Below are 71,227 nucleotides of genomic sequence, written 5' to 3' on the forward strand. Positions count from 1 at the left end.
GACACTTTCTATGGGCCGAGCCGCTCCATCGGTTGAAGCTGCGAAGAAGGCAATAAAACCTCCTGATTATAAACCAGCGCGTTCACGCTGGCGCAAGCAAAAATGCCTTATGCTGCCCAAACAAATATAAGCAACTCAGAAATAGTTTTACGTTATCTTTTAATCTCCTCATATGTCCCAATACTCCAGTGCATCCGAAAGACAAGAGTAACCGATCGGTGCACAGCAGCAGGTATTCTTTTTTTTTTTTCGAAGAGTTTGCCACAAGGCATAAGTTGAGAAAGGGGAATGGGATGCAGGAGATAGAAAGTTAAAAGAAGGAGTGAAGTCCAGTTGTGCTTATGTATTCGAGAAGGTTGGCAGTATAGCGATTGTCCATTGTCCATTTCTCATAATCACTATCGCGATTCCATCGCAGGCCCACCTTCATGATTATCCAGTGCCTAATATTAGTCGTTGATGGACACGTCCACAACAAGTGACGCACATCGCAGACGTCAGGTGGAGTCTCACAGTGAGGGCACCTGTCAGTCACTTGTAGATCTTTTTCCCGCCATCGATGTCGAACAGATGGGGTCAGAGCCGCCCCTGCCCGGATCCGGCGCACTGTCACCTCCTCCTGCCGAGTAAGACTACAGGGGAGAAGGTGCGAACACGGAGGAATGAGAGCGCGTGTTCGCTGGCGCAGAACTTGCAAATCGAAAACGTGGGACAGGAACGGATCTGGGGGAAGAGGGGAAGGTGGTGGATCGTCTGATGTGTTTATATGCGTCATAGCATCTGCTTGTATGTTATGTGGATCGCGAGCATGGCCGCGAATCCAGTGTATGCGAATAGGACATGGGTACTTTGAACATAGAAAATGTATGGACTGTGTTATTTGGAATGTGCATCGAACGGCCTTAAGCTGTTTAAGGGCAGTGAGAGAGTCTGTGTAAAGATGAACTGCATTGAATGTAGGAACTGGTGGAAGGGAATGTATGGCATTGTAAATTGCTTGAAGTTCCAGTGTCAGAGGGGTGCACGTATCCGCGGTATATGTCACGTGAGTGTTGAGATGCGGATGAGAGGGACTATACACAGAAGTAACTCCTCGCTCTGCAGTACGTGATGCATCGGTATATATAATATGCACCCTTCAGGCAGATGTGCGGATGATACCGACGGGGAAGCAGTGGGGCGATTGTCCGTGAGCTGGCAGTACGACCATGGAGGTAGTGTCTTTAAATGATGTAGTTGTAAAGACTGTTTGCGAGCTCTGTTTGCCATCCGCTGATCAACGAGTTCAGTGAGCGTATTTAGCTGGGCATACTCCTGAAGTACTGGTATGGGTGTTAGGCAGGGAAGATATGTAATTGCACGCATAGCCTCACGATTGATGGCCTCAAGGGAGTCCCACTGTCTGCGGGTGAGACGTTGAAACTGTGCCTGATATATTATACGTGGCTGGAGGACAGAGCGAACAAGCTGGCGGGCCGTGTGAGCACGCGCGCCGCCAGAGCGCATAGCTATGCGACGAATGAGACCTAAAGTAGCGTGAGCGGTTTACGGATGGCTGTCAGCCACGGGGTGCCAGTCCCAGAGGAATGAAGAAGAAGACCAAGAATGCGAACGGTTTGTACCTGAGGAATTGGGGTAATATCTATCATAAAATTTATAGTGGGAGCTTTCCGTAAGCCAGCTTTATTTCCAATTCGAATGAAACAGAATTTTGTATGCGAAAGAGTTAGGCCGAAAGGAGGGAGGCGAAATGTCAATACATCCAGCGCATGCTGCAGGGCCGCCTGATGGACAGACGTATCTGGGTGACAGCACCATAAGGTTATATCATCGGCATACGCAAGCACGCGTATAGAAGGGATGGCCTCTAGGGCTCGAACAAGTGGAATGAAGGCCACATTAAATAATGTAGGGGCGAGAACGGAGCCCTGGGGCACTCCTCTGTTTGAGGGGAAGTGACCAAAGGGCTTTCCATGGACACGCACACTGAATGTTTTATTTGTTAGAAAGGCGTGAATGGCGAGGAGAAACCTGTGAGGAAGACCAAGAGTTTGTAGGGAGGCAAGAATGGCTGAGTGAAGGATGTTATCATATGCCTTTGTTATATCTGTAGCGATCACAGTTCTAACAAGATGACTGTGCGGAGAGTGGTGAAGCATGTCAGCAGCCAAAGTAGCAAGACCGTCCTCCGTTCCTATTTGCGGGCGGAAGCCAATTTGGGATCCTGGATAACAATCATAGGATTCCAACCACCACGATAAGCGAGTGGCGAGAATGTTTTCGTAAAACTTGCAGATTGTTGGCGTCAGCGAAATTGGACGAAGGGCCGATCGAGAGATACTGGAGGATGACCTGGTATGGAGTTGTTCCAAGCGCAATGAAACGAGATCGTGGACGCCATTACGCAGTCTCCTCGTCTTCTCACGCCTTCGCCCGGAGACTGTCGCGTGATTACGCCGCGTCAATAATTGAGGCTAACGCATGCTTGCGCTGCCATGCAAAAACTCGTTAAAGAAGCTGCAAGGAAGGCGATGGCAGAAAGACGACAAATGCTTTACTTAGAGTTCGCGGGCATGTATGTACGACTCACCGCAGTCAGTAGGACTGCACCGAGGGCTGCGCCCTTGAATTTAAGGCTATAATCCACGAACTGAATCCGCATATCACCGAGTTTGCATTTGCCGGGATGATGGCCCGCATATGCAGCAGACCGACGCATGAAAGACAGCCTAGGGTGCCTAGGGCTCGCAAAGCGCAAATGCTCGTTGTCTGAAAAGCGCGCCAGCCTTCCTTCTTTGGGCCATACTTTGTGTACAGTGCTGTACTGGCTGTACCACTGTACTTTGGGCGGCGGAGCATCTGGCTCTCTGCAAGTTCAGGTGTTTTGCCTCTGCTTGGAGCGCCATACATGGCCATACTGATGTATAAATAAACAGTTTTTCTTGTTATACCAGCTACGTCTACCATATGGTGCCAGCGGCGGGATAACCAACGCAGCATAACACCCAGAAGGACAGCGAGCCCAACGTAAGCGGCCGCAGCGTCATGCCAGACACTCGCGGCGCGAACGGCTCGCACTCCGAGAATGACGTTCAACCCGCTCGCCGTGGAACTACCGACAAAGCTCGATTTCAGCAAGCCCGAAAATTGGACACGATGGCACCGCAGGTGGGAACGCTACCGACTCATCTCCGGTCTGACAGGACAGGACAGGACAAGACGACGCAAATCAACACATTGCTCTACGCCATAGGCGAAAAAGGGGAGGACGTGCTCTGCTTTTGAAAAGCATTTCCTACCTGAAAATGTATGTCGAGGTGGCTATAGTGAGATTTCGCTCGTTGATGGTCTGCTATTCAAAGGCGACAGAATAATCATCCCGCCAGACATCAGAGTAGAGGTTCTGGAAAAACTCCATGTAGGCCACTTTGGCACAACGAGGGGCCGAGCGAGGGCAAGAGAATGCATATGAAGGCCAGGCATAGGCAAGCACATTGAAGACTACGTGGAAAAGTGTCCAACTTGCAGAGAGCACAGAAAGCCAGAAACAGAACCCCTGCTTCTAACACCATTGCCAGCACACCCTTGGGACACAGTCGGCATGGATCTCTTCACGCAGGGGAAAGAGTATGTTGTAGTACTAGACTACTACTCCCGATTTTTCGAGCTAGAACAGCTGCCGAGGACAGCTACAAAAAACATAGTCCTAGTCTTGGAGCCAATGTTTGCACGGTACGGTGTTCCACGGACAATACGCACAGACAACGGGCCGCAGTTCACTTCCATAGAGTTCAAAGAACTAGTGCATTACTGGGGAGCCTCACACACAACCTCAAGCTCTTACTACCCGCAGAGAAACGGTATGGCTGAGAGGGCTGTGCAGACAGCAAAGCAGCTTTTGAGGAAGTCTTCCAACATACACGAAGTGCTGCTTGCCTACAGGGCCACACCCAGCGTGGAAGGGTTTTCACCAGGAGAACTTTTAATGGGTCGTCGTCTAAACACCACAGTACCAACCACCTCGAAGCTGCTAGCCCCGAAGTGGGACGACAGCGAATTCAGACAAAATAATGAAGCCTACAGAGCTTGTGCAAAACGATCGTATGACACCCGGCACAAGGTACGGAGCCGAGAGCGCTTACCACCAGGCACAGCGGAGCTCATCCTCGCTGGAGCTGCATCACATGGCGTGGTAGCACAGCCAACATCAGAACCAATTGGTACGTTGTACAAACCGACAGAGGAGAAGCAAGACACCTGCAACCGTTGCAGGACACGAGCTCCACAAGAAGTGGACGTGTTTGTAAGCGTCCAGAACACCTGGAGCGTCCTCACTTAGCGGATGTACTCTTTATTTTGCCTGCATCAAGTTTGGTGAGACGTTCAGCGAGACGAGGAGGGCCAGTCGCAGGGGGGGAGATCGCTGCAGTCTCGTCATCGAAAGGTCGCGTGCGCCATGCCTGAGCGGCTCGGTAAACAGTGATTGCGATTACCACAGATCTAGCAGAATAAAAAGAATGAAAAACGAGCAACTATGAAAGTGAGCAAATGGGCTTCTACGAGGAAGCAACGAAGCTATCCGGAAATGGGACAGCTAGATTTCGGACAGGTCGACGTAATTCAATCATAGAGGAGTAATGAGGGCGCTGTTTCAGACTGGCGCGCATGAAAAAAAAAAGAGAAAAAGGAAAAAGCTGAGCGCGCGCTGCCGCGGAAAGCTGTACGAATTAAAATCACGCTACGCAGAGAAAAAGTAAACGTATATAAGAGGCCATGAAGTCCCCGGGAGCACTCTGAACTTGCCAGGACGAGCGCATGAAAGTCGATGAGGCATGCAATTGTATGGCTGGAAACTCTCATAAACTTTCTGATGAAGCGAATCTGGATTTGTTATTGACTATTAAGAGTAATTAGGTAAAATCTTTCCGTTTGCTACTTCGTGCTAGATTCATTCAGTTGCACATGCGATGTGCACGAGCGGGTCGTACATTTATACGAAAGGAACTTCGTGGTGATCGACTTTTAATGCGCATTTTGAAGAACTTTTCTAGGACATTGCATCTATTTCTTTGAACATTTTTCTCAATGTCGCGTGCCAACGCGCTGTTTAGATTTGTGCTTGCTTCCCTAAAAAAACAATGGTATGTTGATATTACACCTAGTTAAGGAGCGCTCGGTTCCATATTAATGCCAAGGTTCATGCGGAAGCATTGCGTGATGGTCTACATAGGGAAATAGCAAGCAATTTGGCCAGATGGTTAAACGTCAGTACGAAGACGTGAGAAATGTTCGAAACAAACCATAGGGAACATGACGGCACGTGCCAATCTGAGTCGATATTATTATGCAGGCAACACCTCACACCTGAACCACACTGCCAGCAGCCTCACCTGGATTTAAGCTATATCACTGCCAGGTATGAAAATAATTATGGTTAGCTGCCTCACGCCAAAAAGCTTCATAGGGAACGTGCATTTGGGACAGAACATATTTTTGTAGATACAGTGTTTTGCACTTAAGACACTGGTCTTTACTGGCACTGTTTCTCCCAAAATCATTCCTCGGCATAGAGTAGCATGGCAGTACTTTTTATCAACAAGCCACGAAGGAAGGACCACGTAGGCCTTTTTTTATCCAAACTGCACAATAAAAACGTAAATTTGACCTCGTCCGAATTCGACCAATTAGTAGCCTAATTTGAGTATGGCCAGTTCAATGGTGACCTCCAAATTTAGGTGGCCTGTACCCAAACCTTTGTCTCTCTGGAATGAAAATGGACATGATGCCCGTTAACTCGCGAAATGTTTAAGGAGGCGGCCCACCTAAAATGGAAGTCACCAGAGAGTTGGCCATACTCAAATTAAGTTATAAACACTAATTTCGGTCAGATTCGGACCAGGTCAAATTTTTGGGATTCAGAGGGCCGAATTTCAGGGGTGGCCCTCTTAAATTTGGAGGTCACAACTGAATTTCTCATACTCAAAAAGGTCGTGCACCAACTTTGGTCAAATTCGGACGAGGTCAAACTTAGGGTGCCCAGAGGACTAAATTTTAGGAATGACCCAGCTAGGTTTGGAGGTCACCACTGAATTTGTCATGCGCAATTTAGGCTGGACACCAAATTTGGTCAATCCCGGTGGAGTGGAGCAGTGGTTACGGCGCTCGACTACCCAGGTAACGCAAAACATTGCCTAAACGTTGCCTGTATGTATGAACTTCCACACAACGTAATGCGACAAAATCTCACATTGCTGCGACGTTGCAAGACATACGTTGCCCTGACGTTTAGAGTTTACGTCATCATAACGTTTATAGGCATACACAGCACTGACGTTGGGTGTACACATCTCACCAACGTTTTGATAACATTGCTATTGCAACATTTATAAACAGGCAGAGTTAAATATTACTGGCGAAACTAATAAAGCTGCAAAAGTGAAATGCGAAATTCCTGGTTGGACAAGAATATATGCTCAAGTGATAAATGGCAGCTTTATAACATGGAAACAATTTTAGATAGTAATTATTTTCCAACAAATCATCAGATCACAATGATCAAAAATATCACAAACTATACTTTTATTAATTTACAATACTGTTGAGAGCCCAACAGACAGTGAAAATTATATCATGGACATGAGTGCAAACAAACACCGTGTTGTGGGAATGGTTTTGTCATTGTCAGAGAGTACCAAGCAAAGGTATGGTTTTTACAATGGGAGCGCACAAAAAATAGCATCTGCATTTTTCTTGACCGGTAAGCACACACATTTTGTACCAATTTCATTGATGCTCCACGTACTCAGACCCCGTGAAAGTTCTCGGGCTCTGTAAACACCTATGTCAACAGACCACAGCGTTGCATCATGAAAGTAACATCGGCATAGTGCTGCCCGAAAATAAGGACGTCACCTTCAGCTGCTATAAAATTTCTTATTAGGACAAAATTTCCACCCGTTATCCTCACACAGCTGTTTTTTGGCTTTGTAGAAAACACTTTTTTCCCAATCGTAGTCTTACTGAATCGCTGCCCCCGGAATGTTTCAGGGACTAGTCCATTCATGTGAATATTGGACAGCTTGATGCCATCACTTCTAGGAGTCACTGGTTGCTTGAACTGCTTTAGTTCAGCTGCTCGCATAAAAATTTGTTCCGTAAGAAGGGCATGGCCTCTGGCCAGTCGCTTCAGCTTTCCTAGAAAAGCTTCAAAAGGAAAGGCTGAAAATATGGCAATGTGGCAAAACCGTCGCACATCATCTTCCAGATGCGAGAGGCTATGTATGCTAACATTTTAGATGCCACTGCCATAAAGCTTACCTGCCTCTGTAACGAAGCTAAGTAGCAGCTGCTCAGCATATTCACACAGGTATACAAAGATCGGGTGAGGCCAGTATTGTGATGGTAGAACTTAGCTTCAAAAAGTGCGTGTAAAATGGATGAGCAAGGTGTTGCTTCAGAACAATGGGGCCAAAGTAAACAAGGAAATTTCTATACTCGGATGCCTTCCAAAATTCTAGAACACTCAGGGTCCTTGGAATGCGCTAAAGCTCCTGTGGAGTGTTGACAGCCAAAGTAACTAAGTTCTCAGAAATGGCCCTACGTGCACTCAAAGGCAGCATTGACACTGATGGGGCAGTTGATGTCCAATACTGCACTAGAAGTCTTTTCATAACTCTTAAGCAAACCAAACGCATATAGTCTAGTGGGAACCAGTCTGATGCCCAGCTTGAGCAATGGTGATGTGCAATTGTGATGATCAGGCTGTGTCATGTTGAAGTTTTCACCTGTACGCGGAGGGGCCAACACATCAGGAGATATACCTTTCCTATGCTCTACAGAGTACATGCCTTTTTGCATGTACTTTTCACTTGCATAGTATGCTGCATGTCTCTTGGTACATTTAAGGAATGCCTGCGCAGGCATGTCGCAAACAAATGCATGAACAATCACTAGGGAACACAGCTTCACCATGGTGCAGTCCAAGCTCTAAAAGTGAACACTCTCGGGTTTTGAGTCCCCCATGTAGAGGGCTGCAAGGAAAGGTTCATTTCGCGAGCTTTCTTCGGCCCGCACAACCACAGGCCAGAACTGTTTCGACGAACTCCTAGATAAGGGCACACCATCGACGTTCATCGTCAGGGAAATCACTGAAGCGCTCACTGATATGGCTCCACTTTCTAGTTGCTGAATGAGGTTTCCAGTGACGCCAAAAAAGCAGTAAGTGCCACTTCCCATGCTGGTGACTACTGGCATGAGGCGTCCGCAGCAGTGTTCTGGCATCAGAAGGGAGGTCTGGGTGGTGCGGCTGCAGAATTTTCAGAAGCTTAGTGATGTGGGCGGCAAAAATGTTGTTATCTACAGCCCATGAACGAAGTGGGTCGTGCAAAGCCGGAGCTAAATCCACCTCACTCTCGCTTGACGAAAAATCGCGGAGCTCACTGCTGCATGAATACTGCTGTAGAATTTGTTCTTGAGACTCGGCAACTTCGCCAGTTGGCGGTGGATCAACGGGGCACAATGGAGAAACCAATTCTTCATCGTCATTGCTATAACTGGACTCACTGCTGTGAAACACCACCCTCTCAAAATGTTCCTCGGCAGTAGCTAAGTTTCAGCTTCTAAGGGACTGCTGTACAGTAGGGCTATCAGATTGGCAAAGTGCTGCTATTTTGGTTGCCCTGCGTCAGAATTTCTGTCTTCTTCCAACATCAATGATACACCACTATGTCCTCTCCATCGCCGATAGACACAGCTTTACTCGCAAACACGAGCGGTACGCATCATGGTGCACTGAAGGTCATCGACGAATGAGCAGTATGATCACTTGCTTCAGCTACGCACAAGTATCGGGGTTATAACAGCGCAAAGCTGATACAACATGATAAGGCGTGTTCAGGAGAAAAAGCCACTTTTCCGCGCTGCTACACAAGCATTACCCATGAGATGTGAACACACACTGGCTGGGCTTGAGCTTGGCTCGACTACACCTCGTCTGTGTGCCATACATTGCTTGTCTTGGCCAACGAAAGCGTTTACGTAATAAATAACCATAAATAAACAATTTTTTGCAAATAAAAAAACTTTCACGCAGTAAATTACTAAGCTTGAACATTAGCACAAATTAACAAATATTTATTTCATATTATTTTGCTGCGTTCAGGCAGTTCAGGCTTGGTTCAGGCGGCACCACATTCAATATGGCGGGACAAAAGAAACACGACGGCATGGCTCTTGTGGGGCTTTATGGAGCTTTTTCGCACGTTATGCCTTGTCTTGCCACTTGCCTGTGCTCGTGTGCATTTTGACTTTGAGTGCCTTCGTGCAGACTTCGCAGCCGCATTTCACGTGCGAACTCAATCTTCCGACTGCATGCACTGTTCATCGCTCACAGGTGAGTTGCTATTGCTTTGGTGACCTCCCTTTTAGCTTGTAGGCATATCTCAGACTGCCGCATCTGGAACCACATTGGATGCGCCACGCGTTTTCTGTTTATTCCTTGCTGCTTTGTTAATCATGAATTTCTTTGTCATTAACGACTGGCCATACATTTTCGCAGCAGAACAGTGCTGCGCTGCCCCGCATCACAGATGTTCAGCAGAGCTGCTTGTGTTCTGATCAGGAGACAAATGCTGAAATTATTTTGCCTCTTTGGCGGTGTGGTCACCGTGACAGTGTCACGCTAACGCCTAAGTTGTCACGCCCGTGGCAAGAGCCGCATCATTAGGTCTGTGTGACCGATTAGTGTCATTAATCGTTTGCTCGAAGTGTGACTGAAAATTCATCTAGTTTGATAGCCCACAGGCCGCCGGTTGGGGCCACCAGCCAGCCATCTCGCTAACTAACTTGCTCAGTGTATGTATGCGCCCTTTGTCATTCCGGTTTAGCATTTTGGCGCTTTGTGTGTGTGTGTGTGTGTGTGTGTGTGTGTGTGTGTGTGTGTGTGTGTGTGTGTGTGTGTGTGTGTGTGTGTGTGTGTGCGTGCGCGTGTGCGTGTGCGTGTGTGTGTGTGTGTGTGTGTGTGTGTGTGTGTGTGTGTGTGTGTGTGTGTCATCTGCGTGGACTGACTGAACATAGTTGGAAGTTAAGTATGCTGAAATTCTTCGCCACGACTGTGTTGCGCTGTTTTTACTTTAGAGATCAGCAGTAAACTTCTTGTTGATGAAAATTTCTTGCAGTAGGAGATAGTGTTTGCAGCGATTTAATTTCCTGAAACGCCAGCAATAAGTGTGCAAAGAAAACTAGTTTCAATGGCATGCATCTCGCTCAGCTGCTGGCAAAATACACACTGACCATAAATTGACCCTCATTTATTGGAAACTTGAGCAGTGAAGTGCAACTCATTAGTGTCTCTTCAACAGAGGCACTTAGAAAATAATGCCTTTGACTTGGCACTAGTGCTTGTTATGCTAACTGCGCTGTATTCTTGCAGGATGTTCTACATCGTCGAATTCAGCAGTGCGGACGGAGTTGCTGCCGTCCCCAAAATTCTGGGTGTGGAATGGGGAAGCATTATGGCTGCCATACCGAACCCCGTCTCGTTGCCCAAGCGCTATAAAAGACTGCGAGGAGCCTGGAAAAGAATGGATTGCACACAAATGCCGAATCTTAGGCGAGACTAGTACGTCATTTTTTTTTTTTTGTCACAAGATAGTATTGTGATTATAGGGTACTGTTGGAGCTTTAGGTTCTTGGTTGTGGCAGTGTATAAAGGCAACGATGCACATAAGTTGAGCACTGCCAGAGGGGAGAACTTTTGAGCCAAAATGGTGAAATAATCACACATCATCTTAATTCAATGACTCTTATCAGTAATCGTGTTTGTTGCTCATTGGCTCAAGGTTCCTGTTATAGTGATATTGTTATGCTCTTATTTCAGTAATATTGTTGCTAAGCAGTTGTGAACGTTGCCTTTTCACGGGTCTGCTTACTATTTTAATTCAGTTTCCCTTTAGCCGTGTCATTCAATCTTTCTACACTGAACTCTTTGCTTGCAGCAACATATGCTGACGCAAAAAGAAGAGAGAAGAAAGCTGAAGAGGTGTCAGATTTGACAGCTGATGAGGAACGGCTGACAAAAAGGCCGAGAAAGCCCACCAAGAAGACGTTGTATGGAAGTACGAGTCCAGTTTTGCTGCTAAAATGTTTTTGCCTGATATGTTTACACTTTCTATATTAATCATGCATATTCCATTTGCTTTGCTGCTATATTTGTGAATGTTACTTTAGCAAGCCACTATTGAAATAACTGAATTGAAACATTTTTAACTGCAGTGTCGGATGAAGACGGCAGCAACGTCCCAACAAAAAAAAAAGGAAACAGAAGGCTCTTTTTGTTTGTGAGGAAAGTGAAAGCGATGAAAGCTGCGATAATCATCGCCTACCATCTACAGTTCCTACACAACAAGCCAAGCAACTACCATTCGTTGGCCGTCCTCCACCGAGACCAGCACAAGCAGAAAGCGGCATCCAAGGTAAAAACTTGCCTTGTGCCTGTAGTGGGTGTTGTAAGCAACATTTTACTGTGCAGTGCATGTTATAGCTCTATATTTGTGGTTTTATTCTGGCACAAATATATATTTGGCTAGTTTTTAAATTCTGGCCAGCAGTCCATTTTTGCTGCTGCGTTCTAATGTATTTTCTAATTTTTTTTCTTTTGCTCATTTAAGGGCTTCTGAAGAACCTTGTGCAAAAGGTGTGGATTCGTTGAGTCGTATAATAGATTGAGATGCACAATTCAATGTATTCATAAGCGTGTTCACAGTTCATAACAGATGTAATGGGTTTTGTTAATTTGTAGTAAATATCAGTGTGTGTCTAGGTTTACTGCCCTAAGTCTGTGATATTGTTTTGTTTGCGCAGTGGCCCTCCGGCAGTCTTGCCTGTTGGGCAAGGAAGTGGACATGAGACATGACATTGGCGACCATTTTCGCTACGCACCAGCACGCTGCAAAAAAACGGTAGGTCTGTTATGCTGTGTACGGAAGCTGGACTATCATTTAGTCTACTTGTGCATCAAGCTGTGCAAAAACTGGACTTGTCACAGTCACTTAGCTTACCAGCATATCATATGGAACAGCATAGGCAAAACCTATGGGACATAAAAGTAAACTTCTGGGATATAGTGTAAGGCCATCAATGTTGCATCAGCTGTAATTTTGATGGTTTTAAAAGCGGAAATTCAGTGGGTGTCCTGGTGTTCTTTATTTTTGTACTATCTGTCCAATAAATATTGGCACGCTCCACACACAAGTAATTCTGGTCCTGCAAATTTAGTTTTAGATGTCTGATTACTTTGTAAGTGCTGTCTTGAATTTTGGCTGAATAATAATCTTTTTTGTGTTTTTGTTCTTTTAATTTAGTTGCCTAATTCAGGAATGGATGACCTGGCAGCTATGTGATTGCTCGTTTCTTCATGGAATTGCTGACTCAACAGATGTACAATCATGCCAAATAAATTGTGTAAATGATCTCACATGTGCACCTGACGTAATTTTTGCACTGGCTGTGTCATTCAAGTGACCGGTCAGCAGACCACGATTACTGCGTAACTGCCTTTTGGTGTGTGCCTTGTCGACATATAAGCATACATTAGTCACTTCAGGAAGGCAGAATGCACTCATGCACGATTCATCAGCTATGGCTGCACCTTGTCTAGTAGGAACAGATGGTGCGGGTTATGTAGCTTTTGCCTAGAAGCTCCTTGAGGAAGGTACCGCATGCATTGTTTAGAATACATTAAGGCAATGTACAGGCAACGTTTCTTTCGTCATTTTTTGTTGGTATAACGTTGAAATAACATAACGTCAACGTTTTCAGAACGTTGTAGAAACATTAGTGCATAACGTTATCTGGTGATCAAAAATAGTGACATTAGCAACAATCAGGCAACGTTGCTCTCTGACATTTGTGGCCATTCAGATAACGTTCCAGTGACATTTTGCGTTACCTGGGTACTGTTCCCAAGGTTGAGGGATCGAATCCCGGCCTCGGCGGCCGCATTTCGGTGGAGCGCCCATGTGCGTTGCGATGTGAGTGCAGGTTGAAGAACCCGAGGTGGTTGAAATTTCCGGAGTCCTCCACTACGGCATCTCTCATAGCCGGAGTCGCTTTGGAAGTTAAACCCCACAAATCAAACCAATTTTGGTCAAATTCGGACGAGGTTAAACTTCGGGGGTCGAGAGGGCTAACATTTTGGAATGGCCCACCTAAGTTTGGAGGTAACCACTGAATTCGCCATACGCAAATTAGGTTGGACACCAATTTTGGTCAAATTTGATCAAACATTCAATAAATGTTTTAACCACCACCACCACTACCCTGATGTCCCCAGGCCAGCACAACCCAAACTGCAGTAAATGCGGTGAAAGAGCGACATACGAACACATTCTCGAACTGCTCAAATGATCCACCTGCGGTGGATTAATACAGCCCCCTTCTCCTGAGCAGTGGGATGCCGTGCTGGTCAGCTCGGACCCGAAGATTCAACTACGGGCCGTCGAGCGGGCTAATGAGGTCGCCGCCAGCCATGGACTAGCGGCCATCTAATACGCCTCTCCTTAGACCTGCTTGAGCGACGAAATAAATGTTTTGCATCCGCTCCAATCTCTATTTTCTCTTCTGTCCGCATGAGGCAGCAGAGTTGACTCAGCTACAGAGCCAGTAGCAGGCCCGTGCATTTTCTTTTCCTTCTTCGTCTTCAGAGATCTGCCCCATACCACAAGGGCAGTGAGAGGGCCTTGCTAGGCTGCGTCCCACATGAACCTCGTAAATGCTTTTCAAGGCAGGCCTTTAATGGCTCATGCTGCCGTGGACAAAGTGTGTCCCGCTACTGCGGCGTTCTGATTGGCTGAGATGCGTCCCTATAATCACACTTGAACGCGCGGTAAGGAACGCCGCGACAGGAGCGATATTGTACCGACCAAACACACACTTCTCGGAGAAAGTGTGATAGATACTGTGCCTTTCCTTTCCTGTAAACCAGTTATAATTATATATATGTAGCACTGCAACGAATGCCGACAAGAGGCTAACGATGGGAGGCAAATTATAGGTTAGGAAGGGTAGGCTTCCGCAAGAGACATCTAAGAGACCCTCTAATTTTTTTTTTTTTTCTGCTTCTACAAATATCACGCTGTCGTCGACTCTTTCCTCATAAAAAAACAATTTGACCCCGACAACACGTACGCGTTCTGAAAGGATTGTGTGTGGAACCACGTGTCGCGCAGTGGTTAGCTCGAGGCGCGTGCTGAAAGACGAGAAAGATTATTGTCGATGTGGCCTCTGTTCTCTGGAACCACTCGCCCGGATACGTCTCGCCAGAGGTGCGGCTCGTATACTGAAAGCTACCTACCAGCGTGAGTACCCGCTGTGTGTGCAAGCAGTCTACCCTTGACTCAAACTGTAATCCTGTATGCAGATCGGAAGGGCCTCTAGTTGCTGGATATCTTTTTGGCTATGCGTTCTCGACCACACAGTGCTGATTGCCGTGGTGCCGTCTTCCGAGTACATACTAGACAAATTTTGGGATCGTGACCCTGAAAAAGCGAATTTCCCTGCCTGATAAATTTATTTTAGTGAAGCGCTAAGGCGAAGGAGCACTTTGTTAAGAAAGAAAGAAGGGAGATAAATTTATAAGCAAACGAAAAGTACTGCGACTCAGAAAACCTCAGATGCTCGCTCTCCGCTACGGAGTTCAATGGTTCAAACACACCGCCAATTTGAAATTTGACAGAGATGTATAAGAATGCAGTAACTTAAGAGCCTCGATATGTTTTATTTTACACTGTGGAATTATTTCTGTAATGATCGATTGTGTACATAGTTTTAATTTAAAGAAGTACACCCCAACAGCGAGAGACAAAAGAACGAAACCGAAAACGTGTCCAGAATAACACGTATGAAAGGTGTTCTCAGAAGCGGGATTGTCAGCGACAAGAGTAATTGGCATTTGTCTGTTTTTATTAGCTGCTGCATGTGCACTTTCGTTTTAGCTACAGTAGCGTTCGACAGCGTGTGGAGTGCGGAAGCATGTTTATTAGCTTTGATAGGCGCGTTTTGTGCCGTTGACAGCAAATTTCAGTACATTGTAAACCGTTCTCTGTTATTTTTGCTAGTGTGAAGGCAGAAAAAAGTAATTTTATTTATGTATATTTCTTTCTTGCACGTTTTTAACACTTTTACGGGTCACTTCAGCAGGTATTATTGAGTTACGCAGTTGAGCATTTTAGCGAGAGCCTCGTCTGTAGTGAGCTGGAAAGGCGTTTTCCCGCGTTTAAAGCTGACGTTTCCAATCCCACTCATTGTGCGTGTTGTGTTGACAGTGGTGAGAACGTCTTGTAACTGAACAGAATATACAAAAAAATTGTGGCCTGTTCTCCCCGTGAGTGATCCCAATCTTCCAGGACCAGAAAAAATTAAATCAAGACTTCGCGGTAGTTGTTTTCAGTGTATTTTTCACATGGTTTGCTACGATGACGTGTTTATAATGACAGCGCTTGTCCTGTCCGTTCTTCTCCTCCGTGCACGTCTTTTGCGCTGTTTTTCTATCATGTCACCATACCAACTCGCCCAGATGTCTCTTCTTTTACAGTTTATAATGATTAGGGTTCAATTACGTAAATACGTTGTCAATAGCACTGTTACTTTGATTGACGGTGCCACACTTGCGCAAAGCCGTATCCCGCGTCCACGGCATGCAGCATAAGCATTAGATAATAGTCGTGGAATAGTTGGCTCTATTATCGTATGCCATCTTCTGAGCCATAAATTCTGGTGTGCATGCATTTTAAAGAGCATGATTTAACATAGGTGATCGTCGCAGTATGATGTGATGGCCCCTTTGGTCAAGATGAATTATTGCGTTGAAAGCAGGCGGTTAGTTTTTAAACTGAGAACATTCCAAAGATGCACCATTTCTAGCCAGTATTTATACTTTTTTTTTTTTTGAGCTTAGCGTGGGTACTGCTTATCAATTGCGAATGGCTGTTACAAAAGGCGCGTGGTTTGTCGAATGGTGATGCATCGTATGCCCACTGTAAACCTATTCCGTTCTGAGCTTGCATTTTTGAGTTCGAAAACTGTGCAAAGAGAGCAGTCTTTCCACCGCAGGTAAGCTTGCTAATACATTCCACTTGCTTTGACAAGTGGCTGATTTCTTGTGCATAACCAAATGTGCTCCCTCAGCTTCCCTATGTAATGTCCATAAAACACATAAATGAAAGCACTCGCTCAGTGCCTGATTATGCACATTCTTTATCAATATTGCACTGGGCGAAAACCATTCCCACTGCAACTGGAACCTTTGCAGTGACGGAAAGATTTTCTATTTTGATTCTTGAATATGCATCATAAATTACTGCATATGTTGCACTGCTTAGCCTTATTTCTACTCACCAGCAGCTTTGTGCATGTGTCCGTGTGCTCTTGTCTGTGAAAAATGCTTATTTGGCTGTGGAAAGTGCATTCTCATAAGCCAGCTTGAGTAGTTGAGGCCTTGTGCAATGAAGCATTCTTTGTGCCTAACATCTGTTTGCATTTCTTTTTTCTTGCTCCAATACTGAAGACAACATCCCAGGCATGTGGTGCGGGGACTGGAGCCAGCTTCCGCAGGAAAGTATGCGCTTCCTTGGCTCCAACACCCAGAGTTCTTCTGCCCTTGAGGTGCACAGGCGTAACCTTCTTATTTTTTAAAATTATTTTTAGTCAAAACACTGTGGAACTTGTACTTCACTGGTCGGCTACACTTGAATAAACTTCCTGGCTAACTGTTATGTAGTGACTTAGGATGATTCACATTAAAAGCAAGGTACTCTGTGGCCAGTCACATTTTACCGGTTTTGATGCCAGTTTGTTTGCAAATTGCTGTGAAATATTGTTTACATGCCAGGCCTTTGCTTTGTAAGTGCACTAAGTTCAGTTTATTATCAGGGAGGAAGCAATTGTATGTACTTTGAGCATTTTGGGCTGGTGCTGTGTTGAATATGCCTCTTAAATGTCAGACAGAATCACCTGTCATGGCAACATGTCTTGCTAGCTTTCGGTGCTATGAGAGAGTGGATTTCTTTTATGTGCTGTGCCTCATTGCACTGTTTCTTAACCATCTGAAATCAATGTTTTCTTCTTGTGTGTGCTTACAGGAGGCTAAATCATTGCTATACACTTTAGGTAAGTTACAGTTGCACTAGGTCGATTCCTTCTTTCTGTAAAGGGCCATGTTTTGGAGAGGCTCTTGTCTTTACACAGGGAATCCAGAAGACTGGAACGATCATCTCGTCAGAGTTGCTTGTCTCGGTCCTTACCTTTTCGGTGTATCGTTCTTCAGCAAAGATTGTGAAATATGGGCAAGAAGTTCTGGCATTTACTATCATCCATCCAAGTTAGTGTTGCCACTATTTTTGCAGTACCTTGTTGTTGCTTTTATTATTATTTTTTTCTTGTCACAGGATTCACACTTTTTTTTTTTTTTTTTCCAGGCTTGCCGACGATACCGTCAATGCCGAATTTCGGGAAGCGATTCTTGTTCTTGACACACTAGCGTATCATGTTTCATTTGTACTGGTGGTTGTAAGTAGCCTTCGTTTTATGAATGCGGCTTGACACAAATTCTCATTTTGTGCTTGCCTCTAAAGCCTCTGCTTTGCTATGATTTCACCAGTGCAAGGCACAGGAGAATGGCTCACCGTATCCTTCTATTCGCATGGCTGACAAGTACAAAGTGTTTCTCGACGAATTTGACAAAGAAACGTATTACGAAAATGTGAGGTCACTCGTTGAGACATCAGACTTTTTTAGACTATTCCGGTGAGTCTGAACCTGCACATTGTTTGGGTTGAATGAAGCTTCTGCTTAAGAATGCCAAATAATTTCTTGTATCCCATTCTGCTCTGATGAATTTTGATCCTCTTGTGGTGTACGACAGATAATGAAAGCAGACTTCTGTCTTGTTCAGGGTTTACAATGCCTTTTTATTATTATTTTTTTTTAATCTTCATTTGTTTTTATTATGTGAATAGCAACACTATGTTTCCCTGCCTTTCTTTTCTGCATTTTAGGAAAAAGCTGACCATTTCATTCCTGAGAGAAGAACAAATAATTGGCTGTTTCATGATTGCTCTGAAAGTGTGTAAGTAATTGCAGAGTTGAATCTCAAGGTTGGTTAAGTTATCCATGGTGTTTATTAGGAAAGAAGGTTTTTAAGATACTGGTAGCCGCTGGAGACACATCTAGCTCAAGGCCTCTTTGCACATTTGCAGTGTCTCAGCACTGAGGGAAAGTGATGGCCCTGTAGTGACCTCTGACTGATGCAGGCATATACGTTGGTAGCCCTAGTCATTCTCCTTGCGGTTGCCACAATTGATAATTTTTCTTTCGCACCATACACAAGGAAAACGAGGAGCTAGGGCAAATAGAGTAGGCTAATGAATTCCATAATGGACACCTTAGAAGTCCGGGCAAGTGCCCCAAACTATGCATGAGCCCTTCCTGTAACTTCACTGCTAATTTCGCATTTCCGTGCTGCTGCAGCAAAGTGCCCTCCCTGTTCCCCACCTTTATCATGCGCCGTGCCCTAGCAACATTCACCAGCCCCATACAGAATCCAATCCAGTCCTACTTTGTAGCTTGTGTGAAATGTGTGTGTGAAAATACTGCAAGTTCTGAAAGACATACCGAACATAATGTGATGCATAGCTGCACACAGACTTGTTTTACTTCAGTAAATGGCATATTTGGAATTAGCTGTTCTCTGAATGTTTCATAATTGTTACTTCATTAATGAACTTGCTTGCTTAAAAATGTTTTGTCTTGCCATCATCAGCCTGACTGTATGCCCACTGCAGGGCCTCTCCCATTTTCTTCCAGTTTACTCGGTCCTGTGCCAGCTGCATCCACTTGACCCCTGTGAACGTCTTAATCTCATCCACCCACCTAACTTTCTGCTGCCCCCTGCTAAGCTTACCTTCCCTTGGAATCCTTGCCTTCCCACTTATTGGCAAAACCCAAACGTTCAGGACTCCTTTTAGAAACTGGCCTTGTAGTGGAAGTGGCGGACATTTGCGGTTGCCTCTGTCCTATTCATAAGCTCAATGATTTTCATACCACAAAACAAACAGCGTTGATGCTGACGCATGCGAACAGCTTTGTCGCCATGTTAAAATCACAATGATGAAGGGCACGACAAAATTCGTGCACTTTCGATTTCGTACCCAATTCTAATGCGCATGCTACTTGATGGTTTATTTTTCGGAGAAAAGGTGCACATTAGAATCGGGTAAGTACGGTAATCGAGGGCGCTCTAGTACTCCATCCCTCACAGCCTAATATGTGTGTTGCTTTTGGACGTTGGAAACCACAATTCGCAATTTATTTAAGACTACCTACTTCTCTCCAACAGCGATCGCCCATTGCCACGGTGCCCTCGACACGATACTGGCATACATAAAGCGAGACTGCGAAAAAAATGGAGAGGTAATACACAATTATTGCAATGTATTCAAATTCTCTAGTTGCCTTAAAGGCGACTTGTGAAGGATTCACACTATGAATACCTCATTTACTGTTGTTGTAGGGAAGCCGAGGAGATGAGCTTAAAAAGTTTGGAAATCAAAAGTATAAGGAAAAATCGTTCGAAGCGGCATGTGAGTACTACACCAAGGCAATCGCAGAAATGTAAGTGTTTAAACTTATTAAGCTCTTCGTGGTGTATTTTGTTATTGATGGAAAGTGTAGGCCTGCAGATGAATTTGTCGAGCTTTATTTTATTTTTTTTTGTTTCCTCTTCCTGAGTGCAAGATGGCGTGCTAGAACCTTTCTCTATAGTAGTTTTCTGTGTTGTAAATGTTAGTTTGACTTAAAATAGCAAATCTAGGCTTAATTGCACCTATTATTTAGCCTTCAGGTGTAGTTGGAGGAGAAAATTTGGAATTACATTCTTCAGTTAACAGTACAGGTGTAGTAGATTTACAGCATTGCTACGCCATAAGATGGTTTCCTTAAAGCACACTGATGAAGGCCTTCATGGCACATTTCTGGAAGTGCTATTCAAGGGCAGTTCCTGAAAAAAGTGTATGCTATTGCAGGCAGTAAGGACAAAAAACGTTGTATAAGGCTGGTAAATTTTCGCATGCACTGTACAAGGATTGCAGATATGCCTACATTTTTCACGGTGATAGGTTAAAAATAAAGCTTAGCAGTATGGTCCTGTTTAACAGAAACATAACACTGTAACTCCCATTCACTAGTTTGAGTAGCAGCTTGCAAATCTAAAGAAAATGGGCCAAGTTCAGGAGCTGCGTTTTCAGATAATTGATTTTGTCGTTAATTTTGCTTCTATGTCATGCATGTGTGATATTTTTAACGGGGGTTGGCTAGCACGCTTGGTTTGCTCAATTACACATGGCAGTGGCAAATTAAGCATCATAAGTGGCTTATGAACACATCTCTATTCATTTCAAACTGTCTGTGGCATCTCTGAGTGCTGTTCTTGCAGTCTGGTCTGGGACTGCTTAAGACACGTGGCTCACGAGAAGGTGCCACGTTTACCATATTGAAAATTCAAGGTTGATGAGCATTGCTTTTATTTTTTGATCAATCTTGGCAGACTAGACAACTGAGTCATCTTAAATGTACGGTTATAGGTGGCTTGTTTGTCCACAGGTTTCTGCACCTCATCTGTGTTACTACTGCAGCCATTGCATGCTCACTGGAGCAGATTTTCTTGCATATGGATATGCTGTGTTTTGTGTATCAGTACCTTTAACTTGGGCCATAGATTGTAGTGGAGTGCTAGGGGATCAGTCTTCTTGGTGCCTGCATTGTTCTGGTATAAAGCTCAGTTAGTTGGTGAATTCAGCTAAGTATAAAGACTTGGGCTAGCTCTTTTTTGGAAAATAACACAAAAAAGGAGCTTCCTGAGAAGGGCAAAGAATTTAAAGGTGAAAAGAATTGGGCTTGCTCGTTTTGGAAAATAACACAGAAATGGATGCTTTATTAGGCGTATGAAAAATTTAAAGGTGTCTTGAAATGTTTAAAAGGCCCACGCCAAGCACTCTTTGTGCTGTCTGCACGGCGGCTTACGCATTACTTTTATTCACTGCTTTCGCAGGATACCACCACTATGATTTCTTGGTATTACTAAGATACAGTGGAGACCACTTACAACGTAACAGATTATAGTGAGGAGCCTGTTATCTTGCAGTTTTTGCTGGCCAGTGGTCTGCCCCCTATGGGACTTGATGTAAAGTCATACTGGTTTATATGGTCATGTGAAGCGAAATGTCTGTAATGCGCAGTTTTCAAGTCTGCTTGGCGACAGCGCGGAACAGCGAGTGCACTTCCCTGCACAGCAGAGTACATCGCACCATGTGTTTAGGGCGCAACACAAGTGTACGCTCCAGGCGTGCTTTCTGCTCGTTTCTTCAGTCTCCACGCATTGCTCCCATCTTGCACAAGATTACGCAGCAGCCACTTTTTTCCTTCTTTTGCTTTTCTCCTTTCCATGCATCTGGGTTGCATCACGTTTTCTTGCCATGGCATCTTAAATGCTTTCTTTCACTCACATATCGCTCTTTTCGTAAAAGAGTGAGGGGTTCTTGCTCATTGTGATAGTGTCTTCGTTCAAGTTTGGTCGCATGACAGCAGCACTGCATTTCTCTCACGGCGGCTAACTGAAACGCCAGCGTGCCGCTTGAACAGACACTCTGCTGGCTTTTTGGGACGTGCGCTGAACGATTTGTGAGAGGAGATATTTCGTGGTGACAAAGCGCTCCCACCCTAGCAAAACGGAGCTACACAATGTTGTGGGCTGCCTCAACAGTGCACTAAATACTGTCAGCTTCACCGCGAGACTTGTTTACCAACCAAAAGGTCTCGTTCCAAGACACCTCGCATTCTCTGTGGGAAAGAAGAAGAGTCAAGTGAAATTCTGCATACCGCGTGTAGCGTAATTGTGGAGGTTAGCGCGACTACCTTAACGAGCATCATAAGTGTATGCGCAGTTCCGCGGCAGCGGTCACTCTAATTTTCGCGGTGGGCATCTGCACGGTATGCTAATCTAAGCGTGCAGCGGACTTAGTAGCCTGTTTTTCATTCACTTATAAATAAGATGTTTGTGAAAGGGAATTTAGCTGAAAATGAATGGTTTACACTATATTACCAATGCTGGCACGGGCAGAGGCAATATCTATAACTTTTGGGTAGCCTCATCATAATATATGTATTACCAATGCTCGCACTTAAATATCAGTCTGTCATATTAAAAAATCTGTGCATTATGTCGCTTTATGATGAGGCTGGCATGATTTTGCATCTTCCTGAACTACATGTGCGTGTGTGGCTTTTGCCTGCTTTGCTGAGCTCCAGGCCTGTGTCATGAGTTGTGACCACTAGATGGAGGCAGCCCTACCAAAATTTAGCAGATGCTTGTCACTAAACCTACAGCAAGTTGCACCAACATGGGGCAGCAAATTCACAGGGATCGCCGGATCAAGAACTGAGTACTTGTACTGAAATAGGGTATCACATGAAAAGACTTCAAACGAGTTTTATGGTGTGATGTGTGATTCATGGCTATTATGAAGATGCTTTTTTTTTTGTTGTTGTTCACAAACAAATTCAGGGACAATGAGGGGCTTCATTACGAGGTACATAAGAAAGGAGCCAACAACCACTAATACATCTGGTGCTCTACTACTGAGCTGCGGCGACAGCTTTTGAATCTTACTTTCTTTGGTGTTTATGTTGCTTGTAATCTATTCTTGAGAGTGTTTACCACTGCCACCCCCCTGCATAGTGACGTTCCTGTGAGTTCCACATAGAAGGTGATCTAAGGGGAAGGGCGGCAGGCTGTAACAACCCTCTTACACCATGGAGGAAGGCGACGCTGGCGAATACTCTCAAGAATAAGTTACGTGCTGCATGAATACCTTACAAAATGAAAGATTAAACAGACGTCGCCGTAGCTCAGTGGTAGGACACCAGACGCGAAATTCAGAGGTGATAGCTTTGGATCTGACCGGAGAGGTGTTTTTTTTTTCTTTTTAATCATTTTCATAATTACACATTACTTCACACATTTGGCAATGTACATACACGCTTTCCTTTGCATCAGTGGCTGTTGACTCCCTTAACGTTCCTTTATTTCAGTTACTGTTGGCTTTTTTCGCATCTGGCCTGAGATTAGACTGTCACGACATAGTGGTGACAGTCACACATAAGCCCATTGTGCTTTTGGCAGTATGGGCTGGGCAACCCTATATTTATTCCTTAAGTGTACATGCTTCACATTGCACATGCACATGCAACTTCAGTCACGCATAGTCATGACACCCTTGCTGGGTGGCAGTTTAATCGCAGTTTCATGTGTCATCTTGTTGAGGTGCTGTGATGTTTTTGCCTTTTATCTGTTGTAGCCTGTTTTGGTGACTTGCAGCTTATTCTTTCTTTCTGCCGGCAGGCGTTACAACCATTTGTTGTACAGCAACCGGGCACTGAGCGCTTTTCAACTGCAGAAGTATCGAGAGGTGGAACTGGATGCACGCCGAGTTATCATCCTTAACCCTAACTTTAAAAAGGTGGACATTTCTTTATTTTATTATCTCACACACATTGTAGTGAAAAGGTAATATTTGTGAAGGGGCTGGGAGGGACGCTCACTCTCCAAGTAATATTTAACTTGACGAAAATAGCCTGAACCCCGTTTTGTTGATGAAAAAAGTTTAAGAAATGCCTGGTTCAAATGGAAAGTGTTAAGAAGGTCTGATTTCTGCTTTAATGCTAAGCTTACTTTGTGTTATCTCACTCAGCTGGGAGCGATGTGTGACTGTGTGGATATGTGCTGCATGAAGGTGTGCTTCTCTTCTCATTGGAAAAAAAGTAAACATGTAAATAATGAATGATCAGTTTGGAGCGAGCACGAAGTGAATAGCTGTTTAGTTCAGATAGTATTGAAGCAAAGCAGATATTTTTAAATCAATGCTTATAAGTAGTTCATCACTGGAAACGAAGTAGCAAAAGGCAGAGGCAGTTTTGCCAAAAGATGTTTGCATAATTCCTTGAGGCACAGTTCTACCTTATTGTACCATATGACTATATCATAGTCATATAGCTCTGCATTCTTGTCTTCATCACCTTCGTCTCTTGCGCCTTCTGTGAGGCCAATGTAGTGCGGTTTCTGCCATAGCGTGCACTTTCGCATCTTGGCTTTGTGCCTCATCGGTTGTCGAAGGCTTAGTTTTAAAACATGGCTGCCATGCCGTGTGCATATGTGATGTGTGCTGATATCTTGAGTGGTGCAATTTTACGGCGGTGTCTGAGCAAACGTATGATGATCGGCTTTTATATTTATTTTGCTCAATTCTAGAACATTGAAATACTTTAAAAATCTTTGAGGTTTCCAATAATTGCCACTTAGTTTGAAGCCAGAATCAAATACTGTGTTCGCTTCAATATTTGAAACTTTCGAATTATTGCACAAGCCTTAAAAAAAAAAAGGGCATTTTGCTACATGGATTGAAATTGAAGGGCAAACTGCAAAAGAGGGATAATGCATACAGTGGAACCTTAGTGGCACAGATCTGGCAGGATTGCAAAAGATAATATGTATCATCCAAAACGAATGGAATTGTAATGCAGAAGCACATCGATGCCTGCCACCACTTGCTACTCGGGGTGTATACCCTGCAACATCGTCAAAATCGCGGCAGCATTTTTCTGGCCAAGAAATTTCACAAATTTGTGTCATCCCAAATGGTAGCAACCATAATTCTTACTGTACTATCCTCCACATATACTTAATGGTAACTACTGATAACTACTTGGGGATCGGGGATACAGAGCAAGAGGGAGTATGTTTGTTTTGGCAATAATGTTGGTTATCTGTAGAATGCATGTTGTGAGTGCTATCGTGGAAATGCACACAGACCTGGAGATGAAGATAAGCATGTGCAAGCTAACCTTGTTATAGTGAACACGGATATATAGTGAATTATCGGATAAAAGGCAAAGTTTGGTCGCTGCATGCTTTATTTCTGCAAGAGTTCTATGTGTATAGCAGAAAAAAAAATATATAATTTTACACTTTATCAGTTATACAGAAGCAGTCTTTTGCAATCAGAGGGCAAAAAATATCTAAAAGAGCCGGAAAAAATGTTCAAAAAGTCAATATTACGGTCATTTGAATTGCCCACCGCCAAACCGTGTTTAAATTGCATGCCGTGCCATCTAGACGCAGCGACAGAAAACTAGCATCAACAGCTGATATGCATGTGGCCACCACGTGATCAGATAGTTGCCTTGCCAAGCCTGTACTGAGCCGTGCGCAAGGCAGTTTTGCTCAAGGCGACCATAGAGACAGTACGGCTGAGAGTGGGCACAGGAAAAGGACATGAAAGCAGACTTTTAGTGCTTCGCTCAGCACTGTGTCAAAAAGATTGGAAGACATCCACTCTAAAAGCACCGTGAAGAATGATCAGAAGTACATTGGCCTTGTCACCGCCTTAACTGATGCTTCCTCCGAATGTTACATCTGAAGATTTCATTAACACTGTTGATGAGTTTTGTTGGGGCGCTATGGTTCTCGAAGTGGCCGACCATAAATCGTTGATTAGCTGATTTCCGAAACCGATGCAAGTTGTGCTTTTCACGAGAAACCGGAAAGAGATCAAGCTGTTAACAGCTTAGAGGCCGTCAGTTGGCCAAGGCTGTGCTGTTTCTGGCCGAAAGCACTTGTACACTCATCACTACCAACTAAGAATCTTGTCCGCTGATCTTGTTTGTGCCGTCACTCTAATTGACTAAGCTATTTTTGTGAGGTCACAACCACATGACCTCACACGGGCAGTTCAAACCAAGTCTGGCATAGCTTTGTTAATGTGTAAGTCTTTACTACAGGTCTGTCAAGCTTGCCAGATAAGAGAGAGTGGATTGACCTTTACCTCTTGTGCTTTCACGCTATAAAGCGGATTAGAACTAGTCTGGTTTGAATTCAGGTACAGGTTTTTCAGAGGTGGAGCATCTGAACCATTAAACGACTGTGGCGGGTGCTTTTGCTCGTTATAACCAGTTCTACGTAGGATAAAACATAAGTCATTTGATGCGATGGGTCCCAGATGATGCAGCAGACTCGTGGCCTCCACGATCAAGAGCGCCGTTGCACCGGAGCTGATTTCGGAGGCCACGGTTAAACTTTTGCCATTTGACACTGCAGCTCCCAGAGGGCACCTTACGTTTAGCTGTAACTGCAGCTTCCGTAGATTTCACACTATAATGCGTTCCAGATAACCCCTCCAGTTTTTAAAAATACAGTCAAACCCGAATATAAAGAACTTGGATAGAGCGAATTATGTTTTATATTGAACACTCGAATTTCCGCTAGCATTATGCATATAAAATGTATTTTTCATAACGAACTACACATCGCATATAGCGAACTCAGCGCGCGCGATCGATCGCCAAACGCCCGCCAATGGGCGGGCCTTTGTGCCGGCTCCGAGTACTCTCCGGGCAGCCCATGCCGCCGGGCCGTAATACTTCTAGCACATGCCGATGTCAGATGGGAGGGGGGATTGGCGACGGCTCCGTTCCCCAAGGTCTCACACAGCGCATACGTCGAGATAATTCGCTGCGTTGGCCGCGGCGGAAAAAAGTCTGACCAACGTTGCCGCGCATTTCAAAATTCCGCGGAGCACCATTTTGAAAAACCAGTCGGCCATCAGAGGCAATGCACAGGAATGACCAAATGGTGATGGCTTTCGCCACCGCAAGCTGGCTTACGACCAAGTAGAGAAAGCGCTGTACCAATGGTTCTTGGACGTTTGCGCGCGAAATCTGCCTGTCTCTGGCCCCATGCGGCAACAGAAGGCAAAAAATTTTGCCTTCGTCCTGGACGTCGAGGGGTTTACGGCGGGCAGTTGTTGGCTCCAACGATTTAAAGACCGCTACTCCATCACCGGAAAGGTGGTTGCAGGTGAAAGCCAAGCAGTGGATGCTGAGAGTGCTGAGAAGTGGGTGCAAGACGTGTGGCGTGCTGTCACGGAGAGATATGAACCGTGCAGTATTTTTAACACCGACGAGACTGCCTTGTTTTGGCAATTAACTGCTGCCGAGCAGAACCTTGGCGGTAAAAAATGAAGTGCCATGGCGGTAAATTGAATAAGGCCCGAGTCACCGTTCTTCTTACGACAAAAGCTGCGGCCGCTTGTCATAGGCAAGTTCAAGTCACCTATGTGCCTGCGAGGATGCACTTCACTCCCAGTCACATACAACTCAAATTCTAAGGCCTGGATGACCAGAACGTTGTTCGAAGCGTGGCTGCGTGGCTGGGACGAGGAACTTGCAATGAGCGGGCGCAAGATTTGCCTCCTCCTCGATAACTGTTCTGCGCACCACTGCGGCGTCACGCTGAAGAACATCGAGCTTCGTTTCGTGCCACCGAATGCAACAGCGGTTTTGCAGCCCCTCGATCAGGGGATCATCTGCGCTTTCTAGCTGGGCTACAGGAAACGCGTTATGAGCGGCTATTGGCAATATTGTGGGTTAACGACGAGCTCAAGATTAATTTGCTGGCCGCAATAGAAATGATTAACCGTGCCTGGCAAGACGTGAAGCAATCCACAATCCGCAACTGCTTCCACCATGCTGGACTATGTCGAGAGGATGCAGAAGCTGGTAGTAAAGCGCGCACTGCAAGATAACAGCGATGTTGCCACGCTGTGGGGAGAACTCGCTGACGTTCCGGACGCTGTGCCCGAAGAAGTTGCCCTATGTCGAGAGGATGCAGAAGCTGGTAGTAAAGCGCGCACTGCAAGATAACAGCGATGTTGCCACGCTGTGGGGAGAACTCGCTGACGTTCCGGACGCTGTGCCCGAAGAAGTTGCCCTATAGGATTTTCTCACTGTTGACGACAATGTAGCCGTGACAGCGAGCCCGTTGGACTCGGAAATTGTTGCCGACATGCTGGCATCTGGTGCGAACTAGGTGACCGAGGAGCCGCTGCCGGAAGACGATCGCCCTCGCCCGACATTGCACGAAGCCCTCGTTGCTACCGATCTGCTGCGCCGATACTGCTCCGGAATACAGGGAAGCGGACTGGAGTTTGTGGAAATGTCGCATGTGGAAAGTGTGATTCTCGCTGATGGAGTTAAACGCAGTGTTCAGGCGAAAATTACTGCCTACTTGTAAATAAGTGAGCATTTATCTGCAATAAATTTCTTTTGTAGATTCATGGTGAGCGGCACGGTTTTTCTTTAGTTAGTGCGTTTTCGCTGCGCTGTTCTGGGCATTGTGTATAACGAATTTGGTACTGAAGTTCGTTATAAACGGGTTCGGTTATAGCGAAATACTTTATATAGCGAACAAATCGCGTTAAATTACGCAGTTCGTTATAACCGGATTTGACTGTAAAACTGTTCGATGCAGGGGGCAATGTCTTTTTTTGTGTTGCATTTTTGCTTGCCGACATGAATGAAAGGCGAAATTTCATTTTTATACCATTTCGCAGCTTTGTGTGGTCCATATTACAGTACGCTTTTCTTGGGTTTATTATAGTTCATTTGTACGCGTGAATTTTTGTGTGTGCTTTTAAGATGAATACCGGATGTAACGAATAAATTTTGCAGCCCAATCAGACTTTGTTGTAACGAGGTTCAACTGCAGCTGGTCCTGCACTAAGCATGCTACGTCTTAGGTTGTCTACAAAATAACTGAGATTGATTCTTAGAAGCGTGAAAGGCTACTGAAGGTTTCTCAGTGTTACACTCTGCAGTAGCATGTACTTGCGGCGGTCTTATTGAAATGCACCGAAAATGTGTGTTTTAACACAGGGCTACTTCAAAATGGCTCAAGTCTACGAAAACCAGAAGCAGAGCAGTCGTGCAATGAATGTTGTCGAGTACTACATCAAGCGATGCACTTTCTTGGCCATTAACATCAGTCGTGTGGTGTTGGACCTCCACAAGAGGCTTGCTGAGGCAGGCAAGTGCCAGTCGCTTATTAGTATTACGAAAAGTTGTTTTTGCTTTATTTCTGCTCAATTCTTTTTTTTTGTTGGAGTGAGGATGTGATGTCTAGTTAATCATGCACAGTTACAGGCTTCTTGTATGGCGGCTTAGTTAAAATTGTCACAGAGCTGAATTTCGTGAAAGTTCTGTTCATGAAATCCTAATCTTTTTGGGGCCCTGTTGTTTGTTTGGGAGCAAAAAATGGTGTTTTTCGCCGAGAGATGTGGAGTTTAAAGCAGCATATTTTTTTTTTATCTTCACTGGGTTAAAACTTACAAATTTTGGTTACTGCTGGTTGGAGGAGGATGATTGTGGGTGCATCTTCAGATTTCGCTCTTGCAGGCAGCGTAGAGAGGTGGTCCCTGTAGCTAATACGTTTTTTATATATATATATATATGTATATATATATATAGCTTATATGGCTTGTAAAGTTTCCTTTCGGTGAAAGTAGCCTCCTTGCAATTAGAATGTGGCATTGAGTCAGCTTGATTGTGTCCTCGACATCTGTTGAATCATATTCCGGGAAGATCTTTTGTTTCAGCTTGTCTTGTCACCAGCGCAGGCTTTCTTTCCTCCGTCCTGTGATCCGATCTATTTCTTCATTTAGCTTGGCAACAACACAAATGTGTTTGGAACAAAACAAAGGCAAATGCATCTGATGGTCTAACGAGTTTGTGTTTTAATAATTTAGGGGAAAAGGTAGCGACAAAAGCAATACATATGGGGATGTATCACACATGCTAGGTTATGTTGGAAGCCATGCATAGCATGTTGCAAAGTATAATCTTCATGTTGTTGACTGGTATGCATGCCTAGTAAGTATTAATTTCTCTGTTCAATTTTCTATCTTGGCCTAATGGAGGGTTGACAGCCTGAATGCGTGTAATGAAGTAACAATAGTTGTAGTTGGAAAAAGTTGCACTTGTTGCGTTGCAGTTATGAACAGGCGAACAATAAACAGGGAAGCTCTGCCATATCAAACCGTCATAAACTTTGTAAGAAACGTATCAACTCAGCTAAGTGTAAGTGAATGTTTGTTGTTTATGTCCAGGAGAAAAAAGCAAGAATGGAAAGAGAGACGCGAAGAAGTAAGTTCCTTGTAAATTTCAGCTTTCTTCTAGAGGTGTGCGAATATTCTAACAATCATTCATTGAGAAAATTTCCAATTCTAATTTCTAATTTTAATATACTATTTATTTCTAATTTTTCTAACTTCTATTCTAATATTTCTAATAATAACATTTTAATAATTTTATTTTGTATTTATTTATGTATTTATTATATATATTATTTTATATATGTTATATTTTTCTATATAATATATTTGTATTCTATTAATTAATATTAATTATTGTTTATAATATTCTAACATTCAGAATTTTGAATACTCGAATGCACCAAAAAATTGTCGAATTATCCGCAATTTCACCCCACTGTACGCTTCACTGCGGTGCTTGACCGTGTGGACTTGTAGTGCCGGCAAGGCCTTATTTACAAAAGGGAAGGTCCCGCCTCACGAAACGTGATGTGGTTGCTTAGTGAAGAGGGGCGTTCCCCTTTCGTGATGAGGACCTTCTTGTGGGGAAAAAAAAACATCATTCTGACTTTGATTCATCTCAAATGCACACAACCACCGTGCAGGTGTTCAGCTAAAGTTACTGTCACATAAATGTTTTTCAGCAGTATTTTCAGCCCGATTTAACTAGATTTTACTTTTTTCGGCAGGGATATAGCATCTCCACCCGGTTTCATGCAGGTTCTTGTACAGAAAACCAGCTTACAGAATTCTGTATAAATTTATACTGGATTTCTCAATCGAGTACACACTTCTGGGCAATTCTAGTGTAAATTTATTTGTAAGTACAGTAAAACCTCGTTGATTAGCTGAAAGAAAAATGTGGGGAAAAAATCACATTGTCCGGGAGAATGTGTCATCCGAATAGCCTGATATTGCAAAGGAGGTACAAATATTTGGAATTTACTTTCACGGCATAAGAGTGTAGATTAGCATTTATAGACATCCAGTATGCACAGCTCCTTTTTTAGCTTCGCAGAATTGAGTCCCTATTTGCATTGTCCTAAGCGCAAATCCGGTTCGTAGAAGGTAATGGCGAGCCAGGATCATTTCCTTGGTTGTTTCTGGATCCTTCGCTCCCTTACATCAGTTACATGTGGAGAAGTCATCACGATGGCTTACAGTTGTGTTTTTGCTCATGTCGCGTCCCCCAGATTCAGCCCGCTCGTAAGCAGGTGAATGGTTGTCGTTATCAAGTGGTTCACTCCTATGCCCCTAGGCACCGCAAAGAAGTCACTGCGTTGCTTTTCATGAAATTTTCACGGGAACGGGCACCTCGTATGTTGGCTCGTTTGTTTTCTTTGATGCTGTCCCTTTGAACCTTGGCAGTGTAGGAAAGCAACTGGGGCGGCTGAACACCGCTGATCAGTTTTTCGTGTAGCGAGGGCTCATTAGCATATGTCTGGTTGATTGCAAAGCGTGTTATACGACCACAGTTTGTTGGAATTTTGAACATATAAACCAGGAAGTACCGTATTTACTCGCATAATGCTCGCACCACTAACATTGGGCATCAAAAATCTGAATTGTTTTCCCTGCATAATCATCGCACCACCAATATTACCATCGCGAGAGTCGTCTGCTAGTAGTAACAAGCGCCGTCTTTGGAGTGCTACTGAACCTAGCTGGCCTCGTGTGCACGCGCTACCAGACGGCGATAGCGTGCTGGTGTAGATCATCATCGCCGGTTATGCTAGCCTTTTTTTTTTCCCCTCCATGATGCTCGTAGTCGTCGCCGTTTTGCGTGGTTTCTCCGCGTCTCATTGTCATTGTTCCTTCGTTCCGTCCGTGTTGTTTGCTTTGTTCCACCGTCTACCGTGTTCTTGGTGCCACATCGCGGTGGGGCGGTGCGCAAGTTATACAGCTGCTTTTAAGCTGAAAGCTTTCGAGTACGGGCTACAGCATAGGAACCGTGCTGCCAGCATGCATTTCGACGCCAACCAGTTCTGCGTAGTGCGCTACTGGAGACAGCGATTGCTGTGCCGATACGGACTCGGATCAAGTCTCTGATCGAGAGTAGAACTGTATAGTCTGCTGTGAGCATTATACCACGGAATGCGGGGAGTAATGATGAGGCTGCGTGCGGTAAATAAAGTGCTTTTGGTGACCTTGTACTGCTGCTTGAAAATAATATGGTTATAATTACAATAGCTGACCTAAGAATCCAGATTCGCACCTATTTAAATAATCTTTCAGCGCTCCAAAATATTTGCTCGAAAATTTTCCCCGCATAGTTATCACACCTCCCCAACTTGGCATCAATTTTCCGCGAATAAAAGTGCGAGCATTATGCAAGTAAAGCTGCATTCGATTCAGCCGTGGTTCTCTGCACCGCCGGAACCGGTTCACGGTGCGCTGCACCAAAGCGCTCGATTCACAGCATTCCCTGCACCACTGTCCGCGATTGATTTTAGGTGCAGTCGTGGTGCCGCTGTGGTGCAAAGAACCACGGCACCCTCCGAGGAGGAGGTGCAGAAAAGTGGTGCACGTGTTGACGGCGCTAGCAGACGACGCGCGCTGCCAATGAGATGCTTAAAAACATCGATTATCGACTTAGGGACATTTTTTCCCGTCGTCGACGGATCCGGCGTCATTCTCTGTGAAATGGCAAGTTCCTCTAAGGTCTCTCGTGACAACCTTAATACCCTCTCGAGTTCAAAGCTGAAATATCTGGCAACGGTGCTTCAGTTGTACGGGAACTCGGTTATTGCGGTCTGTCCGAACCAGTCAGTCTCGGTCTGAACAACGATGTTGCCTCGAAGGAAAGCACGGCGTAGGGCTTCTCATCCTCACTGTCGAAGGACTCCAGAAATTCCTTAAAATTGACTTCGACGATGTTGTCGTCCACGACGTCGTGACGGACCGCGAAAACTTGGGCCCCAATATAGTCTGACGTAACGCATGCGCGCGCGCACGTCGGCGAAAAACCGAGGTCTATAGTCCAACGTCACGGCGTGATGGACGTAGCGAGCGCGAGCCGACGCGGCCCAACGTCGCCGACGCGCAAATAGAATCTCGCCTATTTCTCGTCGACCACGTCAGACGCGTCGGCCACGCATCCCAGCATTCCTCACGCGCAGTGAAGATGGCGGCTTGCATGTAGACAGCGACCGCGCGCGCATTTCAGACACTGTTGCGGAAAAGCTGCTAGAAGGCATTCGAGGGCAGCCCTGCGTCTATGATACCAAGCGGATTGACTACAGAGACGTTCAGAGGAAAGAAAAATGCCTGGGATGCAAACTGTCAGTAGAGCGGCCGGGCACAGCTGTGAGTTCTTCGCTGCGGTGCGTGTGCCATACACGTTTTAATGCATTGCTCTAGGAGGTGTAACGATGGTGTTGTTTCACTTATATGCAGTACATTCAGTGGAAAAATAGCAAAATCTGTGGAAGCGGCTTCGCATAGAGTTGTGACCTGTACACGCCGGAATCGAAGGCCGTACTCGATTTGGCCACATGGAACGTCAGCGGCTCAACAACCAGGGAATTTGCGAAATTTATGGAATTCTACAGAAACTGCGGCCGGCCGAAAAAGTGATCCTCATTACTGTGTAATCTTTAACTCTTCTGTATTCGTACAGATACTTAAATTATGATTAGGTTTCAGTAAAACACGCGCGTACACAATCATCGTTCCGTCTGTAGCCGTCGTCGACGCGGGCTCAGACCGTTGCTGGGCTGGGCGTCTCCACGGCTGACTGTATATGCTTTGTGCCGTGTGAACATTCGCAGTAAACACACCGCATCATTGCCTTGATCACAACAATAATTAGTGCCTCGATAGGCAGCCAGTTCGTCCCTGTAGGTGACCTGTCGTCTGCTCGAAAATGCGCACCGAAAACGTACCAGCCCTAGAGGGCGTCTTGTGCGCATGCGCGACGCGGCACCGGGCACGCCAGCCGCGCCAGACTGTAGAAGCGGCAGTTTTTTGACGCACCCGTCGTAGTCGACGTGCCGTGGCCGACGTCGCCGACTCAACGAGTCGCGTCGAGAACGTCAGACTATATTGGGGCCTAAAGCTCGCGGCGCACGGGAACTCGCGAGCAGACGACTAGCTCGTCTGAAGTGGCGCTGCTGACGCGCTGCAAGCTGCACCTGCACCTGAACCACAAAACTGGAACTGCACCTCACCGGCACCCGACTGGCACCGGCGGAACTTTTTCAGAATTGGTGCCGAGAACCAGTTCTGAATCGAACGAACCTTAAATACGGTAGTCTTATCCGGGAACATATCTACTTGGACCATATAAAACGGGAAATAGTATTAACAGGGAATATGTCAGCGGGGACATGAATTCTGAAATTAACAAGATGTTAATTTTCCATTTTGTTCACTGATCAGATATTCGATTCAATATTTGAAGGCATTTTTTTTTTCCATATTCGTGTTCAATTCGTATTCGAAAATTTCGATGTACGCACATCCTTACTTTATTCAATTTCAGTATTGTGCATTTTACACTGTGTGTCTGGTGTGTGCTTCACTTGGACTATTTGCATAAGTAGAACAAAGGTACATTTAAATTTAGCTTTAACGAAGTTGTGAAAAGTCCATGATTTTTCGTTTTATCTACTTTTTGTCGTATGTAGTTTTAAGAAAGATTCAAGATAGCGGCCAAGTCACGTGATCATAGCTACAGTATTGCAAATAATTTCTTAGCTACCACGAGACCACCCATGCAATGGAATCCACCACCTGGTCCACCATGTATGTCATGATTCCCCAAAGCCACGTGACCCGAAGGCCCTCTGCCACCACTGCATTACCTATTGTGCTGAGTGTTGTTGCGACAATTAGAAGAAGAAAAAAAAAAGGCACGGTCCTGCGACTGGCTCTGTAACTGAGCCACCTCCGCTGCCTCGTGATGACAGAGGGAAAAATAGAGAAAGAATGAAAAGGGGAGAGAAAGATACGTGTCTGTGTCGCATCAGCCGTCGTCCGCCACTGAAGCGGTGGCTTTGGTGGCTAGTGCAATGACGGCTGCCTCATGCAGACAGAGGAAAGAAAAGAGAAAGGAAGAAAAGGGAGAGAGAAAGACATGTTGCAAAAGCCGTCCGTCCGCCAGCGGTGGCTACGGTGGTTGGTGCAGTTACGGCCTATGACAGGCTAGCAGCGGAGCCTACCATTCCCAGCCCTGTAGGGCCAGGAGCAGCTACCCCTCCCCCCCCTGCTAGGCTATTGACAAAGCCATATACTCCATCTGGGAAAGGGTGTGTGTCGTCACTTGCAATCACCATTGGTGGCAAAAATTGTAGTCCACTCGGTTGAGATCCAATGTTCTGAGTAGTGTCAGACGAATCGGCACGGTGTGGTGCACTGAATTGTTTTTCAAGTTGGATCCTAACCTGTAAGAGATTCGCACAGACGACCTTTGGTCCTCGAAACCATAATGGGGTGTGACCTTCGTTGGGGGGGGAACCAGTAGCGGTAGAGGGGTGCGGGTGGTTCCAAACAATCAGCTTCAGTTACGTGGTGTGCACATTGGTACTGGAATTGCGACCTAGGAATAAATTGTGTAATACTCGAGCTAACGCCATTAATCATACACCTGTGACGGTCGAACTCTCTTTCTTTATTACTTTTTTTTTTTTTTTATGTGTACTCAAAAGGACAATGCAGAATGGAAACCAAAAAAGTAAATCTAGGAAAAACTACTTTTAAAGTGCTTACAGTAAATCCTTATTACTTGAAGTTATAGAAGGTGTGAAGTGTTTCACGGTCGTGCTGAGGGCGCACGTGACTGCAGCAGTAGTACCCAGCTCAGCCTTGGCTGGTACAAAGAGACTATTAGTGGATTGGGGAGAGGGGATGTGGTGGGGGATGGCGAAGGAATCTCACCGCCATATTCACGAACACGCCTTCACTTGAACTTCTACTCCAAGTGGCCCTCGAGGCTTGTTTTTGTTCCTTGGCTGCTACTCGACCGCCACTCCACTTGTAAACATGGCTCTCGCTGTGTGTACTTCGTTCTACTTGTATATCAAACTTCTCACGAAAGCAGATGCTACGGGGATGTACCGCACCTTTCTCTAAAAGCATAGGCTGGGAGTGACAGCTACCCCGGATTTCTGGCACGTTATCGTTTTACGGGTGCGGCTGTGGCTAGCTTCCTGCTGTTCCTGCCACTCACGCCGAGCATGGATAACCGTGATCAGCCGCCAACACCAGTGCTGTAGTTGATCACTGCATTACGCTTCTGTGGTGCGGGCACATTTCAAGTCGTCGCCAGAAAAGTGGACAACTTTATAAAGCCTACAGAGTGTAGGGTTGAGGTGCGATTTGACCGTTAATGGTGAGCTCGCCCGCAGCCAGACTCAGTCGAGCACTCCTTCCGTGGCTCGCCCTGCCCTTTGGGGTCCGCAGACGGGGACGAACTTGTGAGGGAACAGCGTGTTGCGTGCAATGAGCTGGGGGGCACCGGAGGCCCGATGGGACTGTGCGGACATCTGTGCTGCACCCTGCACATCAATGGCTTGTCTGACGAGGGTACGTAGTACGTCTTCGGACACTCGACATTGTCAAGGGAGTGCGTTGGTGTGCTCGTCTTACAGAGGGATATTCGCGGCTGACGAAAGGCATGGCTTTTCAAGCACATTTTCAGTTAGGGCTCTCAACTTGTTTGAAAACTGCTTGCTGCATTTGCTTCCGGAGAGTTGAATTCAGTGTGCATGAGATGAAACGCATTGCAAAGCAGCACGCATGTTTTCACCGCTCGTCTCCTGTGCCCTATGAAGGCAAGGGCCATGCTTGTAGGAGTTGGTGGCTTTTACTTTTTTTTTTTCTTCAATATATTTTGATGTCTGTCAAAGCCTGGCAATAAAAAAAAAAAGTCTGTCAAAGCTTGACAATAAAAAAAAGGCAAAGCAGCAAAGGGCAAGCATAGATCTCACACCAAAAAATAAGCCGATTTTTGGATTGGAAAACATTTATTTCGTCAAAATGCAGATGCAGACTGTCCGCTCTAGATGACCTCCAGTCCATGGCTAGCGGCGACCTCAGTGGCCCACTCGGTGGCCAAGGCTTGAATGCCCGAGTTTGAGCTGACCAGAATGGCCTCCCATCGCTCAAGAGAAGGAATTTGTACTAGATCTTCCAGTGGAGGTTGTTCTTTACATTGCCATAGTATGTGATCATACGTGGCTGATTCGCCACAGGACCTGCACGCGGGGTTAAAGTCATCCGAGTACATTTTTGCTAATAGGTAAGGGCTAAGAAAGGATCTTGTCTGGAGTCTCCTCCAAGCGGTCTCCTGTGCCTTATCCAACGTTTTGTCAGGTGGTGGAAATTTGTGCCGTTCCAATCTGTAATGACTTGTGATATCGTGAAAAGATGCCAGCCCCTCCTTGGAGTAACCCATGGATACGAAGGACCCACCGACTCGGTTGACGAAACCTCGAGCCATGTTGTGGGCCGCCTCATTTCCCAGATTCCCCGAGTGAGCTGGCACCCATATCACCTCAATTTCTCTGTATGGTTGCCTGGTCAGTTTCAGTGTTTTCTGCGCTGCAGTTGAGATTCTGCCCCCTGCAAAGCTACGGACAGCAAAGTTAGAATCGGAGAAGATTGTATCAGCGTCGGCGCTAGCTATGGCTAGTGCCACAGCTGCCTCTTCCGTGGTTTTCGAAGATTTTGTCGCTACAGACCCTGATGCCTGCAGCCGTCCGTGCACGTCCACCACCGCCAGTGCGAACGCTCCTCTTGTTGCGTATTCTGCCGCGTTAACACAGACGGCTCCTTCGCTTGTTGCATATTTTTCGTGTAGAGCTATTGCCCTAGCTTTCCTCCTTCCTTCATGGTAAGAAGGGTGCATAAAATAAGCCGAAGTATTCACACCATTTCTCAAAGCCTACGTCATGGTCTGCGTAAACTCTCGTCATCAGCAGGGACTGTTGCCAGATGCAAATGCATTTTTGGGCATTTTTCACAGCCGCCTTTTTCATCCAGCTCACAAAACAAGTTCTACTACGCTGTTAACGTCGATAATGCTGGTGAAGGTTGTTTAGAAGACCCGACATGAAAAAATGAGTTTGTTACACACTCCAGCATGCAGTTTTCGGGCCAAAAGTTCTCCTTAATCTCGTCCCTGTATGCTATTTGCGCTGCTTCGAGTGGAAGGGGTATTCTCGAGGAGACAGAGGAGGAAACGCCGAGGGGCGTTCGTGAATCCGAATCGGCCCTGGAGTGGAGGAGCGGCTGTTCGCTCTTCTACACGGAGTGGAGGTGGAGCGTCGAGTCGAGGCGTGTTTGTGAATACAGGCGTAAGTCTGCTGGAGGCACCATTGCCAGACTAGGGGAGTGCGCGCACGGTCGCACCGCCACTTGCATGGCAGGACAAAACGTTCGAAACTCAGCCAGCACCCAAGTTTTCATATTTGGAATTTTAATAAAAAGTCTTGCCTTATAGTATATAGACTGAGCACTGTAGTTTTGAAGAAAAGAGGTTTCATAATTACAATTTGGTACACTATTTCTAGCAAAACTGTTCTGCAATCTATTACTTTAGACAGCAAGTTTTCATTGCGCAAAAAAAAACGAAAAAAACTGGCCACCTAAAATTCAATGTTCCATTAAGAAAACGTTCCAGGGATCATGAACACCAGCATATATTATATGTGGAAATGATTGGTGTGGGACAGAATGTCTGAGAATGAGGCGTTTGATTGTTCTTGAAGAGTAGTAAAACTTCCCTAGTGGACTTGGAAAAGCCAGGCATGTCATGTCATAAGCCAATTGTCACTTCTGGCTCCGTAGGAGGCCAGCTCATTATTATTACTTTTTTTCGTGGTACTTCATGTCCGGTTTGGAGCAAATGGGACTTCAAAGTTTTTTTTTCTCTCTCTCAGAAATGGTAGTGTATATTCCGTTTCATACATCAAGTGCAACCCTGCCGGAGCTAGAGCTCTTGTTTGCGTTTCTCGCATTCGCGATGAAAAACAGTGCCCGCTCTTGCCGACAGGAAATAATAGTTGTTTTGCCCGCAAGTCTAATGCATCTTACATTTGCCGTCAACTTCATAAAAAGCATTTTTTTTTAGGGAGAAAAAAATCGGATTCGGTAATTTGTGTGTTTGTTTGTCGTTTTCATTCGTGTCGCGTTTTCGCTGCTCCGCAACCCTGTCAGCTGTGGCCTCCGCACTGCACATCTAAATGGCTTCAAAACAGCGACCTTGACTGCCTCTTCGAAGTGGATTTTTTTCTGTAAGATTCGTACTGCGATGTGCAAGCACGCGAAGCAAGTTATTGCTAACGTGTATGCTCAGAATAGAGCCCATTCCCACAGAAACCACTCGGCCACAGAACGAGCGGTAGTGATATGCCTCCTTTTTTTTTTCTTGCGGACTACTGGTGTAGCTTTCGCTGCGTTGCACCTGATGTATGAAACGAAGTATAGGTATTCAAGTTTATGAAAGAAAATGTTTGTTAGGCTGTTAAACCAAAATTGTGGCTCGCTTTCGTTACTTTTACATCGTGTTTCTCTTGCTGGATTTTGTCACCTCATCAAAACGAGCTGAATTCACGTCTTGCTTCAAGCGACACAGTTATGTTGTCCGTAAACCTTGTGCCAATTTTTTTTTCCGTGGCTATGAATATTTAATGACACGGTCATAATGATTTTCATTGCCTCTGCTCTCAAGACTGAATTAAAATGATGCTTTCTTTCAGTAACCATTCGGCAGCTAACAAGGCAAAGACTAAGCCAGCTGTAAGTTATTTTATATTTTTTTATAATTTAGGGGGGGGGTAAAGTTTACGTAAGTAGAGTTTTCTAAATGGCTGCACCTTTCTTGTTTGAATCAAGGTTCCAGACCTGGTGTTGGATTCGGACTCTGATGTAGCGACAATTCCATCTGCCACTCAACCCAAGGCCACCTCACAGCAAGCAAGCACATTGGTTTGTTTTACACACACCATCTCGGGCTATGGCCAACAGTATGCCTGTGTGTGTGTGTGTGTGTGTGTGTGTTTGGGGAGGTGGCGGGGTACCAAATTTCGCTCCTGTGTGGAAAATAATTCGTCTCACTGTCTTTTTTTTTTTTTTTTGCCTACTTTTTTGTAGAAACTGTTGTGCTTCCTCACAGAGTGCAAGAAAACGTGTAATTTCTCAACTTGCAGAAAAAAGCTGATAGTGACGGGCACATGTTGGACTTTTAAAAAAAATCCTGCGAGGACTTGATTGGCGGCCTGTACAAGTCGGCACTACAGGGTTTCAAGACTGTGCTGGCGGAAAAGGTGAGCGGCTAAATCTGCCGTCTTTATTCCTTTTTGTGATGAAATTATTGAGGTGTGCAAGGAGACTGAAGGCTTTGGGCAGATGTGTGCCTTGTATAGTGTGGCGTTGTGTATGTCTTCATAGTTCTAGTCTATATGCCTCTGTTAAGTGTGAGAGGAAATAAGGCAACACCGAAAAGCTCGCTAACTGGATCATTAATTTCTAAATCGGGATAACGTGTACCGCTCACACTGTCGTGCCCAGTGCCCGTACATGTCTATGGAATCTGACGCTCATTAATGGAAAGGCAGCTGTGCAAGTTGCCAGTGATGCATTGTCTACTAAAAGCCTGTGTACTGATCCTCATGGCTAGCACTCGGTCAAATATCCCTCCTCAATACTGAATTTTATGGTGCAGTGTTGCTTGCGGATATCTCTGATGCACGCACAGTGGCAGGCATGACGGTGACTGAAGGGCCCTGTCTGCAAGGGATTATTTGTCCGCTAATTTCACTATGCTTTCCCGAGCTTTGAGTCCGCCCTGCATCGGCCGTGCATTGGCCAGCCAGCCAGCCAGCCCAGCTGCATGTCGTTTGTATGTTGCCTGGAGCGTCGCCCGCCTTTTTAGGAGGCATTTGTCTTCTCAAAGCATTTTCCTTGCTCTCATCCATATGATTTGTCCAGTGTGCTTAAGTGTTGAGGGCTGTTCGCTTTTAGTGCTCTGCGACTCCTTCACACGCAGCTGCACCACTGCTACTGTATTACTGTGAGCAATAAGTCACTGAAAACGAGAGCACTTTGAACAGTTCTTTGACATCCTCGAGTGTGCTCACAGCCAAGCATTTGACGGGACTGTGAAAGACTGTCATATGCCGTGTAGTTTTATCTCGAAAGCAGGTGGCCATTGCCCAGGTTTTCTCTGAATTTACTGTAAGACTGTGCTGAATCGGTTAAAGCGAAAGAACTTGCAGGAATGTGTGACCCTTGCTATCGTCCTCGTTATTTTACATGTGCTGAAATTTCTAATTTCCTTTTTGCCTGCTTTCACTGTCTTTTGGCACTGAAAAGAAGACCAAAATCGATCAGGGAGCCTAGTTTGTCACTGGCAAACTGAAGTGAAGAGAACTGGTCTTGATAAGTAGGACTCGTGTTTGAAGATAACAATGAGCCTCCAAGGCTTGAGGGGCCTAGAAAAATAGCGCACCCCGGCGCACAGTACGAGGCGACCGCCGAGGGGTTTCCCTAACGCAGCGGCGCCGCATCGATTGCAGCACCCCTGTAGTAAACCATGAAAAAGCGCTTAAATATGTAAACGCTAACAATGCTATTTTATTCACCAAATTGTGTTATTATTGTATGAAACTATATGACTATATGTATGAAACTACAAAGGGTGTAAACCATTTTCTTCAGACAACACCTTAGGCAATCCAGGCTGAGCTGGGAAGCCTCATTTGAACTTTCCGCGCTTTCTGACGTTTGGTCTCCATGGCAACCAAACGAGGCGCAGAAAATATGGTGCATTTATCGTTAAAGTTTGGTAATGCGGGCATCTTGAGGCATTGCACAAGCTTCGTATGCCTTTTGTTTGCCATGAATGCACAATATCATGCAGCGGTAATGAAGAATCGGAGCTGAGGCAAGCGGCCGCCATTTGGCGAGACGCCACCATGATGCCATAACCCAAATAAATAAAGCATTTATTGTGGAGGCTATAACTTCCATATGACAGTGAAACATACTCCATTTTTTAAAAAGAAAACACCTTCTGATATATATATATATATATTCTAAAGTTAAAGCTCAGCTACTTTGGTCAGCTGATGAGAAGAGAGGAGTCGCTGGAGAAAGATTTGATGTTGGGAAAGGTTGAGGGTCGCCGGAGAAGGGGTAGGCAGCGAACACGATGGTTAGATGGCATCCTCGAGGCACTGCAGATGAAGTTATCTGATGTTAGGCAGATAGTGAGAGACCGGAAAGCGTGGCGTGACATGGTCCATAGGGTCACGAAGAGTCGGACACGACTGAACTGAACTGAACTTATATATATTGTAAGGTAACGCGAAGGTCGGACTTGGGGAATCAGGCTTTATTGCAGACCTGAAGCCTTGGTCGCACACTGCAGCCAAACACACTCCGCGATGACGATGGGTATCTACAAGAGGGAGCAGGATGAAGATGAAGCAGCACTACGGTGGCTGCAGCACGTTCAGCCGTGTGGAAGAAGAAGCGCCACACAGTGCTCACACTATTTCGCCCGCGCAGTTGAAGCGGCCAGCCTGGCCGCAGTTAGTCCGCAGGATTGCGCCGAATAAAAGGTTTCATACGTGAAACGTGGACAACTTCAGTGCCACGGTAACGACTGTCCGGAGGAGGGTGAAGAGGAGAGACGCGATAGTTGACCGGGGAGGTTTTTGCAAGAACTGTGTAAGGACCAATGTAACGGTGCTGTAACTTGTCAGAAAGACCAGGAGTGCGTAATGGGGTCCAAAGTAACACCTCGTCGCCGGGACGGAACGAAACTTGGCGATGGGTTGCATCATAGCGGCATTTGCGGTCTTCCTGGCTGGCTTCCGTGTTGACGCGAGCAAGCCGGCGAGATTTGGCCACTCGGGAAAGGAACTGGTCAGGAAGAGAGGGCGAGGAACTGGCATGTGTAGAAAGGAAAGAGGCGTCAAGAAAGGTAGCAGGAGAACGGCCGTAAACGAGGAAAAACGGGGTGTAACCTGTGGTCCGCTGTACAGCCGTATTGTAGGCGAACGTAACAAAAGGAAGTATTACGTCCCAGTTTCGGTGGTCCTGGTCGACGTACATAGACAACATGTCAGAAAGCGTGCGGTGGAACCGCTCAGTCAACCCATTGGTCTGCGGGTGATAGCTGGAGGTCAATTTGTGATGTGTGGTTGAGGCCTCAATAACTTGGCTACAATCGTCGACAGAAATGTCCGACCACGATCGCTGAGAAGCACTTGAGGGGCCCCATGACGCAGTACGAGCGATTCCAAAAAGAAGGTCGCGACCTCATGTGCTGAGCCATTAGGCAGGGCAGCGGTCTCAGCGTAGCGTGTTAGGTGGTCGACGGCGGTGACGATCCAGCGATTACCTCGTGCGGACAATGGAAGTGGCCCGTATAAGTCTATGCCAACAACGGCAAAAGGAGTAGCTGGGCAAGGTAGCGGCTGTAGTAGGCCAGCAGGAGGAGAAGTTGGCCGTTTGCGGCTCTGACATGGCAGACAAGAGGCGACGTATTTTGCCACACTTGAGGCGAGGCCTGGCCAGAAGAAACGGGTTTTCACGCGGTGGTAAGTTTTATGAAAGCCTAAGTGACCGGCTGTAGCATCATCGTGGAAAGCCGCCAGGATACGGGTGCGAAGCGCTTTCGGAATAACGGGGACCCAACGGGTGCCTTCAGAGCAATAAATATAACGGGACAGCACGCCGTTGTCAAGTTTGAAATTTTGGAGTTGTCTGCGCATCCTAGCGGTAGGAGGGTGAGAAGCACCGGTGAGAAGGTTGATTAGGGAAAGACAGTAGGGATCGGCTTGCTGGTGTGAAATAATGGCGTACCGATCTGGAGCAGCGGCAGGAGTAGCACAGGGGATGTTTGGAGCTCTGGACGACATTGCGACGCCGAGGGTGCACGCAGGAAGGCGCGAAGAAGCACTAGGTGGTGATTCTGGGAGCGGGCAGCGGGAAAGAGCATCGGCATCTCGATGTTTGCGACCTGATTTGAATATGACATCGAAGTGGTATTCCTGCAAACGCAGAATCCAACGGCCAAGGCGTCCAGTCAAATTTTTGAGGGTTGATAACCAGCACAGAGCGTGGTGATCGGTAACGATCGTGAAATGGCGGCCGTAGAGGTAGGGGCGGAATTTCTGAACTGCCCAAACGACGGCGAGGCACTCTTGCTCTGTGATAGTGTAGTTGCGTTCCGCTGGTGTTAGAGTTCGACTGGCAAACGCAATTACTTTTTCCCGAGAAGCGGTGTCACGTTGCAGAAGTACGGCGCCGATACCGAGGCCGCTGGCATCGGTGTGGAGAATGGTAGCAGCAGTGTCGTCGAAGTGAGCGAGAACAGGGTCCGAAGTGAGGGCATTCTTTAGGGTTTGGAAAGCTTTTTCGCATTCTTCGGACCAATTGAAAGTAGTACTGTCGGTAAGGAGGCGGTGGAGCGGTGCAGCAATGGTAGCGAAATTGCGAATGAAACGGCGAAAGTACGAAGACAGGCCAAGGAAACTGCGTAGTTCCTTAGTCCGTTGAGGGCGTGCAAAGTTCAAAACTGCAGCAAGCTTGTCAGGGTCGGGTCGAATGCCATCGCGGCTGACGAGGTGGCCCAGGATCTTGATTTCTTTCTTGGCGAAATTACACTTTTTTGTGTTCAGCTGGAGACCGGCGGATGCTAGGCACGTTAATACTTGATCAAGGCGGCATAAATGATCAGAAAAAGTCGCAGAGAAGATAACTATGTCGTCCAGGTAGCACAAGCATGTTTTCCACTTAAGTCCTCTAAGAACAGTGTCAATCATGCGCTCAAACGTAGCGGGGGCATTACAAAGTCCAAAAGGCATGACATTGAATTCGTAAAGCCCATCGGGAGTAGCGAATGCGGTTTTTTCTTTGTCGGCTTCGTGCATCGGTATCTGCCAGTAACCGGAACGCAAATCCAAAGTGGAGAAATATTCGGCGCCCTGAAGACAGTCGAGGGAGTCGTCAATTCGTGGCATAGGGTAAACGTCTTTGCGAGTGACTTTGTTAAGTGCGCGGTAATCAACGCAAAAACGCACGGAGCCATCCTTTTTTTTGACCAAGACGACCGGAGATGACCAGGGGCTAGCTGATGGCCGAATAATGTCTCGTCGGAGCATATCATTCACATTATCTTCTATGATTTTACGTTCTGATAAGGAAACACGATAAGGGCGGCGGCTAACAATAGAAGTACCTTCTGTAATAATGCGGTGCTGTGCAGAAGACGTTCGGCCCAAGGTCGGAGAAGTGACATCAAATGAGGCTTGGTGTTTTCGAAGTAATTCCTGCAAAGCTTGGCGGTGAGTCGCAGGAAGGTCGGGATTGATGGTGCCAAAGAGAACACAGAGAGAAGCATCAGAAGAAGCTGCTGGTGAGGAAGAGGGGGCGGTAAGGGTGGTGAGGGACACCGGGTGAATGTCCAGGGCACAAGGAAAACATGTCCCTTTAGTCAGCACAATGGGCTCTGGCGAAGTGTTCGAAGCAGCGACAAGCGCTGTGCCATGCTCAAACCGAACAAGACTTGGTGGTAGCGCGATTCCACGGGTCAGATGGCGATCAGAAGGCACGATTAGCACATCTCCGTTATCAATGTCAGTAGCAGTAAGCGCAACAAGTTGTTCGCATCCAGGGGGCAACACTGAGTCAGTAGCGGCAAGTAGGCGATAACGGGGCTCGGGAGGTTCAGAAGACGGATCGCTCTCGGTCATGTAAATGACCCTGTCGCGACACGAAATGCTGGCTGATGCGGCAGACAGAAAATCCCAGCCTAAAATAATTGGGTGAGCGCAGGGTGACATCACGGCAAATTGTACATGGTGGCGGACACCATCAACAAAAACTCGCACAGTACACTTAGCAGAAGGCCGAATTATTGCACCATTAGCTCCACGGAGTTCAGGTCCATCATAAGGCGTTTTCACTTTTCGCAAGCGGGAGCACAAGTCAGTGTGTATCACAGAAACAGCGGCACCCGTGTCAACCAAAGCCTCAACAGACAAACCTTCAACCCGCACTAAAATAATATTCCAGGGACGTTCCGGAGGATTTTTGGGATGGTCGAAGAGTGCAGTTTTCCCTCCTAAAACTGCAGTGGTCAGTTTTCCGACAAGCGGGGGGTCGTCAGAGAAGCTTGACGGAGAGGCGAGGTTGAGCGGCGAAAAGGCGAAGTAGAACGGCGTCTTGAAGGCCTGTAACCAGCAGGCGGAGCGGGGCTTTCTGGCGGGGGTGATGAAAGTCGGGGATAATCAGGGAATGAACGGTGGTTAGAGCCGGAAAAGCGAGGAGGGTAGTCTGCTTCAAATGATTCGTAGCCGCGGCGTTCATTCTGGAGCCTGCGACGACAGAAGCGGGAAATATGGCCTCGGTACCCGCAGTAATAACAAACAGGGCGGGCTGGGCGCCAGTTAGGGTAGTATGTCGGCGCCGCGGCAGGTGGTGCCAATGCAGCGACATGAGCAGTGGTAGGCGCCGGTGGCGTAGGCGCTCCAACTGCAGGCGGCAAGGATGTGACCTGGGCGTACGTTGGCGCCTGACAGATGGTAGGAGCGACCGATGTTGGCGGGCAATAGGTCATTGAGGCCAGCTCTTCTTTGACAATGCTACGCAGGCCGGCACTTGAAGGATGTGGCTCAGATGCAGGGCGGCACAAATTACCTTGAGCCGAGAGCTCTTCACGAATTAATCCGCGAATAAGAGCACGGAGGTCAGCTTCGGCAGTGAAACCAAATGAAGTGGGATCAGGCTGCAGGCGTATTGACTGTAGTTCGTCAAGGCGTTGACAGGTCGATATGATGGCGTCAATTGTGGTAGGGTTCTGCACGGCCAGGGCGTTATAGGCGAGTGGCCCAATACCTTTAAGGACGTGCCGAACCCGCTCGGCCTCTGACATGGTGTCATTTATGCGCCGACAAAGTGCTAGAACATCTTCGATATAAGAGGTATAGGTCTCATTGGACCGCTGAAGTCGGGCTTCTAGCTTCTTCTTGGCGGACTCCGTGCGAACAGTAGGAGCGCAGAAAATCTGGCGTAACTTTTGTTTAAAGGTAGCCCAGTCAGGAATCGTCGATTCATGATTTAGGAACCACGTTTTGGCCACATCCGTCAAATAAAAGGACACATTAATTAGTTTAAGCGAATCGTCCCACCGGTTGAAAGCACTGACCCGGTCGTAGCTGTCGAGCCAGTCATCAGCGTCGTCGCCTCGGAGACCGGCGAACATCTGCGGGTCGCGCTGACGGCTGCTGACAGTCCAAGTGGCAAGGGGAGCTGGAGTCGAGTTGGTAGAAGCCGAAGTAGCGGAGTGGCCCTCTTGAGTCATGACGATGGTGGTCGGGGTCAAACGGCGGCCAGAACGAAGCTCCAGGTGGATGCAGGTGACGAAGCAGCGGGGAAATCAAGGCGCACCTCCACCACGTGTAAGGTAACGCGAAGGTCGGACTTGGGGAATCGGGCTTTATTGCAGACCTGAAGCCTTGGTCGCACACTGCAGCCAAACACACTCCGCGATGACGATGGGTATCTACAAGAGGGAGCAGGATGAAGATGAAGCAGCACTACGGTGGCTGCAGCACGTTCAGCCGTGTGGAAGAAGAAGCGCCACTCAGTGCTCACAATATATATATTATATATCGGTTATTTATGGTTGTGCAATTACGTAAGGAAGTTTTTAGGTGCATTTCGGGAAACAGAAACCTTTTATGGCGACGTCTGCTTTTGCGCCTTCGCTACTATGGCTCACGGTGGCTCACCGTGCTATGGCCAAAGAGGTATTAACTCTATGGCTATGGCCTTTCACCTCGAAATGATGCTGCTGATGATGAAAAAACATCATAGTAATGCTAATTTATGCATCCGAGAAAAACAGACTGTCCCGCAACAAGTAGCACCAGTTCAGTCCAGTTCAGTCGTGTCAGACTCTTCATGACCCTATGGACCATATCACGCCACGCTTTCCGGTCTCTCACTATCTTCCCAACATAACATGACTTCATCTGCAGGGCCTCGAGGATGCCATCTAACCATCGCGATCGCTGCCTACCCCTTCTCCGGTGACCCTCAACCTTTCCCAACATCAAATCTTTCTCCAGCGACTCCTCTCTTCTCATCAGATGACCAAAGTAGCTGAGCTTTAACTTTAGAATTTGACCCCTCCAATGAACAGTCAGGGTTTATGGTCGACAATATCGACTGATTTGCTCCTCTGGCCGTCCAAGGAACTCTCAAGTGTCTCCGCCAGCACCACAATCAAACGTGTCAATTCTTAGGCGGTCAGCCTTCTTCACAGTCCAACTCTCGCATCCATACATCACAACTGGAAAGACCATAGCACAAGTTATAAAGATCTTGGTTGGCAGTGTAATGTCTCTGCTTTTTACTAGGCGGTCAAGGCTAGCCATGGCTCTCTTTCCCAGAAGCTGGAGTCTCCTAATTTCATGGCTGCAGTCTTCTTCCGGGGACATCTTGGAGCCCAAGAAGAGAAAATCTGTCACAGCTTCCACTTCTTGTCCCTTGATGCTCCAGGACGTGATAGGACAAGACGCCATGATCTTTGTCTTTTTAATGTTCAGTTTAAGCCCAAACCTCTCACTCTCTTCTTGTACGCGCATCAGAAGTCTCTTGAGTTCCACTTCACTTTCTGCCATTAAAGTGGTATCATCCGCATATCTAAGGTTGTTATGTTTCCCAGCAATCTTCACTCCAGCTGAAGACTCGTTCAGACCGGCCTTCCTCGTGATGCACTCAGCATATAAGTTAAATAGGCAGGGCGACAGTATGCAGCCTGTTATCACTGCTACTAACTGTTTATATTTTTGCTTCGTAGCTGCTACAGAGCATACATTTCCTGCTCTATTACTGCTCCAAAACACATATTTTACTGCTCCAGGAGCTGCTCCAAAGCCTATTTTAGGCATCCTGAGGTCAACATTGGATGTTGGCTGTAATACGGTGGTCTGACGTGGCCTATTCAACTTTGTCAATTACCTGCCTAGTGTTATGTCATATTTTCTGGATGGCCACAGAGCACAATGGACCATAGGGAAGACCTTTTCCCAGTTGTCCCCTGTGTGTAGGTGACCCAGGAGGGCCAAGATAGAAGCACAGTGCTAACTTATATGTACACTCGGCAGCTCAAAACAGTATTGTCTTGAAGGAAACAATGTTAAAAAATTAATTGCAAAGTACTGGTCCACAGCACACACACAAACACAAAGAAAAAAAATTAGCAAAAAAGAAAGAAAGGGTCAGTAGTGTTTATTGCACTACATATTGGCTAATAATCATCTATTCACTCAACGCCTACAAGGATGTTCGTTTCGACACATCTCGTGTTTGATAAAACAAAACAATGGAGGACTTATTTTCCTTTGAAAAATGAGCAACAGTGTTGCATTACTAAAAGCAAGAAGAAACGATACCTATGTCATCGGTGTTTTACTTGTACTTACTTTTGCACTTCACGACTGGCACTCTCATTAAAGTAAAATATTTTAAGATAAATAGAAAATGATTATATATGAATACTGCTAACGTAACCAAACCGTTAATAATCAAAGCATGACTTATGATAAAACACCTGTGTTGTTTGCTAGCTATTACTCAACAACAAAAGCACACAAAAAGCGGTGTGTAAATAAAAAGTAAACAAAGAAATTGTTATTCTTTTTGGTAGAAACTCCTCCCCCCCCCTCGAAGAAAAATATAGTCTTGGGACAGCCACTGCTCAAAAGGCAGTGCCCCAAAAGTTATCCAAGTGGCCACATGTTACCTAGGTCAATCACAGATTCGATCCATCATTCAGTGCTGAAGTGTGCATATGTCTTGTCCATCCCTTCTACAGCATCCGTTTGCACTGCCACATTCAGGATGAAGAACCAACAAGTCTGCACTCAGAATTCACACAAACTAATAGGGGAGACCATAGTGCAGAAAAGTGCAAGGACAAGAAAGCTGCTTCGCAAGTTTCATTCACTGCTGTTTGATGAGAAACACGGAACCTCGGCAGAAGCTGTAGTGCTGGAGAAGTAGAACAGTTGCTGTGTGGTATAAACGGTGACCTTTAAATAAAATCTGAGTTGATATCTCATTTCATCTACTTTATTTACATTGTGCCTCACGTTTCAGCACTAAAGGTGCGGCACTCATGCACCAGCTAGCCTGCAAAGATATTTTTGCAAGATGTATGCGTTGCTTATAAGAGTATGCATATACCCCGTGCCCTTTTGTGCAGTAAAATGGGGCGGGACATATGCACATTTTATAATGCAATTCATACATCGGTGAAAAATATGGGGACCCTCAGGAGAAGGTGTGGTTGCTGGTGAAGACAAGCGCCAGCAGTAATACCTACTACAAAACTCTATAAACTCTACAACAAGGAACACTAGTGAAGTATACATCACTGTAACCTCTTAAAGAAACACTGTTAAGGACACTCAAGTGTCCCCTAATTTTTTTCAGTTCTGACAGCTTCATTCGTTCCCCTGTCCAGTCATGTTCTGCTTTTGCATAACACTGTGGTGTTTTTAACTTCAAGGCTCGAGTTGCACCATTCCCAAATGCGTTCAAAAATATGCTGCCCACTATTAAGGTACCTCCCTGCCTTGGTGAGATACTATTTACTTGAGGCCAGCGTTATGGAATAAATGACCCCTTGTGTGCAATGCTATGAAGCACTGTTGGAGTCACTGAGCATGCGATGGCTGCCGTCTCAGTGTCTACTCTCCTGCAGATTCTGGAAAGCTTATCAGGTGCAGAAAAAGGATCTTCACTCTACCCCTGCTGCTGCCAACTTTCTTGAGGCTGTGAAAGAGCCCCTGAAGATGCACGATAACTGCTACTTTCTCTCTCTCTTTTTTCTCTGACCACTTTTCTCAGTTTACTGGCTTGTCTGTCCACCCTTTTTACCAGGTGTTCAACAACTGACACTGAGAGTGAAGGCTGGTATCCTGCTCTAGAGAGGCACTGCATCATTGAGAGTGATGATATTAAACTACAATTTCACAATTTCTCTCTAGCCTGCTCGCAGTGCACAGACTGGAAGGGCAGCAAGGATTGCCTCTGTTGCCCCTGGGCTGAAGGGCTCAGTTTTTGAGTCCCTTTGAAAAATGTAGTGTTGTCTAAAAACCTCACTAAATTATTTTACGATACTTCGTGTGTCAGTACTAGCTGTTTGAGGCACTTAGGAAACATAAAAACATACCTATCTTGCTTAAGCAGAAAAACATTTCGTGCCATAGTCAACGAAAACTATAAATCATTTACAAGTCTAAACGCATTTAGTCACTAAGGTGTGGTGCTCAATTGGCGACTACGGTGAACAATAGTGAAACTACAAACTAAATGTGATGGTGGAAGGCAGCTGTAAGTTATAGTGAAAGAGTGCTGTTAAGAGATTGTTGGTATATGAATGACTCGAAGCTGCATTAAATGAAGCAACAGGTAGGGTGCCTCAGTAGCCAGCTGCTTTCAAGGAGTAAACACTGCTCTCTCTGGCAAGCATGTTGGCTCCCACACTCGATCCTGTTTGGCTGCACCGACCACTGTGCATTGGTGGGCTGTTCGTGGTGTGGTGTGGTGGACAGCAAAAAACTACTGCTGTCGCGCAGAATTCCACAAATTTGGTGTTCTACCAAGATGGGATAGTACCGGAGATTATTGAAATAAATCGGAATTAGTTACATTAAAATATACTGTTTTCTAGGTCATCTGCTAGAAACTCTGCACCTTATGAGCATTCATACTTTTGGGCAATGCAAGTAGCATATTCTTTGGCGGTTCATTGACGTCAACGCCAAAAAATACTGCAAAGCTGCACCTTCTCACTGGTCTGCAAGAAAATGTAGAAATGAGGAAAAAGAAGTCGTTTCAGTGGTGTGGTGAGCACAGCGTCAAAAAAATTTGATGTTTTATTTTATGGCGACATGTCCTAGAGGCTGTTCTGCTTGTGCTGACAGCAGCGGGAATGAGTTGCCTAGATGGACGAATGTGGACTATTGGAACTTGGTTTTTGGTGGAAGCTAGGAAGGTCGCCCTTGATCGTCTGACTTAGCGAATGCCACGGTTACACTGCCCATAGGTCAGTCTTGGGTAGCTCATCCCTCACGGCTGTTGCAGTTTGTTGGGACAAGTTGCTGTTTCTTGGTATTTGTCTGTGCTTCCATGATGACCTTCACTGCTCACGCTCAAGGAGTTTACTACGCAGCACTGTGAATGTGTCAACAAACGCCGCTAAATATGTCTGTACAGGAAGTTACTGGTGCGAGACAGTTATAGTTATTGATAATGGGTTTGGCCTTTCCTTTGAGTCAGCTTAAACACTGCAGGCATAGGCTGTGCCTTAGCATACCTGGGCTTTTGATCCAAAGGTAAATGTGTAAAAAGTCAACTGTGCAGAAACTTATCATTTGCAGCTCAAGTTCCGTGCTACTGATGTAGCCATGGAACTGGCCTGGTGAACGGTTTTCATGTTCATACTAGTGTGGCATCATTTTACGCAATTTGGCAACTTTGTGCTCTATATTCCGAATAGAAAGAAAAGAAAAGCATTAGTGACCACAGTCAGTTCTCAGTGCCCTCCCCTAGTTGCAGTGTAAATTAACCAAGTAAGCCAAGCCTTTTCGGTATTTGGCCCAAAAGCATAATAAGCTAGCAGAGTCTTAACTGTGGTGGCGAAAGCAATGTCACTTGAGAAAAAAAACGGCTAGTATTGCACGAATTTGCACAGTCCCTTGATTCTGCATGCAATGAATTGTTATAATTGTTTATTCAACGATGTAATGAACTAAGCCGAGCTGTTGCCAGGTAAAAAAAAAAGACTATTTATGAGTTGTGCTTGTGACAAATTCCCTTTCTGAGACGGTCATTTTGCCTTATTTTTCGTTGTTACTTCATAATTTGGCTAAAATGGTATTCAACACACTGTGACAGGCCATTGGAATAATTAATTTGATTTGGTAGCACAGTTTTAGCACCCTTTCTGCATTTGGCAAAGTATGCTTTCATTGCTCTGTGGGAAAATTAATCTGCAAAAGTCATGTGCCTGTTACTAGCTGGATTGATTGGGTTAACAATATTCTAAAGTTACCTGCAAGTACACATTGTGTACTTATTCATCCATTCTTGTATCATTTTTTTCTGTAAATGTCTTCTAGCTTACGCTTGATATATCCTGTTCTCATGCATATTCAAGGAAGAAAGGGGGGTACAATGCACAGTTGCCATTTGAATTTGAGCGTGTATACACTGTTCGTCTCTCCAGCACTACTTCAATGCTGTCACCGTGAACTGTTGTACACTTTTGCAAAACACATGGTACATTTGTTTCAGGCTGTACATCGTACCGGCCCATTCTTCATGCAGCTGCGCAAAGCCTGCAAAGGCCATATTGCAACATGTTCAGAAGCCCTTCTGAGAGTCCTGCAAAGCCATCAGATTTGGATTTGGGATCTGAAAGCCCTCCGCTAAAAGCCTCAACTTCTTTTCTCTGAGAGACCCTCCGAGACACAGCAACAGCACAAAAGGAACAATGATGAAAGACACAGGCAAACCATGCAAACAAACACAACTGGTTATAACTAAAAACAATGGGAAATGTTTAGTTATTCTGGGCCATTGAGTATTCTGTAGAATTAATGTTTTCAACTCGTTGGCCGAGCACGCTCATCAGACATATCACTTCAGTGGCCGACTCACGAGCTGCTCGGAGCACCCTCTTCAAAAATACTGGCAGAGCAAGCATGAAATGCTGATTATAGCATGATTATAGTTACATTAATGCTTTGTGCTCTTCAAACTGCACAGTACTGGGAAAGAACTATCAGTATTATAAAGGAAGCGAAGATAATGGAAAAACACACAGCCAGCACTGATTGCCAAGGACATGGCTTAATTGAGTACTGTGGGGTTTGGAGGGACTGGCTGAACACACTCACGCCGGGGAGCCAGCCACCAAGGAGTACCAGAGCGATGGTGTACAAAGCAACTGGCACCTGAGAAGGTGACAGTGGTTGCTGGTATGTAACATTACTCTGTTAAAACTTGTGGACATTAATTTTCCCTCCTTCATTTCTTCCTTGCTTTTTCGCAGAAACATTCACATTCTAGGGGTTCAAGACTAGTGTGTGTCCATGTCAGCTAGGTGAATGGTAATTAACTATTTGTTCATCCAGGACCCAATCCAACCTGGAGGATTTCATTAACTACACAGTCAACATCCAATAAAGTGTGGATAAATGTTTTGAAGTACAGTGTGTTCCACAATTGTATGCGCCCCGTAGAATACTTCTCCTTGTAAAACTGATGCATTGTTCGAGCTCAAATTTCGCACAAAAATGTCATTTGATTGGCAATATACTGTCCTCTACAACATTTGTTTGGGTTACTTGCCTGACTCGATCACGGCGCAGCAATCCACTGTCCCAGTGATGGCACTGGTGAGGCCATCTTATTTTGTTTGTCTCTGCTATAGAAATTTCACAAAGGGAGGGAGGCCGGCAGAGACTTTTTTCGCTTTGCCATCCCCGCAAACAATGTGATCGAATATTCAAATTCAGACTGAATCAAGCAATTGCCCCAAACAAATGTGGTATGAAACAATACTGCCAAGCAAATGCCGCTTCTGTACAAAATTTGAGCTCAAACGTACAGTTCTCCAGTGCAGCTGAGAGAAGCATTCTACAATATTGATGTAATTGCAAAACATGCTGTGTGTTTAACAGTGTTTTACTGGAGACATCTGTTCCAGAGAAACTAAATTGCCAAGTGGCCTTACATTGCCCCATGGCCCCTCTTGCGAGAGGTCCCTGTCTAATAATCACACTGCGCATGACCCCAATTGCAAAATTTCGACGAACGTAAAGCCTTTTCCTTTACCATGGCTGAAATAACACAAATCACTTGTTTGTGATTTCTGACTCGCCACCTTGAAGTGTACTTTGTGTGCACAAAACCACAAAAACTAGAAGAGTGAGCAAGAAAAAATCAACACGCTACCAGCAGCAACCACGCTGCACCACTATTCCAAGTACTGCAATAAGTTAAAGCCTACTGTGCACAGCTGCGGGTATACTCTATACGTTCTGATTTATACGCTGCTGTTTGGCAGTGGCAGAGTACATGATGGGCACCAAGAGAAGCATCAAGCATGATGACAACTACTATGATTAGAAAAAAAAAATAAAAAGTGTGCATGAGAGGGCAAATGAAACTTTTATTTCAAGGTCAAGATATGAACTCCATGATTCCAACTCACATGATTTACTGCGTGTGCTGCTCTTCCCCCGTTCCAAACAAAACTGTGCTCATGAAAAAACAAACAAACAAACAGGATCCATGTTGCAGTGGTGACCCGCCACCTCAAAAAACAGTTGCTTAAAGCTGTTTCCGCTGTTACTCTATCGCAGCGCAATGAAAAGTTCCCGACAACGTTTTTCTTTTGATTATTTTTTTTCTCTGCTGGGATGTCTAGCTTCGCCCAAAGGCTATATTATATACAAAGGCGTACTCCGTAAAAAATAGAGAGAGAGAGGTAGAGAGAGAGAAACGCGTACAGTTACCCCGAGCTGGTTCCTCCGAAGCGCAAGATCGCCCGTGAATCTGCAAAGTACGCAGACGAACAGAAATTGTCCAGGCACCTGGGTCTTCCACACGGATATGCTTTTTCACTCAATTTTTCGCTAACATCAGAAAGCGCCTACCTAACTAACTGAGGTCGTACTACCAGATGGCGCGAGCATCGTCCCGCCTCGTCCGCCATGTCGGAGGTCGCCGGTGGCATCGACGCGCGTCGGCTCGCGCTGTTTCAGGTTCGCTGTCAGGTGCCCGCCGTATATTGGAAGTGATCCGCAAAGTTTTATCAAGCTGGTAAATACGTCCACATACACTTTTCTTTGTTGAGCCCTTTATGGGCACGGAGTTTGCAGCGATATTTTGATGCTCCGGGACATAACACGCTGTTCAGTGTTGCACCAGGCATCACCCGTGCAACAGCTCGACAGCAAAAGTGGCCGGTTACCCATTTAGCGAAAAACGACTTGCAGCTCGTTAAACCCGTTGTTGGCTGCCACTGAGGCAGAACACATCGTGAAAAGACAGCGAGCGCATTAAATTCTCCAATTCCAGAGCTGGCATGGCAGCGAAACACACTTTTAGTGGCGGTAGTCGGCAAACTGCCGAAGCTTCCACAGGCGCTGTTCCAGCAGTAAAGCGAATCAATGCAGTTGCTTAATTTGGGTGACAGAAGGTCGAGAAAAAAAAGTACTGTCATGTCCTCGCAGGATAAACGACCCACCCAGAGAGCATGTTTTACAAATTTAGTATCGGCTACGTAGCTCTGCTCGAAATGCACATAACCCATGGAACCTAGGTTCGCAACAACGCGATGTACCGTCTTTGCCAAAAGTAACCAGGCTGCTCCGAAGGCTGCCGGAGCAAGCGCGCGGCCGTGTGGCGGCGTTGCGCTCGCTGTAGCTTATCGGTGCTCGTCAGCTCCGAGGGTACAACAGCTGACGTAACTTCGCACCCTCACTCTCGCCCGTTGGATGATAAAAACTAGGCGCGTATGATGTGTGGGCTGCGGTTTCACGCGTGCGAAGCCTGGTTGTGCCCAGCGAGGGCGCTCAGTATAGCGACGGGGCTGTTATATTTTCTCTGCAACTGCGGAAAACAAGAAAGCAGGTGATAGTAGACACGGTGAGCTCTTGTTCGTTTCTAGAACGAATATGTGCTAGATTTGCCAGATAATGCTGCTCTGAAATAAGGGTTCCGCGAACGAGAAAGCAGTCATGTGCATATAATGGCTAAGCGTGAGGAAGCTTTCATTATCGTTTGTTACCATACCAAAACTTCATCATCATTATCAGCCTGACTATACCCACTGCAGGCCGAAGTCCTCTCCTATATTTCTCCAATTAACCCGGTTATGTGCTAGCTGCATCCACTTGACCCCTGCGAACTTCTTAACCACATCCGCCCACCTAACTTTCTGCCGCCCCCTGCTACGCTTTCCTTCCCTTGGAATCCAGTTTGTTACCCTTTTGCTACCAAAACTTGCCTACAAGCAAATGCAAGAATTTGTTAGAATCAAACATTATTCTTATTTATACACAGCCTCCCCAAGGTACTAGCACAATTTTGCAAGCCTAAAAGAGAGATAAGGTGGCTTGGAAGGGTTCACAAGCTTTCCCATAACTTTGTACCGGAGTTACGGTCCGTAAAATTGCAGTACGCAAGGCACCTCGGAGAAAGCATGTTGAAATTTCAATTAAGGTGCGTTATCATTCTTTATGTACAGGTGCATCAAACATGCAGGAAAGCGCAATTCTGCTGGTGTGTTTCAGTAGCGGATTGCAGAACACAAGCACGTATAATTATATAGCGAGAAACGCGACATCTATTTCAAGGCAGTTGCCGAGAAGAGCGAATAGCCCCGTCGCTATACTGAGCGCCCTCGCTGGGCATAACCAAGCTTCGCACACGTGAAAACGTAGACCACACATCATGCGCGCTTAGTTTTTATCATCCAACGAGCGAGAGTGAGGGTGCGAAGTTACGTCAGCTGTTGTACCCTCGGAGCTGACGAGCACCGATAAGCCACAGGGAGCGCAACGCCGCCACACGGCCGCGCACTTGCTCCGCCAGCCTTCGCAGCAGCCTGGTTACTTTTGGCAAAGACGGTACAGCGATAACGCTTGATAAAGTTGTAACTTGTTACTTGCAAGTCGGAGGAGGTGACAGCGTTAGCTGAGCGAACAGACACGTCGCAATGTGCTCACCTCTAAAAACGACACGCCGGTCATCGACACCCTCACGCACGTGTGGCTCTTGCCTCGCTTTCTTGCCAAAAATTAAAACACATTCGTGGCTTAGTAGGTTTTAATTTCTTCACCTGTCGCAAAACTTCAGACCGCAATTCACGTGGCAGGCACCAATGTCGGGGAATTCAACGCGAAGCAGTGGTCTTGTAGTACACGACACACCTCGACGAAGTTACCGCGGTCGTACGAGCCGGTGTTTTCACGAAGTCAACCATTTTGTCCAGACAGTCGTTTTTCTTGTTCCACGAAGTCCACGGGTGTATCCACTCGCTCGCATGGTTTTCGCTGGCGCACGCAGAAATTCTGTAAAGGCGCGAAAGGCTTACCCCACGGATCAGACCGAGTTGAATACTGCGGCTGGGTGCGGCGCCCACACACATGACCCATGCACGACCACACGTATGGCGAATTCTGCGCTGGCCGCTAGCGCCCCTAGCGGATGACGTCACGTGAAGCTACGCAAGTAGTCCGCAAGAAAAAAAACAGGAGGCGTATCACTACGCGCTCGTTCTGTAGGTGAGTGGTTCCTGCTGAAACGGGCTCTATTCCGAGCATACACGTTTGCAATAACATGCTTCGCATGCTTAGATATCTTCACATAGCGGATGTTATAGAAAAAATGCGCACAAAAGAACCATTTTCTCAAAAAGAGATGCGCAGCGCGGAGGGCACAGCCAGCGCCATTGGTGGCACAGCTGGCAAGGTTGCGGGGCAGCAAAACGCGGCACGAGCAAAAACGACATAAAAAAACATACAAATTAGCCGAATCCCCCTTTTTTTACCTAGAAAAGGTGCTTTTTATAAAGTTGATGGCAAATGTAAAATGCATTAAGCTTGCAGATAAAGCAACTATTATTTTCTCTCGTCAAGAGCAGGCACTATTTTTTATCGCGGATGCGGAGAGCGCAAACAAGAGCTGTAGCTTTGGTAGTGTTGCACTTGATGTATGAAACGGAGTATAGCAAAGCAGACAACGCACATTGCTAAGCATCTTCATAACATAAACTCCACCAAAACACATACAGGTTTTATTAACCTTTTTCTAGTGATTATTTAATATTGTAGTGAAGCGCCTTGAAGAACCATTCAACGCATTGGCTATATTATGCAAATCATAAAAATCGGACAACATTGTTTATAAATACTATTTAAACATCTGGCAACACAAAAACTTTGGGTTTTAGCATGCAAAAACCTGCTTCAATTTGTCAATAAAATAAATTTAATTGTAACTTTTTTGAACACAAAAGCCTTGAAATAATAGAAAACCTAACCTAACCACAAAATATTTTTAGTTTTTTTTAAATGTTGGCCACAATGTATTTTCACAAAAACCTGCAACGTAAGAAAATCTAAATATTTGCAGGATATTTGACCATCTCGTAACACCACAGACAATTTTATTATTTTGTAAAAAAATAACGTTCAAAGACAAGTTAACAATTACTACAACAAGGTTACTGCTGGCAAGATTAACAGTAGGTGGTGGCATAGGCAGTGGTAATTGGCTAATTTAACGCACGGAAGCAACGTCATAATCAGACATGACGTCATAAACCAGAAGTGACGCTCCGACCAGGTTCAGACCAAATGAAGTCTTTGGTTTATGGTGGATTGCTGAAATTTCTTGTACAGCTGCAACGGAAAAAGAATGACACAAGTTAATCATGACCGGAGCGAACAAATCGCGACACGCGGCGCTACTGTTGCCGAGTACGCCGATAGCGAGAGTGCCAAGAACATTCCATTTCTCAAAGCGGGGGTGGCCGGCAGAAGATGGCCCATCCTGACAATGGCCCATCAGAAATGCAAAATCTTAAACGAACGCATGTTGATTTCTTATCGGCCAAACCATACGCCAAGGTGGCTAAATTCATAATCTCGTTTTATTTTCAAAGTTCTTGCGCTGGCTTTGCGAGCAATGGTATCCTTATCACTTTTCCCTTTAAAATTTGCTGGGAATGCACTGTCAAAAGTAGCATGTGGCAGTGCCTACGTCACACGACAGAGAAAGTTTAAAAGCAGGTGCAGTTCCCATAAAATTCGCCACAACATAAGGATGCCGCGAATCAACGAAGCGACAAGAGGGAAAATATTAACCCTTGTTCAAACAGGTCGGACAAGAAGGCGTGTTGCTGCGGAGCTTGGGTGCTCGCTTGGCAGAGTTACGCGCATTGTTCGGGCTTTTCGGCAAGAGGCAAGGCTTGGAGAGGCTGCTCGAGATGGGCGGCAAAGACGGACCACTGAAGAAGATAGGTTGATCGTGGCCTGCTGTGACCCTTTTATAACAGCCGAGGAGATACGACACGAACTTGGCCTTCAGATATCCCTTACTACCATAAGAGAACGTCTTCGTTCAGTAGGGCTCCGCAGTAGGATGTCTTGCCAGAGGCCACTTTTGACTCACAAACACAAGGCGCTCAGGTTGGCGTTTGCCACTAGACATCTTTCGTAGACGATCGAAGAGTGGATTAATGTAGTATTCACCGAGGAATCTAGCTTTAGCAGCAAGTGGGATCAAAAGCGCCGTGTTTGAAAGCCAGATTGCACCCGGTAGGTCTTGTGCTTCTGTTTTTAAGAGGGCTGGAAAGCAGCACTTTTTTAAGTGTTTCTTTTCGAATATGTGCGGAAAATAATCGTCGCGTGTTTATGACAGCTTCTGCGGTGGTCTTTTCATTTCATTTCATTTCTATACGCCTGGTAAATTCTAAAACCTCTAGCTAAGAAGTTTACTTTTCCTTAGAATCCTACTACGCGAATGTCCAAAAAGAAGTGTTGAGCTGCGGCGTAACAAGGAAAACGTTCACATTTTGTTACAGGTTTGAGCCTGAGTATACGCAACAAGTCGCCGCTAGCCATAGAGTTTCTTACTCTTACCTAGAGGGAAAGCTGTGCTGCCGTCTATGGGCGTTTACATGGAGCTTCCAGACGGCCAGTTCAGTCACCATGGGCGCTCAAAGCATCATGGGCCGGTGAGCTACCGAGTGCAGAACTACAACTTTTGGCCAAAACTAATGCAAAGATAAACGTTGTTCTACCGTAAATAATGCCCTAAGATTGAATATTGTGACTATAAATTGTAAAGAGAGAGAGAAACAGCATGTCAGTGTGATATTTATCCAATATAAGCGATGGCTCTTTCTCCTATTGGCTTAGTTTTGAGCAGCACAAATACCAATATTTCGTGCTTAATAGGCAAACTTTAAAATAAAAAAAACGTTATAAAAATATTTATGGTTGTGCAATCACTTAAGAAAGTTTTTAGTGGCATTTTGGGAAACAAAAACCAGTTATTGGCGACGTCTGCTTTTGAGCCTTCGCTACTATGGCTTTCGCGGTCTATGTACGCACCTTCAAATGATGATGATGACGAAAAAGAAACATCGCAGTAACACCACTCCACGTACCCGAGAAAAACCGACTGTCCCGCAACAAGTAGCACACCGGCCCATGATTCTTAGCGCGCCCATGGTGGCTGAAGTGCAGCGCCCTCAGCTTTCCCTCTAGTTAGTGTAAGGAACTCTATGCCGCTAGCGGCCGGCGGCCTGTCAATGTGTAGGGTGTTATAACACACCAAGGGCCGCTCGTTCGGATAGACGGAGTCCTGACATCATCAACCTATGCGGATATACTTGAAAGAAACTTAATTCCTTTCATCTGGGATGGCCCGTTTCCTCGTGGATGTTTCATTTTTCAGCATGACAGGACCACACAAGCAGGTATAATTACTTTCAACGTATATGCGCTCAAAAGAGCTAAAAGTTTTTTATGACAGTTTGTAAATGGATGACTTATCTCAGTGCACTGAAATGGAAGACTAAATGTCTTTTTTTAATAGTATTCTGCGGTGAGGCTTAAATGCTGTTGGCGGGCTACCGATGCTTTACGTGGCTTAACTTGCGATTGTTGTCACTTAACTTTCGTTTTCTACTTTTACCCACTTACAACGTTTGTATGTTGCTGATCATTAAAAAAAATGCCATTATCATTTTTTGTTCATTTATTAAATTTCATTACCCGAGGGTGTTATTTTTGCCAAACGCCTTGCTTTCGTTCGATATGCTTACAAATAATTGCATTAGCTTTCATTTATTGCATCCGTTCTTTTGTTCGCGCTGCCCGAAAAGGATTCCAAGCTTCATGATTTGAAAACTTTTTTTTTTAAGGATAGTGCGACAGAAGCTTGAGGAGCTCTGCATTCAAGAATTTACATGGCCTCCAAAAGGAGCGGACTTTAATATTATTGAAAATGTGTGGGGCCTCATGAAGCAGCAGCTGGCAAGACGGCAACTACACGGAGCGTCACCAGATCTGCTTTGGGAGGTTGTGCAAGAGGAATGGACGCGACTAAAAGACATGCCTGGTTTCGCAGCTGCCTCTATGCCTCACTACCCGCACGAACACGCAATGTCGTGGAGGCTGGTGGAGCGTTCGCCAGTCACTAATCTAGCCTTAGGAAAACTTCTTATTTGTTGCCAGTTATCAACTAATTTTAGACTTCTCTTTATTTCACGTGCTGTGGTAAAATTTAAAGAAATTTGTCAATAAAGAGAAAATTGTGGGTTCAAACTGCTGCATTCGTTTGTTGCCAAAAAGTAAGCTCATCTCTGGGATGCGGAGGTTCATGAATGATGCCATTGATCTTCGCTAGCGCTGAGAGCCATTGACAGTATATCGTCCAGCAAACGGCGGGCTTTGAGGGAAAGCGTCATTAAAGAAAATGCCGCTGCTCAAAACGTCAGCTGAAAAAATAAAGAAATGGAATCATGCGCACAAACGTTGGCGCGTGATTATACCGATAAGCAGCGCACAAGCTATCATTTAAAATGAAAGCTTTGGGATGTGCTGCTTTCTGTCGGCCACCCCCACTTTGGAAAGTGGAATATTCCTGGCACTCTCGCTATCTACGCATACGGCTACAATAGCGCGGCGTCTCGCAATTTTTCCGCTCCGGTCAGGAGTCAGTTGTGTCATTCTTTTTCCGTTGCAGCTGTACTTTCTAGAATAGAAGCCTTCTAGAACACTTTGTCCGTGGTCCGTGCTGCCTAGTGCTGATGAGACCGTAGGCCTAGCGATCTGTAGTCGAACGATCGTTCAAGGCATATGGTGCGAACTGGTGCAAGGTATCGTATCACGCTCTTTACAGTAAGTAATTTTAATCCATAAAATTATTTCATTATTATTTCATTTCAGTTTCTGTATTTCGCTTTATTCTCAAACAAAACGTAAGGTTGTGTTTTATTTTTGAGTGACACATGCGGCATCTCCATTGCTGCCATTTAGGCAAGCGAAGTGCTACGCAACTGACTTAACTGCTGCCACTACCCCCTTGACTACTGTGCGTTCGGAAACCACCAAAGCGTCCAAAGTTGTGCTGAAGTTCAGTACCAAAATAGAAAGTCATGGCGCTGACCCAACGGGTTGTCTCATGGAGTGATGCCGCAGAAAACGCCCATTGTTGTAAGTATCGTCCGCAGACGCCTACAACGTATCATTTTTCGACGCTCTTGAGGAAAGAGCCCAAGCCTTGAATGAACTGCTGCATGTTGAAAAGCTCTGCCCTAACCGTGCCCTAACCATAGTCTGTATTCGAGGTCTTCATTTGTTAGTGGTTCGCAAACTTGTGAATTCGAAATCTGGAAGTATGAATTTGACAAGGGAAGAGACATATGCCCCTGTTTGGTCTCGAGCTACAAAGGCAGTCAACGCGAGGCTTACTGCTTGCCTACGTGTGCAGTCCTGCCTGTGATAAGTTTGCTCGCATCACTGCAGATGATGTGTAACTTTGCAACCTAATCAAATAAATGCTTACAGTGTGAAAAGAGGCCGCAGGTACACATTGTGTCACTACTGCCATGCGTGAACGCTTGATTGCATGTGAGTGCAGCCTTAATTTAACAGTGCAACGCTTTTATACCAGAAGTGGGAAAGCTGCTTGAAATCAAAAGTGCAAGTCAAAAGTTTCGTCTCTGGCGAATAGCCACATTAAAATGCTACTTCTGTATTCTCCCTTTTTTTTTTCTGCCATGTAAAACTACTGGTAGAAAAGTGAATTTTTTTTCCGAGTTTAATTGCTGTAGCTAACTGGCTAGCATGTATGTTCTCTAAATATAGCATCTACAGCCATTTACTTGCTTTGTTAAATTGTAGTATTGACATTTTATCTTCGAGTCTTCAATCTGAATGCAGCACATTTGTGCAGAGTAGCATCACATTCCAAGTATAAGGTATTGGTCATAAATGAAAGTTTTATTATGAGAGACAACAAAATATATATATATTTTTTTCTAATTTCAGGATATCGCAATAGTTCCCATGTTATGGGAAAATAAAAGAAGCATAATTTCTTATGGAAGACTTTTCAGTATTCTTTAGTTCTGGTCAAAATGGTTGTAGCCAAAAACCTGCTGTGCAGATTATGATATTTATATTGTTATTGGAAGTATGCTATCGTGATATACCTAAGTGGTTGGTAGTTGTATGTGAATAGTGGTCAAGGAACTCTTTTTACCAAAATAAAACTTTCATAGTTAACACAACAAAGCGCAATGACAAAGTATGCAGGTCGAAGTAGCATTTGGCGAGCCTGTTAGTCAGAACAGAAAAACTAAGAAATATTTCCAAAATTCTGTATTCATGGTCAATTTGCAAAGCCTGGGGGCGAATTACGGGACTCGCTCTAAAGTTATAGAGCGTGACATCAATTGACGACGCCGTGACGCCTCGGCGAGACGTCAACGCGTGACGAAAATCTGAATCAATCAATGATCGCCAGGGTGCGGTTTATTCGCAAGTCAAGGAGCCGTTTGCTATCTTTTTTATAGATATAGCATGTGAATAAATTAACTAAAGCTTTATTTTTTCATGAAGCCGCATTTCAAGGTCAACGTCATCAAAGAAATCATGAAGCAGCTACAGTTTTGCAATTAAACGCTCTCGTGGGTACCTTCTTTTGCCGCGAGGGCGCGCTGGCAAAGGTCTCCGCCAAGGCTGCCCTATGTCACCACTAGAGTCCCTAGAAGTATTTGCTAGTCTGCCGTCCGAGCGGGGTTCCCTATAGAACCGGTTGGCCGCTTCCCGGATGAAAGCGCAGGGGGCGCTGTACGCATTCGGAGCGTGGTCGCGTTGTGTACGTGGTGCTGTGGCGGTTGTGCCGTACTGCGAATCTGCGCCGCGTTGATCCGTTGGTAGCGTGGCAAGGCTCGTACACCACGCGCACTTTTTTTTCGCTCGCGAGCCGGAATGTGCGCAAATTAGCTAGCATGTGTGCAAGTGTGCCTTTTTTATGGATATGTGATCGCGTCATGTCCAGAAAACGGGGTAAGCGTGATAGCACGTGTTTCTTGCCCGGGTGCAAGACCGGGTAGCGCTCGTGCAAGATGAAATATGTTCTCTCTTCAGGACACCGAAATACGCAGGGAAGAGGCAAGAGTGGGAGCGCAACATCAAGCGCGGCGGCAAAGGCAATAACATTGTTTATTGTCTCAGCTAGGGCATAAAGGAATATGCAAAACGAAAATTAAAAGGTGTAATAAATGAAAGAAAATAGGCTGGCTGTGTTCTAATAAAATTCAAGAGAGAACGATGATAAGGCCCTTGCGTGCAAGCAATGTACGAAGATGGGTTGCTCGGTGAAATGCCCACTGCCGTCAGGTGCCGATATTGTCGGCTTCAGTGGCGGGCAAACCCACAAGTGGTGAATATCTTCCTCATTATTTTGTGAGTTGCAGACAGGAAATCCTGGACGTTGATTTAAATATCGGTATATATAAATATCGGATGATCCGGATCGGGGTTGCCCTCATATTACTGTAACACGAATAAGCTAGTGTCGACGTTTGTGAGCGACACTTCAAACCCTGCTTTATTGAGCGAAGTTTTAAGACAGGTAAAGGTAATTGAGATTCCACGGGATGTTACGCAACTCACGAAGGATGCCATCTCAACGCTGTTTCCTGACACTCCAAAATACTTGTTGAAACCCCTGCCTCTCAAGAGAAAGGAGCGCAACTTGTACGAGCAAAAACAGTCAGCAGGGAGACCTGCAGAGAAAGAAAAAAAGTGCACTGATCCTGAAGCATCAGTGAAGCCAGTTGAAGAATACAGCGGTGGTGGATCGTGTGATGTGAGCCTGCTCCAGGAATGCAGAAAGCTGCATGCCACCGCCACTGGGGACAAATGTCGATCTTTCTGACGTTGAACAATGAACATTCGCCTAGTGCCACTCAAGCGAGGTCGAATCTCCGGAGGCAATTGCCATCGGCGAGTTCTGTTCCATCGCAGTGGTGAAGCTGCCATGAATGCTGCTGTGTGCATTCGAGGAAACAAAGTCAAGGAGATAGCTGTAAAGTCGACAGAAGAGGTAATTAATTTTATTCAGGACATTGCGAAACTCAGCTTGTGTCCTGGCAGCGGATTGAAGCCTATTGCCAAGACCCTTCCCTCCTACAATGGGCGTTACTTAATTTGCGACGAACTGTACCATTATGTCTGATGCAACATGCATATAGCCTGCAAATACTTGCGAAAGTTAACTCAGAACACCCTGTCAAGAAGAAGAAAAAATTATGAAACAGTCTTCTATGTCTCGAGCAGTTTGTCGTACGAAGGACAAGGTGGCAAAGCTGGTAAAAGCTCTCGGTGAAATGAAAATGAACACCTTCAAGGACAGAGTTTGAAAGAAGTGTTAGTGCCCTTCCTCTCAACTAACAGCTGGCTGTTAAAATATGTTTTAGAGGTTGCAAAACGGAAGTCAACAAAAGTGATGGCATATTCTGATGAGTGCACTACTAGGCTTCCTAAGTACCAATGCCTATCAGCAGTTTGCCCGAAGCGTGGTGCGATTTGAAGGGCTCGGGTTCCCATCTTGCGTGCTTTAATTGTGCATGCATCCGAAAGTTTCTAGTTCTACATACGTGTTATAACTTAGCTAAACGTCCGAAGAAGTTAAGATGAAACTATAGCGTGAATGAAAACGCCGGCGACAGCGCTCTGTTGCTCGCACACATGGTCCTTGGAGCCTAGAATGTGCGTCTAGTATAGTTCTCCATGCAAGCGCAATTGTTTGCACAAAATCCTGAAAAGTCTTCATTACAATACGGCACGGCGGTAGCTTCAGCAGGATAATAGGGTATAAAAAGCAGCTTCGTTTCTACATCGGCTCGGGCATGCGCGCAAAACTTCGCTCACGAAAAAAAAAAAAAAAAAAAGTCGCATCCGTGGTTATGCCAACAACTCGGCTGCGAATTCAATATTACGACTAAACTGAAATCAAAGACAAGAGCGGCATCGCATGTACAAGGCACCTGACAATGAGCATGCAGCGAATGCATTTCGAAGCGCACGGGCGCGCGCGTCGTCTGCTCCGTCAGCAGTGGCGCACTCCGGTTCACCGCAGCGCCACCGCGGCGATCATTCAGCGGCAGCCCCCGCCGCGGCCGGCGGACGACAGACTAGCAATATTTCTAGGGACCCTATCACCACTGCTATACCTGCTCTATGTGTCCAGGATGGAGCGGGCACTAATAGTAGAGTCCCTAGAAGTATTTGCTAGTCTGCCGTCCGAGCGGGGTTCCCTATGGAACCGGTTGGCCGCTTCCCGGATGAAAGCGCAGGGGGCGCTGTACGCATTCGGAGCGTGGTCGCGTTGTGTACGTGGTGCTGTGGCGGTTGTGCCGTACTGCGAATCTGCGCCGCGCTGATCCGTTGGTGCCGTGACAAGGCTCGTGCACCACGTGCACTTTTTTTCGCTCGCGAGCCGGAATGCGCGCAAATTAGCTAGCATGTGTGCAAGTGTGCCTTTTTTATGGATATGTGATCGCGTCATGTCCAGAAAACGGGGTAAGCGTGATAGCACGTGTTTCTTGCCCGGGTGCAAGACCGGGTAGCGCTCGTGCAAGGTGAAATTGTCTCTCTTCAGGACACCGAAAGACGCAGGGAAGAGGCAAGAGTGGGAGCGCAACATCAAGCGCGGCTGCAAAGGCAATAACAGTGTTTATTGTCTCAGCTAGGGCATAAAGGAATATGCAAAACGAAAATTAAAAGGCGTAATAAATGAAAGAAAATAGACTGGCTGTGTTCTAATAAAATTCAAGAGAGAACGATGATAAGGCCCTTGCGTGCAAGCAATGTACGAAGATGGGTTGCTCGGTGAAAGGCCCACTGCCGTCAGGTGCCGATATTGTCGGCTTCAGTGGCGGGCAAACCCACAAGTGGTGAATATCTTCCTCATTATTTTGTGAGTTGCAGACAGGAAATCCTGGACGTTGATATAAATATCGGTATATATAAATATCGGATGATCCGGATCGGGGTTGCCCTCACATTACTGTAACACGAATAAGCATAGTGTCGACGTTCGTGAGCGACACTTCAAATCCTGCTTTATTGAGCGAAGTTTTAAGACAGGTAAAGGTGATTGAGATTCCACGGGATGTTACGCAACTCATGAAGGATGCCATCTCAACGCTGTTTCCTGACACTCCAAAATACTTGTTGAAGCCCCTGCCTCTCAAGAGAAAGGAGCGCAACTTGTACGAGCAAAAACAGTCAGCAGGGAGACCTGCAGAGAAAGAAAAAAAGTGCTCTGATCCTGAAGCATCAGTGGAGCCAGTTGAAGAATACAGCGGTGGTGGATCGTGTGACGTGAGCCTGCTCCAGGAATGCAGAAAGCTGCATGCCACCGCCACTGGGGACAAATGTCGATCTTTCTGATGTTGAGCAATGAACATTCGCATAGTGCCACTCAAGCGAGGACGAATCTCCGGAGGCAATTGCCATCGGCGAGTTCTGTTCCATCGCAGTGGTGAAGCTGCCATGAATGCTGCTGTGTGCATTCGAGGAAACAAAGTCAAGGAGATAGCTGTAAAGTCGACAGAAGAGGTAATTAATCTTATTCAGGACATTGCGAAACTCAGCTTGTGTCCTGGCAGCGGATTGAAGCCTATTACAAAAGACCTTTCCCACCTACAATGGGCGTTGCTTAATTTGCGACGAACTGTACCATTATTTCTGATGCAACATCCTGCAAATACTTGCGAAAGTTAACTCAGAACACCCTGTCAAGAAGAAGAAAAAATTAAGAAACAGACTTCTATGTCTCGAGCAGTTTGTCGTACGAAGGACAAGGTGGCAAAGCTGGTAAAAGCTCTCGGTGAAATGAAAAATGAAAATGAACAGTTTCAAGGACAGAGTTTGAAAGAAGTGTTAGTGCCCTTCCTCTCAACTAACAGCTGGCTGTTAAAATATGTTTTAGAGGTTGCTAAACGGAAGTCAACAAAAGTGATGGCATACTCTGATGAGTGGCTACTAGGCTTCCTAAGTACCAAAGAATGCCTATCAGCAGTTTGCCTGAAGCGCGGTGCGATTGAAGGGCTCGGGTTCCCATCTTGCGTGCTTTAATTGTGCGTGCATCCGAAATTTTCTAGTTCTACATACGTGTTATAACTTAGCTAAACGTCCGAAGAAGTTAAGATGAAACTATAGCGTGAATGAAAACGCCGGCGACAGCGCTCTGTTGCTCGCACACATGGTTCTTGGAGCCTAGAATGTGCGTCTAGTATAGTTCTCCATGCAAGCACAATTGTTTGCACAAAATCCTCAGAAGTCTTCATTACAATACGGCACGGCGGTAGCTTCAGCAGGATAATAGGGTATAAAAAGCAGCTTCGTTTCTACATCGGCTCAGGGGCATGCGCGCAAAACTTCGCTCACGAAAAAAAAAAAAAAAAAAAAAAGTCGCATCCGTGGTTATGCCAACAACTCGGCTGCAAATTCAATATTACGACTAAACTGAAATCAAAGACTAAAGAGCGGCATCGCATGTACAAGGCACCTGACAATGAGCATGCAGCGAATGCATTTCGAAGCGCACGGGCGCGCGCGTCGTCTGCTCCGTCAGCAGTGGCGCACTCCGGTTCACCGCAGCGCCACCGCGGCGATCATTCAGCGGCAGCCCCCGCAGCGGCCGGCGGACGACAGACTAGCAATATTTCTAGGGACCCTACTAATAGAGTCATGCCTTGGCTTCCGATTGCGGTTCACCACATGTGGAATCGACGAAAATCGCCGTCTACCTGGGCTGGCCTTCGCAGATGACTTGGTCATCATGGCAGAATCGCCAGCGGAAATGCAAGCCATGCTGAACATTTGCAATTCGGAAATTGTCTCCCTGGGACTTAAATTCAGTGCAAAAAAGACGGCCGTCGTCCGCTTTGCAGGGCACGCCAAAGGGGAAGCAGAGCTGATGCTTGGTAAAGAGAGGCTGGCAGTACTTACGGAGTACAAATACCTCGGGGTGAAACTCCGTTCGACCAGTGGTAGAATCTGCAGCCCCCAGGAAGAATCGGTGCGAAAGGCAGCTACGCGCGCCCAAGCAATACTCCGCCGACGTTGCCTATGGGGCTGCAACAGATTCGTCATGGTGCGAGACCTGTGGAAGATCGTCCACGTCCCCGGGCTCACATTTGCGAACGCAGTGGTCTGCTTTTCGGCGACAACGCGCAACTGGCTGGAGCGGCGGCAGCGTGAAGTGGGGCGAGTAGCACTGGGCTGCCATTGTAGGGTTGCGAACGAGGCAGTACAAGGAGACCTGGGGTGGTCCAGTTTCGAGGCCCGGGAGGCAACGAGCAAGCTGGGATACCGCGGTCGCCTCATTGTTATGGCACCGGAGCGCTGGGCACGCCGAGTGTTCGAATATTTGTCGGCCACATGCATTAGAACGAGTTGGACGGCCCGGATCTACCAGCTCGAAAAAAAGTTCGGATTTTTCAAGGACCCCGTAGCGGCAGAAACGGCTGGAAAGTGGGCTGCCGAAGTGCGAGAGCGAGTGGTGGAAGCCGAACGCCTACAGTGGTGCGCCAGCATGGAAGGCAAGACCACCCTGACTCTCTACCGGAACCACAAGCGGAACATAGCTCAGGAGCATCGATACGACAACAGCGTCGGCAGTGCTCTGCTCTTTGAAGCAAGAGCAGGAGCCCTTAAAACGCTTGCCCACCGTAGCCGGTACGATGAGACTATTACATGCACATTGTGTCGGCTGTGCGGTGCTGAATCCGAGACGATGGAGCACGTAGTGCTGCGGTGCGCATGCCTCAAAACATTGCTCCCAGAGGGCGCTACACTCGCGCAGGCGCTCGATTTTGACCCGCCGGACTGTCCTCCGGGTGGTGGCGAGAGTGGCGCGAACAGAACTCCCTTCGTGCAGGCGTCCAAAAGGAGACTCACGGAGTGGTGGACAGCAATACGCAAGCCGTAAATTTTTTTTTTTTAAATTTTGTGTGTGTGTGTGTGTGTGTGTGTGTGTATGAGTTAAGTGTGGTGTTGTGTCTATGGTACTTTGTATTGTTTATGATTTTTTTTTACGACTGCGGCGCCAACATGGTG

At 46.0% G+C, this 71,227-nt stretch overlaps 2 protein-coding genes across 12 annotated transcripts; both read left to right on the forward strand.

Annotated features, from left to right (window-relative positions):
- Window positions 1-9,175: 9,175 nt before the first annotated feature.
- LOC146170976 (uncharacterized) lies at window positions 9,176-12,491 on the forward strand. 4 transcript variants are annotated; one of them, XR_014703004.1, is made up of 6 exons: window positions 9,176-9,391; window positions 10,430-10,618; window positions 10,995-11,114; window positions 11,272-11,471; window positions 11,860-11,957; window positions 12,360-12,490. XR_014703004.1 is itself a non-coding variant. In XM_084586605.1 (5 exons), the coding sequence occupies exons 1-5, from the start codon at window positions 9,244-9,246 to the stop codon at window positions 11,902-11,904; spliced, it is 702 nt and encodes a 233-aa protein (XP_084442731.1). In that variant the 5' UTR covers window positions 9,176-9,243; the 3' UTR covers window positions 11,905-12,313. The 4 variants fall into 4 exon arrangements, 1 of the variants encoding a protein (XP_084442731.1); XR_014703005.1 differs by having other exon boundaries at window positions 12,391-12,490; XR_014703006.1 differs by lacking the exon at window positions 10,995-11,114 and having other exon boundaries at window positions 12,360-12,491.
- Window positions 12,492-14,956: 2,465 nt separating this feature from the next.
- Window positions 14,957-54,128, forward strand: LOC146170977 (uncharacterized). 8 transcript variants are annotated; one of them, XM_084586628.1, is made up of 16 exons: window positions 14,958-15,431; window positions 16,562-16,659; window positions 17,136-17,163; window positions 17,242-17,374; window positions 17,472-17,562; window positions 17,654-17,799; window positions 18,051-18,121; window positions 19,391-19,464; window positions 19,565-19,665; window positions 23,450-23,567; window positions 28,816-28,966; window positions 30,045-30,081; window positions 39,731-39,770; window positions 39,867-39,959; window positions 40,181-40,297; window positions 53,355-54,128. In XM_084586628.1, the coding sequence occupies exons 2-15, from the start codon at window positions 16,576-16,578 to the stop codon at window positions 40,217-40,219; spliced, it is 1,206 nt and encodes a 401-aa protein (XP_084442754.1). In that variant the 5' UTR covers window positions 14,958-15,431; window positions 16,562-16,575; the 3' UTR covers window positions 40,220-40,297; window positions 53,355-54,128. The 8 variants fall into 8 exon arrangements, with proteins under 8 accessions (XP_084442759.1, XP_084442758.1, XP_084442754.1 ...); XM_084586626.1 differs by lacking the exon at window positions 53,355-54,128 and adding an exon at window positions 49,867-50,095; XM_084586629.1 differs by lacking the exon at window positions 53,355-54,128 and adding an exon at window positions 49,892-50,095.
- The last annotated feature ends 17,099 nt before the right edge of the window (window positions 54,129-71,227 follow it).

Source organism: Amblyomma maculatum, unplaced genomic scaffold (genome assembly GCF_055883805.1).
Source record: "Amblyomma maculatum isolate TAMU_Amacu unplaced genomic scaffold, ASM5588380v1 scaffold_24, whole genome shotgun sequence".
In the NCBI taxonomy this organism is placed as follows: domain Eukaryota; kingdom Metazoa; phylum Arthropoda; class Arachnida; order Ixodida; family Ixodidae; genus Amblyomma; species Amblyomma maculatum.

Bases quoted from the DNA above. Each gene is read 5' to 3' on its own strand.
- LOC146170976 (XM_084586605.1), top strand. From the start codon at position 9,244: ATGGAGCTTTTTCGCACGTTATGCCTTGTCTTGCCACTTGCCTGTGCT. The intron at 11,115-11,271 runs GTACGAGTCCAG...TTTTAACTGCAG, and splicing joins CAAGAAGACGTTGTATGGAA to TGTCGGATGAAGACGGCAGC. The intron at 11,472-11,859 runs GTAAAAACTTGC...TTGTTTGCGCAG, and splicing joins AGCAGAAAGCGGCATCCAAG to TGGCCCTCCGGCAGTCTTGC.
- LOC146170977 (XM_084586628.1), top strand. From the start codon at position 16,576: ATGTGGTGCGGGGACTGGAGCCAGCTTCCGCAGGAAAGTATGCGCTTC. The intron at 17,563-17,653 runs GTAAGTAGCCTT...TGATTTCACCAG, and splicing joins TTTCATTTGTACTGGTGGTT to TGCAAGGCACAGGAGAATGG. The intron at 39,771-39,866 runs GTAAGTTATTTT...GTTTGAATCAAG, and splicing joins AGGCAAAGACTAAGCCAGCT to GTTCCAGACCTGGTGTTGGA.